Source organism: Phascolarctos cinereus, unplaced genomic scaffold (assembly GCF_003287225.1).
Source record: "Phascolarctos cinereus isolate Bilbo 61053 unplaced genomic scaffold, phaCin_HiC Scaffold_1;HRSCAF=81, whole genome shotgun sequence".
Classification (NCBI taxonomy): Eukaryota; Metazoa; Chordata; class Mammalia; order Diprotodontia; family Phascolarctidae; genus Phascolarctos; species Phascolarctos cinereus.
The window spans coordinates 125,331-186,278 of NW_027555514.1; the positions used below are offsets into that span (position 1 = coordinate 125,331).

Sequence of the window (60,948 nt, forward strand, 5' to 3'; positions counted from 1 at the left end):
AAGAGTGTGGCTGGGTGACAGTGTGTAGCACGAGCGATAGCGGGCCTCACCTGAAGAAGATCCCAGAATCCCAGAGGGGTGTGCATTTGCTTCTCCTCAAGTCCTCCTCAACTGAAAGCTCCTTGGGGGCAAGGGCCAAGCATATATGTAATCTCCTCCTTGACCCACTGACTGCTGAGCCTATGGGGAAGGCATTTACTCTTTGTCTTTACAAGCTAATATTTACATAAAGAGACTTTAAATCCTATTTTTTTTAAAAGAAATGAAATTTCCCTCCTTCTCCCTCCTCACCCTCTACCCAGCCCCCATCCCAGACCTCTCTGTACCCTGTTAAGAAGAAGAGAAAAATAGAGCCAGCCAGACAGAGACAGAGAGAAAGAAAGGGAGTCAGAGACACAGAGAAAAAGCAAGCATCTGGCAGAGACAGAAGCAGGATTGGGAATTCACGGGCAGGGGGTGGGGGAGGGATGGAGAGTCAGAGAGAAAGAGAAAGAGACAGACAAAGAGCAGAGACAGAGACAGACAGAGACACAGAGACAGAGAAAGGGGAAGAGACAGATAGAGATAGAGAAAGAGGGAGAAAAAGAAAAAGAGTTAGAGACAGAGATGGAGATACAAAAAAAATAGCCCTGGCTTCCTTGGAGAAAATCTCTACCATTTGCCTTCCATAAAAGGGATGGGTCTTGACTAGGAGCCAATGTGTCTGGCCCTAAGAGCCTGGATTTTTACTTTTTTTGTTGCAGTCGACGTGGATGTGTCTGGAAGAGAGCCTGAAATCCCCATACCCCTTCCAAAGCTGCATCTCGAAGCAAAGCCTCAAACCAGTATCCAGTTCCAGCCACGTCAGCTCCAGGAACTAAGGGGGTGTGAGGCAGGTCCAAGGCCAGTCTCTGAGCCTCCAGACTGGTCAGGTCATGGAGACAATAGAGGCTGCAGGCTCCAGCCACCAAGATATTCTAGGCAATAGATCCTCAGCTCTCCCAACTATTGATGGTGGTCAGCAAAGATATGTACTACTCAATAAACATTTATTAAGCACCTACTATATTCCAGACACTGTGTTAAGTACTGGAGATGCAAATATGAGAAAAAGACAATCGCTGCCCTCAAAAAGTTCACAATCTAATGGGGGAAGACAACACACAAAAGGAAGCAGAAAAGGGGTAAGTGGTCAGCTTGAAAAGGTACTTAGGTGGTGTGCTGAAGCGTGGAGAAGAAGCCAGCTAAAGAAGTCTCAAAGCAGGGCAGCCAGGTGAGCAATGAGAAGTCTGAGCTGAGCTCTCTCGCTTAATGAAGTTTTGGAGTTCATGGCCCCATTCTCCAGTCAGAGAAGCAGAGGGTTCAGATGATACAGTCCCAAGGCTGCTGAGATGTTACAGAACAATGAGGTTATTCCAATAACCTATGCCAGGACCCTCCATTCCTCTCCATCACAGTCTCTAGGAACATGCTTACCAAACTGGGTTGCCAGAAGGCCCAGCTTCCTGCTCATTCTCCTAGCACTGCACCTTCACTGGCCACTCCCTTCCTCACACACATGCTTGAAAAGAAACAGTCCTTGCCCTCAAGAAGCTTACATTCTGCTGACCCACACAAGTAAGAAAGTCTAAAGAATTTGCAGAGGGACAAAGTACTCACAGCAGAGGGCAGGGGCTTCCCAGGAGAATTGTGGTTATTTACCATTTTCCCTAGTACTTCTCAAAGAAAGAGGTAGAGTTGAAAAATCTCCATTGGATCTGTTCATTTTTTGTTAGGTTAATTTACAGCAAAAGAAGATTGCCATTTTCTCTGCTTGCTGCTCACAATTCTTGCTAAAAGTGGCTTTAGTTGAGGTCCCAAAGTAAATGGTGGAGTCCCCTTCATGATGGCCTCCTTCCCAGACAGCAAGACTTGGCATCTTTTCAAGGGAGCAAATGCCCACTTAGCAGCCCTGCTGGGATGTTGCCCAAACATAGCAAGGTTCTCAGCTGGGACAGGATCATTTGCAAGTGAGGACAAGGTTGAAAAAGTGCTCCTAGAAAGATCTGTAGAAATTTAGCTTACTCTTTTCCAATTCAATTTAACATGCACTTAACAAACATCTTCCACTTTCTAGTCACTGAGCAGGACCTTTGGGATACAAAGACAGAACAAAGAACAGACCTTGCCCTCAAGGAACTAATATTTTCATTGGGAGTCAGGGGAGTAGGAGAGGGGTACAGATGCTGAAAACAAACAGATAAGTGCCTATGAGATCATTTGAGGGGAGATGCAGAGCACCAAGCACACGGTGTGTCTGGGAAGTCTTCCACTAAGAAGAGATACTCAAGCTTCCTTTTTTGACCTTTCCCCTGCTTCATGTACTCAAATTCACACTATTCAAAGTTTCAATTATGTAAAAACATGGTAATAAGTTCCAGCCCAATGGAAATATGCAGGGCAAAGAGTCAGAGTTAATAAGTACCTACTGTGTGCCGGTCACTGTGCTAAGCCCCGGGTTTACGATGAAAGGAATAAGATGGTCCCCTGTCCTCAAAGAGATCATTATCTAATGAAGGAGACAATATATATAAAGGGATGGGGGGGAGGGGAGATTGAGGCTAAATTAGCCAGGATGAGAAATGTCCTGAGAAGGTGGGAGCTTTTGAAATGATTCCATCTTGCAAAATAAGTTTCTGGAGATGATGAAGTCCAAGAAATGATGAGACTTCCCTGGGTGCCATCTTTAAATGGTGGGAAGAACTCTCCCAAAGCCATCTTCCACCTTCTCCAATCAGAGAGAGGCAGGGAGTGTTGCCAGGGTGTGCATTTCTGAGTTGATCTCCTATAAATAATGGACCATTTAGCACTAGTATATGAGAGATTGGGGAGTGAGGTTGGGAGGATAGAGGAATAAGAGCCAAGCTGAACAAGAACATTGCATCATGGAAGAGAAGTCAAGACAAAAAGACATTGGGACAAAAGCTCTGTGTCCCTTGGTCATAGCAGGGCTTTTCTTGTGTGCTCCTGTTGTCCTTTTAAGAATTCAAATCTTTTCCTTTCTTATCTTTTGTTATTTTAACATTTTTCTTTAAAGTTTTGAATTCCAAATTCTATCCCTCCCTCACTCCCTGTCCTCCTCCTTCACTGAGATAGTAAACAATTAGATATAGGTTATACATGTGCAATTATATAAAACATTTCCATATTAGTCATTTTGTACGAGAAGACACAAAAGAAAAAGAAAGAAAGTGAAAAGTAGTATGCTTCATTCTGTATTCAGGCAGTATCAGTTCTTTGGAGGCATCTAACATGCTTCATCATGAGTCCTTTGGGATTGTCTTGGATTGCTGCATTGCTGAAAAGAGCTAAGTCATTGACAGTTGTTTATTGTACAATGTTGCTGTTGCGTACAACATTCTCCTGGTTCTGCTCACTTCACTATGCATCAGTTCATGTAAACCTTTCCAGGGTTTTCTGAAATCATCCCGCTTGTCATTTTTTACAGCACAATAATATTCCAAGACAATCTTATACCACAGGTTGTTTAGCCATTGATGGGCATCCCTTTGATTTCCAGTTCTTAGCCACCACAAAAAGAGCTGCTATAAACATTTTTGTATGTGTGGGTCCATTTTTTTTTTTTTATGTGCTTCAAAAATATTATCGCATTTAGCCCTCACAATAACATTGGGAGGTGGGTGCTATAATTGCCTATTTTAATATAATATGCCCATTTTACAGTTGAAGGAAATGAGGTAGACAGAGGTTAAGTGACTTGCGGCTAGTAAGTGTCTGAGTTTGGATTCGAACTCAAGTCTTCCTGACTCCAGGTCCAGCAGTCCATCCAAAAGTTTCTTGGGCAATATATAGAGATCATAGCTGAGAAGACTCCTAGCCCTGGGAGTTGTGTGTGTGTGTGTGTGTGTGTGTGTGTGTGTGTGTGTGTGTCTGTGTGTGTGTGTGTGTGTGTGTGTGTAAAAGAAGGACATCTATACTGTTTATTCAGTACTTGCTGTGTGCCAGGCACCCTGCTAAGTATTGAGTATACAAAGAAAGGCAACAGATCTCCCCTGTCCAAAAGGAGCACCCAGTCTAATGGTGGAGAAACATGCAAACAACCAGGTACAGACAAGCAAGCTCTAGACAGGGTAAGATAGAAATGACCAACATGAAAAAAGGCAGGAGAATTAAGGGGGGCCAGGAAAGGCTTTCTGCAGAAGGTGGGCTTTTATCTGGCCTTGAAGGAAGCTGGGGGAGAGATGAAGAGGGAGAACAGCCAGCAGGCCAGTGTCACTGGACTGAGGGGTGGTGCAGGAGCAGGCAGTGGGCCAGGGGTGTGAAGACTAGAACGATGGCCAGGGCCCAGGCTGGAAAGAGCTTTAGAAGCCAAAAAGAGGACTTTATATTTGATCCTAGAAGTAATGGGGAGGCTAAGGTGACATGGTCAGGTCTTTGATTTAGGAAAATTACCTCGAAATGTGGACTGGGGATTTGGGTATTGCACTAATCCATGGGTCAAGCATATGGTGGGGGGGCAGTGTCAGAGGAGGGATGTTTCTAAGGTAAGGTAAGGCCTTGGCAATGATAGACTTCGGGCAGTGAAAGTGAGGGACTGAGGGGGCTTCCTGGGTTGTGAGCCTTGGTGAATGGGAGGGCGCTGGTGCCCTGAACAATTATAGAGAAATGAGGAAGAAAGGAGGGCTGCGGGGGAAAAGAGGAGGAGACCTTCTTTGGACACGTTCAGTTTAAAAAGTCTATGGTATATCCAGTTCAAGATGTCACAAAGGGAGGGGAAGATGCAGGACTGGAGGCCGGGAGAGAGATCAGGCTGGACAAATACATCTTAGAATCCTCTGCACAGCAATGACCAATGAATCCAGGGAGGCTGATGAGACCACTCATCTGTCAGGAAACTGATTTGGGGCTAGAATTCTTGTCTGTTAGACAGGGAGCTCAGAAACTGGATGACATCTAAGCTCCTTCCCAGCCAGGCCTGACCCCTTCACTTAATCCATGCTCCCAAGGACCTAAAAGGGTCAATGATGGGCAGAGTCCCTTCCCCCACTAAGTCATGGGGCCAGGATCCACACACAAGTCCCCAATTCCGAGTCTAGGCCTGTGTTCCCTTTCATTTTTCCCCTTCATTTTCTCCCTTATTCCCAAAGCCAGAAGGAGCTGAAGGGTCAGTGGAAGAGGCCTGGGAATGAAAGATCCTAGAGAGGGAGGCCTCCCTCTCTCCTCCCTCCTCCCTCCTTCCCACACATTCCCTCTCAGTCTCCGCAGTGGGCGGACCCTGGGGATTGATGATTGACAACGAGACTGATTCGCTGATAGGGCCCCATGGAAGGGAGCTGTCTCAGGTCCTCTCTGCCCACAGACCCCCCCAGAGGTGGAGGATGAAGTGGTCTCAAGTCAAGGTCTGGGGGGGCGGTGCTCTAGCCCAGGAAATTCCAAAGGATGACTCACTCCCAGTTGAGCCAGAGGTCAGCCCCGGGGAGCCAGGAAGTTTGGGTGGCCTTAAAGGCCCAGATCCCCCCAGAGGGCCAGGAGAGGGAAGATGGCCCTGGGGGTGGGGAAGGTGGCCTGGAGGTGGCCCTGCCCGAGGCAGCTGCCAAATGGGGTCCAGCTGCCAGTTATCTTCTTACCTGGCCTGAGTCTCTGGGAGAGGAGGGGGAGAGAGAGGGAGAGAGACAGAGACAGAGACAGATAGAGACACGGGGGGTAGGGGAGACAGGGGAGAAAAAGAAGGGAGGGAAGAGACAGAGAGACAGAGAGAGACAGAGACACAGGGGAGTAGGGGAGAGGGGGGAGAGAAGGGAAGGAAGAGAGAGAGAGAGAGAGAGAGAGAGAGAGAGAGAGAGAGAGAGAAGAGGGGAAGAGAGAAGAGGGAGAGAGAGAGGAAGGGAGGGGAAGAGGGAGAGGGAGAGAGCAAGAGAGAGAATGCTGAGCAGCTCAAGATGGAAACAATGAAAAATCAAGGTTTCCCCTCCTCCCTTCACCAGCAGGGAGGGCAGGGGCGCCTCTGATTTTCTTTCTGCTCCAGCTCCTCATTCCTGAGTCGCCCCTCCTCCCTTCCTTTCCTCCTCCTCTGACTCACTCATGCTCTTGCTCCCTTGCTTCTTTCCCCAACTCCTCCTCCCCCTTCCCCTCTCCATCTTCTCCTGTTGCCCCTCCTCCCTTCCTCCTTCTCCTTCTCCCTTTCCTCCTCTGGCTTGCTCCTGCTCCTGCTCTCCACTTCGCTTTTTCCCCTCTTCCCTCCTCCTCTCTGCATCTGCTTCTCCTGCTTCCCCTCTTGCTTTCCTCCTCTTCTCCCTCTTCCCCCTCTTTTCTCCTGCTCCTCCTTCCCTTTCCTTTCTTACTCCTCCCCCTTTTTCCTCTCCTCTGCAAAATCTAAGAAGACCAAGTCACCCATATTTGAAATGAAAACCAGGAAACAAAACATTCTATTCAATAAACAGAAATGTTGCATTTATTTAATAGTATGATTTTTTTTTGCTCTTTATTTTTAAAATATAGTACTTTGTTAAGTTGTCTAGTTCCATATTATAGCCAGTTAATAGGATAACATGGAAGCAGGAATGTGGGATGAAGAGAAAATTAGGGAAGAGGCTATGAAGGAAGACAGGAAAGGAAACATCAAGACCAGGAAGGTTAAGACGAAAGGAAGGGAGGCATATTGTCACTGTAAGAGTGACCATCCCTTGGCGCATGTTTGGGGTTAGGCTGGGCCCTGGAGCCTTCCAGGGAGCCACCAGGTCCTCATATGCTCCCGGCCTCTTTTAGGACTGCCTCAGAGAGGGTTAGCCACTGACCATCAAGAGCCACCCCCTTGGAGGACTTTAAAGGGAGAGGCAATTACTCTCCTCTGTACAGGAGAGCTGCAGCTGTTGATAGGACTTTTGTGTATTTATGACCCTGGCTTTTTCAGGCCTAGATATTCAGTGAGCTGAGGATATCTGATTTTACAGGGCTATATAGTGAACTGGAAGGAGAAAGAGATGGTGAAACTCTTCACCCTGGAGATCTCAAGCCTATAGAAATGAAAGTCTTTCAGCAATGCTTCCAGAAAATGACATTTAAAAAAAAATTCTAGTTAGTTCAGAGGCACCCACACATAGGACTATTGTTATTTCTCTCTGACTCTCCCTCTATCCCTCTCTATAGTTCTGTCCTACCTGTCTGTCTTGTCTGCCTGTCTGTCCATATGTGTGTCTGCCTTTACCCATCTGATGACCAAATTTCCTACCTGCCTGCCTCTCCACCTGTCTGTCTGTCTCTCTGTCCATATGTCTGTCTGCCTTCTTGCCCACAGAGCTAACCAAACTTCCCATCTGCCTGCCTCATAAGGGAATTGATAGGACAGCAATTGTTAATTGTGGGAATAGAGTGAACCACACCAACTCTATCTTGTGACTCAATTCTTGAGTTAGCTTGGTTTTTATTCAATTATGGGTCTAATCCAATTTCTGTCTTGTGAGGAAACTTTATTCAATTGTGGGAATTAGGAGGAAACCTTATCGCATGGTTTGAACCTACCCCTGTGTGTCTGGGAAACTGGACTCCCTCTCCCTGCTGTTTATAAAACCTTAACCACGGACCTGGGTTATGCTGACCAGAACCCTAGTCAGATCCAAAGATTGATGCAAAGAGTTTTCTCACAATTATTAATCTCAAGCAACCCATGTGTTTTATCTGAAAAATGGCCCCATACTGATGATTCAGTTAATTATTTTGTCCATGTTCCACTGTTTGTTTAGAGATACTTGGGGAGTAGGACACCCCTTTTTCTGAATTCAGGGCATTGTACCTGTTTGTTCTCCCCCTCCCAACTTGGAAAGTCCCTAATCTTTCATCCAATTAGAAATCAGATTACCTAATGTTGTGCTGTTTCCATTTAACTAATTGGCCTAATTGTTTTTAAGGTATAAAAATCTGTCTCCCCCTGTATTTAGGGTGCAGGCCTAAGCTGAAGAGGTCTAGTCCTGGTTGGTGGGGCAATTGGCATGTATTGCTTAGTAAATCGATATGCTCAGAAGATCACACTTTTGTTTTCCTCAGTCATATTATCTTTCACTCACCATACCCCCTAACTGTCTGTCTGCCTGTCTATAATCTGTCAAACTTCCCACCTGCCTGTCTCCCTTCCTGTCTGTCTGTCTCTCTGTCCATACTTCCGTCTGCCTTCTTGACCAATATGCCTACTGGACATCCCACCTGCCTGACTCCCCACCTGTTTGTCCAACTGCAGGTCTGCCTGTCCAACTGCCCATTTGCCTACCTTTCCATATACCCACCTAATTTTGTTAGGTGTCTGTCCTTTTTGGCCAGAAGTCTGTCATTTTAACTTTAAGCTGAGGCTGTGTGGTATGGAAGAAAGAGCACTGCTTCTGGAGCCAGAGGACTTGGGCTCATAACCCAGTTGAGTCACTTTCTTTTTTTAAAATTCACTTTCTATTTTATTTTCAGTTGTAATCTCCCTCCCCAACACATTGAGAAGGCAAAAAATAAGTTATAAATATGTGTAGTCATGAAAAATAAATCCCCAAGTTGACTATGTTCACAAAGGGCAAGAAAAATAAAGAAATTGTAGAAAACATACTTCAGTCTTCCCTCTGAGTCCATAAGCTCTCTTTCTGGAGGTGGGTGGGAAGCATGTTTCATCATGAGTCCTTTGGAAGTATGGAGGGTCATCGTGTCGATCAGAGTTACTAAGTCTTTCAAAGTTTGTTATCTTTACACTATTGTTGTTATTGTATAAATTGTTCTCCTGGCTCTACTCACTTCTCTTTGCATCAGTTCATACAAGTCTTTTCAGATTTTTCTGAAATCATCCCTTTCACCATTTCTTAACAGCACAGTAGTCTTCCATCACATTCACAGACCATCACTTGTTCATCCATTCCCCTATAGATGGACATCCCCTCAGTTTCCAATTCTTTGCAATCATAAAAAGAGCAGCTATAAATATTTTTGTAATCCTGTATTTTTGTACTTTTCCTCTTTCTTTGATCTCTTTGAAGTATAGACCTAGTAGCAGCATCACTGGGTCAAAAAGTCTACAGTTTAGTAGGTTTCTGAACATAGTTTCAAATTGCTCTCCAGAATGGCATTACTAGTTCACAATTCTGCCAATAATTCATTAGCATACCCATTTTCCCAAAGCCCCTCAGGCATTTGTCATTTTCCTTTTCTGTGATCCTAGCCAATATGATGAGTATATGGTGGTACCTCATCATTGTTTTAATTTGCATTTCTCTAATCATTAGTGATTTGGAGCATTTTTGTATGGTTATTGTTAGCTTTGACTTCTTCCTCTAAAAACTGCCTATTCATATCCTATTACCATTTATCATTTGGAGAATGGTTTTCATTCCTAAAAATTTGATTAATTTCCCTATATATCTTAGAAATAAGACCTTCATCAGAGAAATTTGCTGCAAAATTGTTTCTCCAGTTTCCTGCTTCTCTTCTAATTTTAGCCACATTGCTTTTGTTAGTGCTAAACCCTTTTAATTTTATGTAATCTAAATAGTCCATTTTCCTTGCTGTGAACTTTTCTATCTTTTGTTGAGTTCTTACCCTATCCACAGACCTGACAGCTAATTTCTTTCATGCTCCACTAACTTGCTTATGACATCATCCTTTATGTCTGAATCATGTATCCATTTTGAGCTTAGCTTGGATTATGGTGTGAGATGTTGCTCTATGCCTAGCTAGTTTCTGCCAGACTACTTTTCAGTTTCCCCAATGGTTTTTGTCAAACAGTGCGTTTGTACCCCAACAGCTGAGATCTTAAGGTTTATCCAACTCAAGGTTACTGTGCTCATTTACTTTGCACATTGGGTACCTAATCTGTTCCACTGATCAAGTTCTCTATTCCTTACCCAGTACCAAACTTTTGACAATTAAAGCTTTATAGTATAATTTTAGATCTGGTACTGCTAGGCCTCCTTCCTTCCATTTAAAAAACAAAAACTGATTCCCTTGTTATTCTTGACTTTTTGTTCCTCCAGGTGAATTTTGTTATGATTTTTTCTAGTTCTATATAGTTACTATTAGCTCGGTTGGTATGGCACTGAATAAGTAAAATAATTTAGGTAGTATTGTCATTTTTGCTACATTGGCTTGGCTTACTGATGAACAATTAATATTTCTCCATTTATTTACAGTTGTCTTTATTTGTGTGAAGAGAGATTTGCAATTGTGTTCATATAGTTCTTGCATGTGTCTTGGCAGGTAGACTTCAAAGAATTTTATGCTCTCTGTGGTAAATGAAACTTTTCTCTCTAGTTCTTCTTGCTGGATTTTGTTGGTAATGTACTGAAATGCTCATGATTTGTGTGGGCTTATCTTATATCCTGCAACTTTTTGAAGTAATTAATTGATTTTATTAGATTTTTAGATGGGTCTTCAGGGTTTTCTAAGTAAATCGTCATATCATCTGGTTCTATTTCCTCATTGCCTTTGCTCATTCCTTTAATTTCTTTTTCTTGTCTTACTGCTATACCTAGCAATTTTAATGCAATATTGAATAATAGTGGTGACAAGGGACATGCTTGTTTCACCCCTGATTTTACCGATAAGGTTTCTAGTTTATCCTCCTTGTAGCTAATGCTTCCTGGTAGTTTTAGACAGATACTACTTACCATCTTAAGGAAATCTCTATTTATTCCTATGCCTTCTAGTGTTTTTAATAGAAATGAGTGTTGTATTTTGTCAAAAGCCTTTTCTGAATCTATTGAGATAATCACATGATTTTTGTTGTTTTTGTTACAGACTGGTCACTTTATGCTAATTGTTTTCCTAATATTTTTTCCTAATATTGAACTAGCCCTACATTCCTGGTATAAATCCCACCTAGTTGTAGGGGGGCATATTTTGGGGGTATGTTGCTGTAATCTCCTTGCTAACATTTTATTAAAATTTTTGCATCAATATTCTTTAGGGAAATTGTGTATAATTTTGTTTTTGTTTTGATTCCCCCCTGGTTTATGTATCAAGACCATATTTGTATCATGGAAGGCGTTTGGCATAATTCCTTCTTTACCTATTTTTCCCAAAAGTTTATGTATTAGAATTGTTCTTTAAATGTTTAATATAATTCATTGTAAATCTGTCTGGTCCTGGGGCTTTTTTCTTACAGTTAATTGATGGCCTGTTCAATTTCTTTTTCCAAGATAAAGTTTTTTAAAATATCTTATTTATTGTTCTGTTAATCTGGGCAATTTATCTTTTTGTAAATATTCAGCCATTTCATAAAGACTGTCAGTTTTATTGGCATATAATTGGGCAAAAAAGAAACACCTAATAATTGCTTTTATTTCATCTTCATTTGTAGTGAATTCACCTTTTAAATTCATGACACTGATAATTTGGTTTTCTGTTTTCTTTTTAAAAATCAAATTAGACAATGTTGTTTGGTTTGTTTGTTTTTCTTTTAAAACAACAGCTTCTGGTTTTATTTATTAGCTCTGTGTGGGTTTCTTAGCTTTCAATTTTGTCAATCTCTCCTTTGAGTTTTAGAATTTCTGTTTCGGTATCTAATTGAAAGGGGGTCATAATTTGTTGGTTTTCTAATTATTTTATTTTGTTTTTTGCTTTTTTGGCTAGGCAATGGGGTTAAGTGACTTGCCAGGGTCACACAGCTAGTAACTGTTATGTGTCTGAGGCTGGATTTGAACTCAGATCTTCCTGAATCCAGGGTCAGTGCTTTATCCACTACGTCACCTAGCTGCCCCATAGTTTTCTAACTTTTTTAATTGCATATCCAAATCATTGATCTACTCTTTCCTTCATTGATGTGAGCATTCAGAAATATAAAACTTTCTTAAGAACTGCTTTGACTGTATCTCACAAATTTTGGTATGTTCTCTCATTCTTATTATCTTTAATGAAGTTATTGCTTGTTTCTATAATTTGTTCTTTGAACAGGCTATTCTTTAGGATTAAGTTATTTAGTTTCCAATTAATTCTTAATCTATGTTTGAAAAGGCCCTTCACTGAATATAATTTTTATTTCATTATGGTCAGAAAGACAGAAGCATTTAATATTTCTGTTTTTCTAGATTTGTTTGTGAGATTTTTACATTTAAATATACACATTCAATTTTTCTGATGGTTCTATGACCAGCTAAGAAATAGGTATGCTCTTGTCTATTCCCATTCAATGTTTTCCAGAGGTCTTTTATATTTAACTTTTCTAAAATTTATTCATCTCCTTAAGTTCTTTCCTGTTTATCTTATGGTTAGGTTCATCTAGGTCTTGGGAAGACATGTGAGCTCATGCAAAGTGAAGTGAGGAAAGTCAAGAGAACATTGTACACAGTAATATCAATATTATGAGGATGATCAACTATGGAAGATTTAGCTTCTCTGATCAAGACAATGATCCAAGACAATTCCAAAGGACCCATGATGAAAAATGCTCTCCACCTCCAAAGAGAGAACTGACAAACTCTAAATGTAGATTGAAGCATAATTTTTTATATTTTTGCCTGTGTTTTCTTTTGTAACATGGCTAATACAGAAGTATGTTTTGTATGACTTAATATATATGAATATATACAAATATATATAATTGATATCAAAGTGTGTGCCTTCTCAAGGAGAAGAAGGTACAGGATAAAGGGAGAGAATTGGAACTCAAAATTTTAACAAATGATTATTTTTAAAGTTTACATATAATTGGGAAATATTTAATGAAATAAATAAAAATATATTTAACATTTAAAAAAAAAAAAAGATTTGCCAAGCCTGAGAGAAGTAAATTGAGACCCTACTCTATTTTAGTTTTATTCTCTATTTCCTCCTATAATTCATTTAACTTTGCCTTTAAGAATTTGGATACCTATGCCATTTGTCACATATATGTTTGGTATTGATATTAATTCATTAGCTATGGTACCTTTTAGTAAAATATAGTTTTCCTCTTTATTTATTTTAATTATATCTGTTTTTGCTTTTGCTTTTTCTGGGATTATGATAGCCACCCCCGCCTTTTTTACTTCAGCTGAAGCACAATAGATTCTGTTCCAAATTTCATTTTTAACTATATTTTTCTATTTTATGAGTTTCTGGTACATACATACACACACACACACACACACATATACATATGTGTGTACACACACACACATTGCTAGATTCTTGTTTCTAATCCATTCTGCTATCTTCTGTTTTCTGGGTGAGTTCATCTCATTTGCAATCAGTTATGATTGCTCACTAAGTACTTCCTTCTATCTTATTCTATTATGCTTGTGATTCTCCTTTTTTTTTCCTTTCCCCTCTTTAAGAATATATTTTACACCTGACTACTGCCTCCCTTAATTTACTTTGGGATGTATGGGTGTTCAGGGAAGACTAGTACCTCTGGTGTGAGGGCTGCTGAGCCCTTTTTCAGGATTGCTTTCCACCTTTGGTGTCCACCTGCCACTCAACTCTCACCTGTAGCTCAAAGAAATAGCAGAATGAGCAGTGGCCACACCCCAATAAACTGTCTTGGCAGATAGATTAAACAAGGCTGAGGGTAACTGAGGGGCCTCAAACCCATCAGTGAGTCGAGTAGTTGTCTACTCCAAGCACGTGAAGACTTCCGCAGTGAAATTGGCAGATGTGAACAAAAATTGTTCCAATGAACCATGAAGGTGGTGGAAGCAGGCACTATACAGAATTTAGAGCTTAGACATTGAAGATGCCAATATCATCCACTGCATCCTGAGCCATTGCCAGTTATTTTGACTTTTGTCTTGCCACTGGACTCTGATGACTCTGGAAGACAGAGTGAGGCACATGACTTCAAGCAACTCTGCCTCACTTAAATCCAATTTATGCGCAAGTCAAAAGATATCACCCATACCATTTTACCATTTTTACCTACCTTGAAGTCCTGTGGTAATGGGCAAGTGATAAAGCAGCAGGTGAAGATACACTGGGATCTGTAGTCACAACCTTGCACAGAGGTGGCCGATACCATGGGGTAGTCTTCTCACTGAAGCAGCAGTGGTATTTAGTGGATCCCTGGCTATCTCAGTAGCCATTTTTTAAGGATCACACTGCTTACCTCCTGGCATGAGGTAGGGTCTAGAAAAGGTGCCCTAAAAATTGTCTGTTTCACCTAACCTGACCCTGGCCTACTTACCGCAGCAGGCAGGAATCCTACCCTGTGGTCAAAACACACATACACACATACACACTGTTATGAAAATTATTCTACTCACTATTGGTACATGGAATGTGCACATGCTTATGGACAACATGAAATCTAGTAGACCTGAAAGACAAAAAGCTCTTGTGAAAGAATTCAGCAAGTGAACCTGAGTGAAACAAGGCTGATAAATTATGGTCAGCTTACTGAAGTCAGAGCTGGATACACATTTTTATGGAGTTGCTGCAGTGATGGGGAGCATTGTGAAGCTGGTGTAGGTTTCTCAGCCAAATCTAATCTAGGCAATAAGGTTGTAAGCCTCCCTAAAAGAGTAAATGACAGGCTCATGACAACCTGATTGCCTCTTGAAGGAAAACACCATGACACTATCATCAGTGCCTATGCTCCCACTGTGATGAACCCTGATGAGGTTTTAAAAAATTATGAAGACCTGTAGACCCTCATCACCAATGTTATGAAAAAGGACAATCTTATAATTCTGTGTGGCTTTAATACCAGAGTAGGCACAGACTATCAGACATGCAAGGGAGTACTTGGGAGGAATGAAGTCAGAAATAACAACAACAATGGTTATTTACTATGGAAGACTTGTGTGTCTCACAACCTTCTCATCACCAACACTGTCTTCTATTTACCTAAATGCAATAAAATTTTGTGGATTCACTCTCACAGCAAAGTTTGGCATTTAACAAACTATATCATTATAAGGAGAAGAGTCAAACAGGATGTGAGAGTGATGAAAGTGATGTGTGGTGCAGAGTGCTGAACAGATCATAGACTTATCACCTCCAAACTGAATATTTATATTCAATAAAAATGGTGGCCCCAAGGCAAGATGACTACCAGAAGACAATGTTAACATATTAAAGTGCTTCTCCAGGAGTGAACAGTTTGTTTTTAACTTGGAGGGAAAGCTGAGCCAAGACACTGTTAGCAGCAGTGGAGGAGGAAAAGAAGTCACCAGCTTTCAGAGGTTTGGTCTACAGCACTTCATTTACTCATCTGAGCCAGAACACTCACAAACTTCAAGATTGGTTTGACAAAAATGATGGGGAAATTCAGAAGCTGCTGAACAAAAAATGAGAACTCCAGGAGGATGGTTCTTCCATCAGTACAAAGGCAGCATTTAACTCTATCAAAAGTAAAGCATTAGTGAAGCTTGGAGAGATGCAGGATTCTTGGCTCAGCAAGAAGACAGATGAAATTTGGTTTTATGTTGATAGTAATAACCCAAAGTGCTGTTATGATGCTGAGAGAAATATTAATAACCAATGGTGTGGGGAGCTTCAGATTTCCCCCTTTGTCTTTTATCCTCATTTTGAGACCTCAGTCTCTGAAGGTTGAGCTGACTTCTCCTCTCTCCAGACCCTGCTCAGGTGGAAAAGCCATTGACCTCTGCTCAGGTTTGAGTGGGGATAAATTATTTTGACAGATTGCCCAATGCTGGGGATAACTTAGGAGTGAATGACATAATCAAAGTTCATTTGAATACGTCCACCCTCTCATTGTCATATTCATTCTCTCATTAATTGTTAACCACAGTTGAATGCCACTCTCAAGAACACTCCTCTTTCAAAGGGCATATAAGCTGTGAGCCCATAATTGTCTTTGGTCTAAGAGAGAGATGGACAAATGACTATCTTTTTATTAATAAACATGCTGGAATTATTAATAAAATGATTAAATTACCCAGAAATTATGTCTCTTGAACCTTTTAACTGTCATAATGCGCTTGAAGCTATTTATGGTGTGCCTATGGTGTACCTCAACTAGTCAGTGCTGCTGGAGCCACATTGATCAGTGATAAAGACATGATCCTGGAGAGATGGACTGAACACTTCCATAGTGTGCTCAACAGCCCATTATCAATCAATGCTGAAGCCACTGACCATAAACTTTAGTTTGAAGTCAATCCCTCTCTAACCAAACTGAAGAAGAGGTTTTGAAAGCCATTAGGCTCCCCTTGTGTGGCAAAGCACCTGGTGCTGATTCTATTCCAGATGAAATTTACAAGGCAGAGGGTGTGCTGCTCATAGAAAAGCTGACTAAAAATTCCTGGATTATATGGCAAGAAGAGGTTATCTCCCAGGAGTTCAAGGATGCTTCCATTGTCCATCTCTATGAAGGGAAAGGAAATAGGTTGTCCTGTGACAGAGTCCTCTTTCACTTGATCCTTCACCTGGAAGATGGTCTTCTATTCAAAAAGCCAATGTGGCTTCCGAAAGGGTGGAGGAATGGTTGATATGGTGTTTGCTGCCCAACGACTCCAGGAGCAATCTCAGTAGCAGAACCAAGGTCTGTACACAACATTCATCAATCTGACCAAAACCTTTGATACTATCCATCATAAGGGCTTGTAGAAGATCGTGGCAAAATTTGGTTGTCCAGAGAAGTTCATCAATATTATATGCCAGTGTCAGGATGGCATGCTTACTTGGGTTGTGGATAACAGACAATGCTCTTGCACCTTCTCAGGCAGCAATGTAGTGAAACAGGGCTGCGTGCTTGTTCCCAGGCTTTTCAGCACATTTTCAGGGTTGCTTCTGGATGCCTTCAACAAAGACAAAAACAGCATCAAGGTCAGCTACTGCACTGATGGTCAATTATTTAACTTGAAAAGACTACAAGCCAAGACTAAAGTGGAGAGAGAGTTGGTGCATGACTCAGATTCTTTTGTTCTCAGATTATTGTGCACTCAATGCAACAGAGTATGGGTCAATTCTCTGCCAACTATGCGAATTTTGGCATGACAATTAACTCCAAGAAAACAAAGGTTCTCCACCAGCCAGCATCACACCATCCATATATGGGACCATCAGTTACAGCAAATGGAGAAATTTTGAATGCTGTGGATAAGTTCACTTACCTTGGCAGTATGCTTTACAAGGATGTCCACATAGATGAAGAGCTTGAGGCATGCATTGTCAAAGCTAGTTTATTGTTTGAGAGGCTCTGAAGGAAAGTGTGGGAGAGAACTATTAAGTTGCCTTCTAAACTGAAGGTCTACAGAGTCGTTGTGCTGACCTCACTGTTGTACTCCTGGGAAACCTGGACAGTCTACCAGTGCCATGCCAGGAAACTGAATCACTTCCATTTGATTTGTCTTAGGAAAATTCTGAAGATCACCTGGCAAGAGAAGGTACCAGGCACCAAGGTCCTTTCTTGAGCTGAACTGCCAAGCGTTCAAACTCTACTGCAGAGAGTGCAACATCAATGGGCTGGCCATGTTGTTCAAATGCCAAATGTACATTTGCTTGAAAGCCTATTTTACAGAGAACTCACACAAGGCAAGGACTAACTTGGTGGTCAGAAAAAGCAATACAAGGACACTCTTAAGGTCTCTGTGAGGAACTTTGGAATCATTTGACATGAGAGACATTAGCAAAGGACCGTCCAGCATGATGCACCCACATCAAAGAAGGCGCTGGGCTCTTTGAGTGAAGCAGAAATGCAGTAGCTCAAAAGAAATGTGAGATGAACAACTTTAGAGACATCTCCATTCCAAATGTTCATGTGGATTATTTGTGCCCAAACTGTGGTAGAGCCTTTCAAGAGCCCTCTCTTAAACTGCCACAGCTGGAAAAGATGAATTTCTGTACCCAGCTATGTGTGTATGTGTATTTTTCCCTCCCTGAATCAGTACAGGTGAGAGTGAAGTTCAAGTATTGCTTGCTCCTCTCCCCTCAATTGTTCCCTCCATTTATAAACTGTTCTTCTGTGCCCCATTTATGTGAAATAAATTCCCCCATTCTTCCTCTCCCTTCCCACTCTCTCAGTGAATTCTTCTTTCCCCCTATTCCATTCTTCTTTTGAGATCATTCAAGTACAACAGAATTGCACTCTGTCTAATTAGACTTCCTGGTGATTACAAAGTATTGAGGGGTTCCATGTTTTATCTCCCCATGTAGTAATATGTAAATAGCTTAACCTTTGTTAGCCTCTTATGACTTATAACTAATACTTACATTTTTAGGTTTCTTTTGACTACTGTGTTCAAATGTCTGAATATCAAGATATCTATCTAGCTTTGGTCTTTTCATCAGGAATGCTTAAAAGTCCTCTATTTCATTAAATGTCAATTTTTCCCCTGTAGGACTATAATCAGTTTGTCTGAGTAGATTATTTGTTGTAATACTAAATCTTTTGCCTTCTATAATATCATATTTCAAGTCCTTCATTCTTTTATCATGGTCGCTGCTAAATTTTGTGTGATCCTAACAGTGACTGCACTGTACTTTTACTCTTTTTTTCCGGCTATCTGAAGTATTTTCTCTTTCATCTAGGAGCTCTGGATTTGGGCTACAACATTCCTTGTCTTTGTTTTGGGGTTTCTTTCAGAAAGCGACTGATGGATTCTTTCCATTTCTACCTTGCCTTCTGGTTCTAAGACATCTGGGCAGTTTTCCTTTATAATTACTTTTGACTTTCCTTTATGATTTCTTCATGTCTCATGGAATCTTTAGCTTCCATTTGGCCAATTCTAATCTTTAAGGAGCTATTTTCTTCAAGATTTTGTACTTCTTTTACCCAACTGTTAATCTCTTTTCATAACTTTCTTGGATAGATCTCATTTCTTTTCCCATTCTTTCCCTCTGTAACTATGACTTGGCATTTAAATTCATATTTTTGCTCTTTTTAAAATATTTTTCTTTAACTCTCCTAGGAATTCTTGCTAGGCTTGTGTTTAATCTACATTTTTCTTTGAGGCTTTACTTATAGGTAGAATGATTGCCTTGTTGCAGTAGGGTCCAGTTAAGATTGGATAACATCAATTTGCAGTGACACCAAGGGAGCATTAGATATTGTGATAGCAACAACAGCTAACATTTATACAGCACCTATTATGTGCTAGGCACTGGGCTAAGTGCTTTACAAATATTATCTCATTTGATCCTTACAACAACCCTGGGAGGCAGGTGCCATAATTATCCTCATTTTACAGTTGAGGAAACTGAGGCAAAAAAGGTAAGTGACTTGCCCAGGCTCACACCTCTAGTAAGTGTCTGAGGACTAATTTGAATTCATGTACCTCATTGCCTCAGTAGATGAAAGGAGTGTGAGAGAAAGAGGTCCAAGATGAAAAATGTATTCACTGTGAAATGTGTATTCCAGAGGACACAGTGGAAGGGGCAGGAGGAATTGGAGTGGTTTGTGATGAGGAAGAGGGTTGAGGAAGATAGGAATTAGAGAATAAGAGGGGGGATTGGGCATAGCTTATTCCTCCATGGTCAGTAATTGGTTAATACAAGGATAAGAGAGAAACAAGAGGGGCAGATCAAATGAACAGAGAGACAGAGACAGACAGAGAGAGAGGGGGGAAGGAGACAAAGAGGGAGAGGAGGGAGAGAGAGACAGACAGACAGACAGACAGAGAGATGGAGATGCGGACAGTGGATGTGCAGTGAAATTCTCAGTGTGCCTGTCCATTAGCATACCATTTGCTCTTTGCGGCACAAATATGGTCTCAAACCAGGGGCCTCATTGGTGGCATGAGAAGGGGAAATAAGAAGGGGACAGAGAGAATTGATCACACTAGCTAAAGTGTACACAAGCTGAATGGTGGCTTTGGGAATCAAACTACATTACTCTTTTAAGTGTTTTCTTGCAAATAATAATCAAAAACCTGTGTCAAATGTTGTTTCCATATTCCAGTCATTCACAGAAGGTCAGTTTTTAGAACCTTTCCAGGGGTTCCAGCCAGGCTCAATCAAGAGAAACAGTATGAATTTTGCAAAGGACTCCAGGGCCTGAAAATTGGGGTTCATCACAAGAGTTCCGTCCAGGCCTTCCTCTTCACATACAAGAGGGACATTTCCACTGTCATTGTTGCAAATGGGTTTGACCAAGACTGCTCCAAGACTTTCCATATCTGTTACTATACTGGGAGTTTCGCCAAATGTGCAAACTTCCATAATTCACTCTCTAATAATACACTTTGGATAATTGTTGGCTTCTTGAGATTCCAGGGCCTCTACTCTGAGGTATAATTAAAGGGATCACTCAGACCCTTAAGTGGCCTCAGGGAGGCTGAAAATGGATGATGGAGTCATAAGTGGCAGGGAAGGATAGGACACCCCAGGCTAGATTCTGCCCTGCCAGACCTGTGTGGACCAGACAGGAAAAATATCTTTGTTGGTCATAATGATCAGGTCCAGGTGCCCTGAGCAGAGACAGTGTTATTCTAGGATCAAGGAACTGAGCCTTTGTGACAAGGAGAGACTTGAGTTGTCTCCCCCCTGGATAGCTTAGGTCTCATTTTCTCCAGACCTGGGCAGGGGACAGTTGGAGTAGCAATCTTTCAGTTGGGCCAGGAAACACAGTACTGCAGCCTCCACTCATCTTCCAGCCCACATCATTTCAAATGACCAAATGAGATATTTGTACAAGAGCTTAGCACAGCTCCTGGTAGATAGTGGGTACTTAATAAATGCCTTTTCTTTCCTCTTCCTCTCCTTCTAAGCCTCTTTTTCTGGATCTTCATGCAGGTCATACCACTAATCATAGGTCTTCCAAAGGACTCTGTCCTGGGTCCTCTTCTCTTCCCTTTATACTACTTTATTTAATGATAATATCAGCCCCCAAGAGTTCAACTATCATCTTTATGCAAATGATTCTCAAATCTACTTATCCTTTCTCCTGACCTCCCATATCCCCAAATGCCTGTTGGACATTCTAAACTGGATATTTTATAAACATTTTAAACTCAACGTTGTCCAAAATTTAACTCATTATCTTTTTGAAAATAGTATTTTATTTTTCCCCAATTACATGTAAAAACAATTTTTAACATTTGGTTTTTTTTAAGTTTTAAGTTCCAAATTCTTTCCCTCTCTCCTCTCACCTTTCCCTGAGACAGTAAGCAATCTCATATAGGTTACATATGGGCAATCATGTAAAACATTTCCATATTAGTCCATTTTGTGAAAGAAAACTCAAAGAAAGAAAGAGAAAAATTAGTATGCTTTGGTCTGTATTCAGATGCCATCACTTCTTTCTCTGGAGGTGGATAGCATTTTTCATCATGAATCCTTTGAGATTGTCTTGGATCATTGTATTGCTGAGAAGAGGTAAATCATTCATAGTAGATCTTAGTACAATGTTGCTGTTCTCCTGGTTCTGCTCATTTCACTTTGCATCAGTTCATATAAGTCTTTCCAGGTTTTTCTGAAATCTTCCTGCTTGTCACCTCTTATAACACAATATTATTCCATTACATGGAATTGCTCTCCAGAACCATGGGATCAGTTCACAATTCCACCAACAGTACATTAGTGCCTCAGTTTTCCCATAACCCATCCAACATTTTCATGTTCCTTTTCTATCATATTAGCCAATATGATGGGTGTGAGGTGGTACTCTGAGGTGTTTTACTTTGCATTTCCTTAATCAAAGTAATCCAGAGCATTTTTCATATGACTATAGGTAGCTTAGAATTTTTTTGTCTTAGAACTGTCTATTCATATTCTTTGGCCACTTATCAATTGGGGAATGACTGGCATTCTTACAAATTTGACTCAGTTCTCTATATATTTGAGAAATGAAGCCTTTATCAGAGATACTTGTTTTAAATTTTTTCCCAGTTTTCTGCTTTCCTTCTAATTCTGGTTGCATTTAGTTTTGTTTGTGCAAAAACTTTTTAATTTTATGTATCAAAAGTATCTATTTTATATCCCGTAATGTTCTCTATATCTTGTTTGATCCTAAATTCTTGTCCGTAGATCTGACAGGTAAACTATTCCATGCTTTCCTGATTTGCTTATAGTATCACCCTTTATGAGTAAATCATGTATCCATTTTGACTTAATCTTAGTGTACAATGTGAGATTTTGGTCTATACTCAGTTTCTGCCATACTGTTTTCCAGTTTTCCCAGCAGCTTTTCTCAAAAAATGAGTTTTTGTCCCAAAAGCTTATATCTTTAGGTTTATCAAACATGAAATTACTGTGGTCATTTACTACAATATATTGTGTGCCTAATCTATTCCACTGATCCACCACTCTATTTCTTAGCCAATACCAGATTATTCTGATGATTACCACTTTATAATACAGTTTGAGATCTGGTACAGCTATGCTACCTTCCTTCACCTTTTTTTTCATTGATTCCTTTGATATTCTTGACCTTTTATTTTTCCAGTTTATTTTTTCTAGCACTATAAAATACTTTTTGGTAGTTTGGTATGAATAAGTAGATTAATTTAGGTAGAATTCTCATTTTTATTATATTGGCTCTGCATGAGCCATTAATATTTTTCCAGTTGTTTAGATCTGACTTTATTTGCGTGAGAAGTGTTTTGTAATTGTGTCCATATACCTTATATAGTATAAGATAAGTCATTACCTTAACATACACACACACACACACACACACACACACACACACACACACACACACACACACTGTAAACCCTCTCTCCTTCCTAATTTCTCTTTTACTGTCAGGGACACCAGAATCCTCCCAGTTACCTAGGCTTTCAACCTAGGTTTCATTATCAACTCCTCACTCTTTCTCACCCTTAACATCCAATATGTAGCCATATCCTGTAGATTTTACCTTTATAATGTCTCCCCAATAAACCTCCTTCTCTTGCTCAGACACTGCCCTCATTCTGGTGTAGATCTCCATCACCTCATGTCTGGACTATTACAATAGCCTACTGGAGGGGTCTGCCTAACTCTCCCCATTCCGCTCAACTGTCAAATTTATCTTCAAGTACATGTCTAACCACGTCACCTTTCCCTCCCATTTGATAAATTCCAATAGTTCCCTAATACCTCCAAGATCAAATAGAAAATCCTTTTTTTTTTTTAAAGCCCTTCATAACCTGGTCCCTTTTCCAGCCTTCCTATATCTTACTCCTTTCCTCATACTCTTCAATTCAATGATACTGGTCTACTTGATGTTTCTGGAACAAGATGATCCATCCCCCAACTCCAGGCATTTTCACCGGCCTCTGAGTCTTGAATTCTCTCCCTCCTGCTCTCAAACCCCTGTCTTCCCTGGCATCTTTCAAATCTCAACTAAAATCTAGCATCCTACAGGGAGAGTTTTCCAACTCCCCTTAATTTTATTGCTTTGCCTATGCTGATCATCCCCAATTTATCCACATATATGTTGTTTGTGTATCATTGTTTACATGTGCTTTCTCCCATTAGACTGTAAGCTCCTTTAAGGCAGGGACTGTTTTTTCACCTTTCTTTGTATCTCTAGTACCTGACACATTGCCTGATACCTAGTAAGTACTTGCTAGTTGATTGATTTGACTTGATTCCAGCCCCTGTTGCCAATCTTGTATGACAGATTAAGTGCTAGTTGGTCTTCCCTGAATGGAAGTTAGAAGTCAAGTGTCCAGGGCCCAAGATGTTACCACTCCTTCTTTGGGGTCACCATAGTCCTTGGTACTACTACCCTCTCTACTCTTCATTTCCAAGCCAACTGACTGTTCTCTCATCATTTATAGAATCACCTCAAAATCCTTCCTCTATATACTCTTCCCAAATGACAGTATTCTTTCTAGATGAGGATTTTTTGACAGCCAAACTTACAGTGACAAGGGATTTTGTGGCTTCCTAATAATCATATTTTTGTCTAAGGCATCTGAGACTTGAATTACTCAGAGCTCATCTGGTGCGACCTGAGCCAGAATCCCCTCTGATGTAAGTATGTATCCAGCCTTGGTTTGAAGTCTCCCCATGAACCCTAATCCATTGATCCTGAGGTGCCCCATCTGACTCCTGGATAACTTCATGATTAGATATCCAGCCTAAAACTGTCTCTTCTGAGCTTCCCCCATCATTCCTAGTTCTCCTCCCTAGGACCAACCAGTACAAGGCTAGTCCCTCTTCCTTGTGATAGCCCTTCCACTTGAACATGATGACTAGATCCCCTTTTACCTCTGGTCTTATATTACTGTACTTATTTCTTTGTATCACTCTACCTTTACAAAAATAAACCACAGAGAAGTTATAAATAATGCAAAAGGCAGGAATATTAAACATCCTTTATGACTATAACAGAGTCAATAATAGACAATCAATAAATATTTATTAAGTGCTTACTATGAGCCAGGCACTGTGCTAAGCACTGGGGATTCAGATATGATAAAGAAAAGCACTGTCTGCCCTTAAGGAGCTTATAATCTAGTGGGAGATGATAACACATACGAGAAAGCTGAAATTGAGTGGACGGTTACCAGCCTTTGGGCCTGAGGAATAATTCAAAGAAGTCCAAAAAGAGTGTAGCCAGCTAAGAAATGAGATGGTTGAGGAGAAGTTAGTCCCACTCCCTCTCCCTAACAGAGGAGTTTATGACTCTGTTGCTCAATCAGAGGGGTAAAAGGTACTGATGAGCTGGAAGTAACAAAACTGCTGAGAGGGAGTGTGGAATGAATGGTGGAATAGTCTGGGAGGAGAAAGGAAGAGATGGGACCAAGGTGATACTTGAAGGCCTTATCCTTGACAAGAATGGAGGGGCACATATATCTTCCTCTAATGGGAGAAGGCACAGAGAAGTCTAAGGTTCTAAAAAAAAACATGAGTTGAGGGTTTTCTCATCACATAGCTTCAAACTTCTCAGTAAACTAGGAATTGAGACCATCTCTTGAGGGGCAGCAGAAATTGTGGAATGTCTGTCATGAAGAGTAAGTCAGGGAAGCAAGAATCAATAAATAAAAGGCTACAGTCAGGAGTTTAGGGAAGGGAGTGAAGTAGAAGGAGCTCTTGGGTCAGAGTCTAAAGACCTGAATTAATACATTGACTTGGTTCTTTACTATGTGTGACTTTAGCAAATCACACTGTAATGTTCCAGGAACTCTGTAAAATGAAAGGGTTATACTCTATAGGATGTCTCTTTCATTTCTGAATTTATTCTCCTTTAAAATAGGCTCCCTTTATCTTGCCCTACAGGAAAATAGAAGGGGAAGGGGATAAGAGAAAGAGGGGTGAGATAGAAGGGAAGACAGATAGGGGGGAAGAGGTATACAGAATGCTTGCCATCTTGGGGTGGGGGGGAGGAATGAGATGGGGAGAAAATTTGGAACTCAAAATCTCATGGAAGTGAATGTTGAAAACTAAAAATAAATAAAATAAAATAGGCTCCCTTTAGTGACTTCTTCCAGAAGCACTCACCAGCTTGGCTAGAGAAACAGATGGTGAGAAAGCCTGAACCTGGGGAAGGACTATGTGAGTGGAGAGAAAAGACTGAGGCAAGAAGCTCTACAGAGTCAGAACTGATGTTTGGTCCTGATAGCTCTGGAGGAGGGAATGTGGGTTGGAAAGGGATCAACCAGTGGAACAGGTAAGGTACACAATATACAGAAGCCAATGGGTCTGATGCTCTAGGATTCCATAAACACAAAGACGCTAGCACTAAGAGAAGGACTCACTGTTTGGGGGAAATTAGAGAGCAGTATGGAAGAAATTAGATGTTGACACTTTATACAAAGGTTCTAGATGAATGCATGACCTAGATATAAAAGGTCATATCATGGACACTTTAGAGAAACATGCAAAAAGCACCTATCAGGTCAATGGATAGGAGAAAAGTTCATGACCAAACATAGAATAGAGAAGATCGTAGAAGACAAAATGGAATGGTACCTGAACTCATTGAAAGACCAAGGAAGAGGGGGTAAGAAAAGTGATCTCTCTACATACTTATTGAATGAGAGAAAGAGCCACCAAAGGAGCATGGAAAAGAGCAGTAAGGCTTATAGGAAGAAAACTAGGGGAAAGAGATGTCCTGGAAGCCAAGAAAGAGTGTCAAATGCTGTGGAGGTGAGAAAGGATGACTGGGAAAACACCATTAGTTTTAACTTCAAATAGATTGTTGGAAATCTCACAGAAAGCAGTCTCAGTGAGCAATGAGGTCAGAAACCAGGGAGCAAAGTATCTGAGAAGTGAATGGTCAGGGAAGAAATGGAGGTGACTAGTGTAGTGCTTGACTGTGAATTGGAGAAGGGATCTAGAAGGCTGCCTTGATCTATAGCCTTCATATATCATAAATTATATCGGTCAGATGAAGGGTTGTTAAAGATGGAAAATATGAGGCAGAGCCAAGATGGCAGAGTAAAAGCAGTGACTTGCTTGAGCTCTCCTCCAAACCCCTCCAAATACCTACAAAAAATGGCTCTAAACAAATTCTAGAGCAGCAGAACCCGAGTCCAGCCCAAGACAACCTGGATGGTTGATTGGAAAGTTCTGTTGCACCAGGCTGGGAGAGGAGCACAGTTCAGTACAGGCCATACAAGCAAAGATGGGGCCTCAGTGAGCCCGGAGCAGGCCTCACAGGACTGAATCAAAGGGAGCTGTGGCCGTTTCCAGACTTCTCTACCCACAAACAACAAAGACAACTTAGAAGGTCAGTAAGAAAGGTCTGTCGACCATGGTGAGAGAGGAACTTGGTCCCAGCCCCAGTTCTGGTGCAGCTCTGGGGGGGCAGGCTGCTTCCAGAGTTCTGGACCCACAGATGGAGGGGGAATCAAGTGGTTGATCAGAAGGGGATTGCAGGGATCTCTTTGCTAGTGCTGAGGCAAGATTCTCTTGCTTTGCCCATGCTTGGATCTGAGTGACAGTCCTGGATGGTGGTTCTGGAGCAAGGAGGAGCACTGGTGTTGTGGAGAGAGAATGCTCCTCACAGTTTCAAGGCAGAATAGAGTATTTGTGGTCACTCATAGACCAAAGCACAGGCCAAGAAAGAAGTAAACACCTTGCCTTTGATCATACCACCTTGGAAGAACTGAAAATTTATAGGACCCTAGAAGTATCTCTGAAAACAGCTCCACAAACCCCTGAAGCTTGGAACAGCACATTCTCCACACTGGAAGCAGACTCCTCCCATAACAAAGAGTGTAATAGTCAAGTAATTGGCTGGGAACATGAGCAAACTTCGTAAAAAAAAAGTCAGACCATAGAATCTTACTTTAGTGACAAAGAAGATCAAAACATACAACCAGAAGAAGACAACAAAGTTAAAGCTCCTACATCCAAAGCCTCCCAGGCCATGGAAGAGCTCAAAAAGGATTTTGAGAAGCAAGTAAGAGACGTAGAGGAAAAACTGGGAAGAGAAATGAGAATGATACAAGAAAAACATGAAAAACAAGTCAACAGCTTGCTAAAGGAGACCCAAAACAATACTGAAGAAAATAACACCTTAAAAAATAGCCTAACCCAAATGGCAAAAGAGATCCAAAAAGCCCATGAGGAGAAGAATGCCTTAAAAAGCAGAATTGGCCAAATGGAAGAAGAAATCCAAAAGCTTACTGAAGAAAATAATTCCTTAAAAATTAGAATGGAGCAATTGGAAGATAGTGACTTTATGAGAAATTAAGACACTGTAAAACAAATCCAAAAGAATGAAAAAATAAAAGACATGTGAAATATCTCATTGGAAAAATAACTGACCTGTAAAATAGATCCAGGAGAGATAATTTTAAAAGTATTGGACAACCTGAAAGCCATGATCAAAAAAAGAGCCAGACATCATCTTTCAAGAAATTATCCAGGAAAATTGTCCTGATACTCTAGAACCAGAGGGTAAAATAGAAATGCAAAGAATCCACAAATCACCTCCTGAAAGAGATCCCAAAAGAAAAATTCCTAGGAATATTATATCCACATTCCAGAGTTCTCAGGTCAAGGAGAAAATATTACAAGCAGCCAGAAAGAAACAATTCAAGTATTGTAGAGCCACAATCAGGATAACATAAGATGTGACGGGCTTCTACATTAAGGGATCAGAGGGCTTGGAAGATGATATTCTGGAGGGCAAAGGAGCTGAGATTAAAACCAAGAATCACCTCCCCAGCAAAACTGAGTGTAATCAATGAGGGGAAAAAATTGTTATTCAATGATGTAGAGGAATTTAATGCATTCTTAAGAAGCCAGAACTAAATAGAAAAAAAAAAGACTTTCAAAAACAAGACTCAAGAGAAACATGAAAAGGTAAACAGGAAAGAAAAATCATAAGGGACTTATTAAAGTTGAACTGTTTACTTTCCTACATGGAAAGATGATATTTGTAACTCATGAGACTTTTCTCAGTATTAGGGTAGTTGGGGAGAATATATATAGAGGGCACAAGGTGAGTTGAATATGAAGGGATGATATCTAAAAAATAAAATTAAGGAATAAAAGAGGAACGTACCGGGAGAAGGAGAAATGGAGAGGTAGAATGGGGTAAATTATCTCACATAAAAGAGAGAAGAAAAAACTTTTACCATGGAGGAGAAGAGGGGAAAGGGGAGAGGGAATGAATGAATCTTATTCTCATCAGATTTGGCTTAAGGAGGGAATAACATACACACTCAACTGGGTATGGAAATCTATCTTACCCTACAGGAAAATAGGGGGAAAGGGGATAAAAGAGGGAAGATGATAGAAGGGAGGGCAGATTAGGGGAGGGGGTAATCACGAGCAAATACTTTTGAGGAGGGACAAGGTCAAAGGAGAGAATAGAATAAATGTGGGGTGGGATATGATGAAGGGAAATACAGTTAGTTTTTCACAACATGGCTATTATGGAAGTGTTTTGCATGACTACACATGTATAACCTGTATCAAGTTGCTTGCCATCTCAATGAGGATGGGTGGGGAGGGAGGAGGGGAGAGAATTTGGAATCCAAATGAATGAATTTGTTAAAATCAAATGTTAAAAATTGTTCACTCTTCTGCTTCTGGCAGCCAAGATGGTGGAGTAAAAAGGTAGTCGCTCTCACCCTCCACCATCAACCTCTGAAAACCCAGAAAATATCACCCCAGAAAAAAAAAAACCTGGAACAGCTGAACTAGAAGAAAAATGGGGAACAGCAGTGCAGCAGCCCAGCAAACGGGTCTCCCAGTGCCTCAGCAAAAATAAGGGAAGCAGCACTACAAAGTGCCCCAGGCAGACAAGCACCCTGCAGCATTCATCTGAAAGGAGCTGAAGAAAGCAACCTAAAGTTTTCCTAAAGCCCTAGCCTTGCTGATTCCAACCCAACACCAGGTAAGCTGTCAGAATCCCAGGAAGAGATCCTGAAGCCCAGGTGGTAGAGCAGGCAAACACCAACACCTGGACCTCCAAGTGCCTCAGTGAGGGCAGGGAAGCTGGTGGAAACCAGCTCAGAAAACCACCAGGTGCCTCAGCACTCTACTGCAAAGGAATCTCCCAGTGCATTAGCTCAAACAAGGGAGGCAGCATTGCAAGGGGCCCCAGGCAGATAAACACCCTGCAGCACCCATCTAAAAGGAGCTGAAGAAAGCTAAAGGAAAGGAAAAGCAGGCAACCTAGAATTGCCTGAAAGTTCCAGCCTTGCTGATTCCAGCCCAACACAAGGTAAGCTACCAAAACCCTACAGCTTCAAATTGCCAACATAAGAGGCCCAGCACAAAAGCCAGTGACCAAGACCTAGGCTCCCAACACAAGAAGCTTGGGTCAATGCCCTCTGTTCCCCAGCAGGAGAGTTCAATCTCTTTAAAGGCCAGGGAATAAAGAAACATCATGAGTAAAAAGAAACGTACCATAGATTCATATTATGAGAAGAGTGAAGATCAAGACAGAAATTCTGAAGAGGACAACATTGTCAACAAACCCACATCTGCAACAACAAAAGGGAATATGAACTGGTCTGAAGCCCAAAAAGCCTTCTTAGAAGAGCTCAAGAAGGATTTTAAAAGTCTAATGAGAGAGGTAGAAGAGTCCTTAAAAAAATACAATTGGCCAATTGGAAAAAAGAAAAGTACATTGAAGAAAACAAGCTCCTAAAAAACACAATTGGCAATCTGGAAAAAAAGTACACTGAAGAAAACAAATCCCTTAAAAATACAATTGGCCAATTGGAGAAGGAAGTACAAAAACTAACAGAAGAAAACAATCTGTTAAAAACTAGAATTGGACAAATGGAAACTAATGACTCTATGAGAGAGCAAGAATCAGTCAAACAGAAACAAAAAAATGAAAAAAAAATAGATGGAAACTTAAAATACCTCATTGGTAAAACAACCAACCCGGAAAATCCAGAAGAGACAATTTAAAAATTATTGGACTACCTGAAAATCATGATAAAAAAAGAGCCTGGACAGTGCCTTTCAGGAAATCACAAAGGAAAACTGCCCTGAAGTCCTAGAACCAGAAGGTAAAATAACCACAGAAAGAATACACCAGTCACCACCTCAAAGAGATTCCAAATTGACAATGCCAAGGAATGTAACAGCAAAATTCCAAAATTACCAGATGAAAGAGAAGGTGCTGCAAGCAGCCAGAAGGAAACAATTTAAATATCATGGAAACATAGTCAGGATTACACAGGACCTTGCAGCTTCACAAAAGACTCAGGCATTGAAACACGATATCTGTAAGGCAAAGGAGCTTGGATTGCAGCCAAGGATCAACTACCCTGCAAAAATGAGTATGATTTTTCAAGAGAGGAGATGGATATTCAACAAAATAAGGGACTTCCAAACCTTCCTGATAAAAAGACCAGAGCTCAACAAAAAATTTGATCTTCAAGTACAAGATTCAAGAAAGACATAAAAGGTAAATGAGACAGAAACATACAATATGTTGTTAATAAGGGTGGACTGTTTACATACCTACAAGGGAAGATAGACACTTGCAACTCTTGAGAACTGTATTGTTATTACACCATGTTAATGGAGTATACATGAAGGGGGTGGATATTAGTTGATTTTGATGTAATGATAAAAAAAAATCTAATCAAGTGGGTTAAATGGATTTAAGTAAGTGGATTAGTCTGATTTAGAAAATGTACTGAGAAAGGAGGAGGCACAAGGTAAATTACATTACAGGAAAAGACACAAAATCATATTACAGCAGAGGGAAAGAAGGGAGGGGAGTGGTCAATGTTTGAACCTTACTCTCATCAGATTTGGCTCAGGAAGGGAATAACATAATCAGTTAGGTATAGAAATCTAACTTGCCATATAGGCAGTAGGAGGGAAAAGGGGAAAGAAAAGGGAGGGGGAATAGAAGGCAGGGAAGAAGCACTAAAGCTAAAAAGGAAGAAAAGGGAAAGGAAGGGAGGGACTGAGGGAGGCAGTGGTCAAAAGCAAAACACTACTGAGTAATTTTTTACTTACAACTTCACTAATGTGAAAATATGTTTAATAGTAATGTAAATGTATAGCCTATATCAGATTGTGCATTGTCTTAGGGAGGGTGGTGGGGAGGAAGGGGGAGAAAAATTTTAAACTCAAAAGCATATGGAAGTGATTGTTGATAAATCAAAATAAATTAATAAGGAATCATCCTTCTTAAAGACAAAAATTAGTTGTTTACATATGCAACTGTGAAATAAGATATACAGGCAATGGGATATAGAAATCTATCTTACTCTATAGGAAAATAGAAGGGAAGGTGATAAGAAAAGGGGGTATGATAGAAGGGAGGGCAGATCCGGGGTAGGGTTATTCAGAATGCACAGCATGTTGAGGTGGGGGAAGGGGAGAGATGGGGAGGAAATCTGGAACTCAAAATCTCGTGGAAGTGAATGTTGAAAACCAAAAATAAATTAATTAAAAATGCAATGGAGAAATGTTTAAGAAAATAAATGAAAATACAACATAAAAAAGATGGGAGATGTGTGGGCATGTCTGTAAGTGGTGGGATGAGAGCCAATGACCAAGGATTGATAGAAAATGAGAGGAGGGAATGATTGAGCAGGCAGCTCCTAAAAGAGACTGGAGGAGAAGGGATCAGGAGTAGAGATGGAGGGGCTGGTCCTGGCAAGGAGAGAGTGCCAAGGAGGAGAGAATGAGGGATGATGAAGAGGGGCTTAAAGTGTGGAGAATAGGGAGAAAAGAAGCCTTCTATCTTCTCTCTAGAGGAAGAGGCAACAGTGGCTGGGGACCTGTACTCAAGCTACCAGGACCAGTCCCTCTCAAGCAGGAAACTGCTTTTGTTTCAGTGTCTGGAAAATTGAAAGCTAGTCCTCTGCATTCCAGTGGTGAACTCCATTCTGATCATTCTTGAATTCAATTATCCATCTGGATCATTCATTTACCTCCCTGCGTTCACCAGGAGGCTGTTCTACCTCTCAGAGAGACCAGAAAAACCTCTGATTTGAAAGGACTTTTCAATATGTCTATCTTCAGATCCCTCCTGTTTCCTCAGGGAATCGATGCTCTCAGGAACACCAAGAAAAACCAATGTGACATGACAGGATTAGCATTTTATATTTCTGTGGCAAAGGCTGCTCACTGCCTCTGTCTCTAACATAGAACATAGGATTTGTGTTTCCAGCCACAATTGTTAGGCAGGGCTTCCAGCTGCTTTCTGGCAACTTAAGGCAATAGAGACTCAATCTCCATCAGTCAGGCTACCAGCCACAAGGTTGTTTATGTTCCCCTTGCTCCTATCATTTCACATGAATTCAGTATCTACTCATAAGTAACCAACCCTCGATTATCTCCTATCAGGAGGGAGAGCTCTGTTTTAGGCAGTCAGTCAATGAACATTCTTCAAGCACCTGTTCTGCACCAGGCACTGTGCTAAGTTCTGTATTCTAGACTCAAAACTAGTGTCGATACACGAATACTCAGGTTTAGCCATTGAAAATCAGAGGCATCTGAAATGTCAGAGCTTTCCATAAAAACCAAGCTGCTCTTTATGCCTCTTATGTTATATTAGCATCATTTAGGGCCTTGGTCTACACATGCTGGCATTGTCTATGCTGTGAAGGGACCAGTATCTGGCACCTATACAGAAAAGAAAGGCTGAGACACCAGAGATATGAAGTGGAGGAAAAGCCTCAATCAAAGCCCAGTGGACAAGTAGACAAAATCAACAGACAAACCCCTGAAAAGAAAGGGAAGCATGACAGCTAGGGGGCGCTACAGCACACAGAGCACTTTAGACTGGAGTCAGGAGGACTTCAGTTTAAATCCAGCCTCAGAAACTTAACTAGCTGTGAAACCTGGAAGTCACTTCACCTCTGCCTCACTTTCCTCATCTGCAAAATAGGGATAATAATGGCACCTACCTCCTAGGGTTCTGGTGAGGATCAAATAGATCATATTTGTAAAGTATTTGATCCAGAATATGAGCCAAAGAAAGCTCAAACCCCAAGTGTGAGCAGCAATAAAGTAATGTGGCTGTGGCCTTGGGGATCACCTACACCATCCTAGCCTAAACACAACTCTTAATTATTTATGTTCTTGTATTTTCGTGGTAGAATCAAGGAAACATTTTAGTTTAAAAAGCAAAAAAAGGAAGAAATGGATGTTGAAGAACATAGCTTAACACAGTGCCTGGCATATAGTAGGTACTTAATAAATGCTTATTTCTTTCCTTCCTTCCAAAGACAATACACATCTCTTGTCAAAAATAAATAAAGGAAAGCAAGCTAAAAGGCTCTGAATGAAAACAGAATCCTGTGGACTCCCCAGAAACCATGGAATAACAATTAACTTCAGAAGAGAAATAATATCCACAAAAGAAGAAATGAACAATAAATGCAAGCCAGTAATTTGAGCTCATAACACATTATAAAAACACAATTTTCAGATTGGAAAGAACTTGAATTCATGATGAGGAACCTCTCCCAAGAAGTGAAAGAGAATGACAGATTTAGACCACAGAAGTACTGAAGAGGAAAAAAAGTTGGGAGAAGAGAAACAAAAGACTACAATTTTTAAAAATCCTAGTTTTTAACCACACCCCAGTGGTAAACAATGGCCTGTGAGAATTAAATTATATCTTACATTATATATTTACTTTTATTCTGTAAGTGATTTTTTTTCTGTAACCAGCCTCTTCTATACTCAGTTTCTGAGTACAGAAGCTCATTAGTTTAAAAGTTCAGCCTTCCTCTCTGGTTAGATGCTTAACATTTAAGTTTTCCCATAACCATTATTAGTTAAAGAAAAATTCTGTTATCTCAGCATCACCTGCAAGGTTTATGTGTTATCCTTGAGAAGCAAACTAGCTGACCTTGTGCCATTGTTAGCCTCATCCTCGTCAACTGAAAGGTGGTTTTATCTAATCCTCAGGTGCCAATGAGTCTACGTTCCTGGATTTATAACAATGATCTCGGGAGGCAGCTGGGACACATAAATTCACAAAAATATTCCTTAGAAACAGAGAGAGGTAGTTGTCATGCCCACTTTCTTTAGTGTAAGCAATCATGATGCCTCACTTCTGTGAGGCTTACCAATGATATGATTTTATTCCAATCTTTGTTCTATACTTATGCAAATGAGTTGCATCTTCAATTCTGGGTCTTTGGCTGGAAACTGAGGCAAGCCATTGACCTGTTTTATTTCTGTTAACAAACCATAATCTTGCTTGGGAAACATACCTCAGTTTACTTTTTCATTAAATGTAACTCATGATAAACCTTATTAGGATGACTAAGTTTTTTTTGTAGGCCACCGTGTCACATTAAAATACAAAAATCTATAATCAAGCAGACAGTTACAAACATTAGATGTAGTTTTACTGGAAATTCTCAACCATATACTAATCTCTTCTCAAATCAAATTACAAAAGTATTGTGTCTCCTAGTTAGTATAAGTCACTACATTTCTAGAACAAAGTAATGAAGGCATAGATACTACAAGCTGACTTTAACTCATTCAGCTCCCAGGCTGAAATTACACTGTGATTGAGTCTTCAGAATGATTTATTTTTTCTAAACAAATATTGGTCTCACTGAATAGTTTGGATAATTTTCACAGCTGGACTCGAAAGCTATATTACCAAAGGACCAAACTATGTAGTGATAAACATGTTTCAGAGTGTGTCCTACTTTCATTATATCTGGCAGAAAATGCAAGGTAGAATGAACCTACAATTTGAATTGGTTCTTTAATATTAATTTCTTCTTTTTTTCTTTTTTAAACTAAAATTGTTTTCTTGATTCTACCAAGGAAATACAAGCACCTAAGTCTGTAAGTAAGTGAGAATCGTGTTTAGAGTAAGAAAAGGCCGGTAATATCCAAGGCTATGCTCGCCCACAGAGCACACACCCTCTGCTGGCTTTCCATCCTGCTTTGGGTCCTGTTCTGGATTGTTTTCCTCATCAGTGTCTTTTTTTCCCTCCTTCATTATCACACTCTTCACCTTCTTCATCAAAAGCATCATTATCATCCTTAATAGCTTCTCTTGTGAAGGATAATACTGATCTCAGAACTATATACTCATGCAAAAAGGGAGCAAATCCAAAGTTACAAAACATCATCTAGTTTTCTATTTTCAGGCACTTCAGGAGGAGAAAGAAAATTGAAGAAAGAATCATTGGAAAGTGTTTAAGGTTGCATCTCCAGAGGAGTGACTGCTACTATTGTTGGAGTTCTGGAGATAAAACTTTGGTTGACTATCCTTTTAATAGCATGCTCTATGTTCCCCTGATGGCATGCCTCTCTGTGACGATTATTCATTAGACTCAGTTCTTAGCAAAGACATTGATGCACACAGCACAGCAAAAACGCTAGCCCCCCCGAAACCTGGAACTCCTTCTCTCATATATATTCATTGAGTCCATGGAGGGGAGAGTGGACACAACCCTAATCCAATGGTAGTGAGGCCCATGTGTAGGAATATACGTGGCCAAGACAACTTACAATTCTAGTCTTGCAGGGCCACTGTGTCCTTTATTTCTCTGGAAGGTCAGATTTATCATGAGGCTTGGCATCACTGCTGGACAAGTCACTCAGCCAGTGAGCTCTTCACGGAGCATGGCATATCTGAATTCCCTGAATTGCTTTGGGAAGGACAGCTGTCATCTTCAGCATCCTTGGGTTCTGCATGTTCTTCTCAGCTGGGGTGTTAAAGTGCCATTTTAAGCAAGATCAACCATCAGCAGCCTGGGTTTGGCAGAAGCCTCTGTCCTCCCTCACTCAGAGCCTATGCTGGAAGAGTTACCTCCTCAGTCCAGCTTCTCCTGCTCCATAACAGCCCTGGCTCTGAGGTGGTCACCCTCAGGAAGAGACTTCTCCATTCTTTTGGATGATCAGCCAATGATGCCTCCCAGATTCCTTCTGGGTCTTGTGCAGAGGCGTGGTTGGGGACCAAAACATTGAACCATCCAGGGCCAGTTCATTGTGTAATCAGCCCCTTCATGTGCAAATGAGTGTGATCCCAGCAGCCTTGGACACTTTTTCTGGTGTGTGTGTCGAATGTTTCCTTTCCATTTCTTCCTTTATGACCTCCACACACTTACATGTTTAATAAATTTAGAGCAATAGGTCAGAGGCAGATTATGGAGGGTTTCAAATGACAAACCAAGGAGCTTGCACTTAATCCTAGAGATGATGGGAGTCCCTGGGGTTTATAGAGGAGGGAGTGACATGGTTAGACCTGCAATTTAGGAGACTCAAGTACAGATTAGTGTAGATGGTCTCTCAGGTCCCTCCTGACACTGAGAGTACATAGAAGCACACAGCAAACTCATTCCATTTTTAAGTCAGAGATCCAAAACATCTATTATTTTTCAATTTAATCTGCTTCACAAAAAGCTGCCACCTTCACCTTGAAGCCCCTTTGGTGATAGTTGACACTAGCTTTGCTTGGGCTGTAGAAAACACAACAATCTCCTTGAGACCTCCAGATGAAAAGTGACCCCAAGAGCTCTCTGGCTGCTGCTTCCCTCAGAGCACAAACCAACGGGGCCATGGCTGGAGAGCCCTAACAAGAGGCAGTGACTCCCTGCCTACACTACGACGTGGCTGAAAGAAGAGGAATCAAGACGGGAAGGCTTCTCCCTGTCCCAGCCTTGGACACTGCCCACAGCAGCCCATTCTATACTTGAAAAAAGCAACACATGGTTCTTAAGAGCACGTAGTATTGTTTCCAATGCAAAGGAGCCAGGAAATGCCAACCTTAGCTCTGGGGCCCCTCCACATGTGCATTGCCTGCTTTGAAGCAGCAGCAGCATGGGAGGGAGGAGGAGCAGAGCCCAGCCCCAGGGTTGACGATCCCATCCCTCCATGAGGAATGAAGCAAGTTTCAATATCCAAACATGTCGCTCAGGGAGGGAGAGGAGAAAGGGCAAGAGAGAAAGAGAAAGGGGAGAGGGGAGGAAGGGGAGAAGGAAAGGGGGAGAGGGAGAGGGAGGGAGGAAGGAAAGGAGAGAAAGATGAGAGGGAGAAAAGGGGAGGGGAAGAGGATGTGGGTTAGAGAGCATGGATAGAGGTGAAGGTAGAGGGAAAGATGAGGAAGGACAGAGCCAGGGACAGGAGAGAAGCAGGCAAAGGGAGGCAAGGAGTAGAAATCCCATCCCTCTCATGCCCCTCCTACTGTAGCAGCTGCCAGCTTTCTTAACTATTCCCAGCTGCTTCTTTTCCAGCCTGGCTGTGGTAGAATCTTCAGACAACTTGAATTTTTTTTAGCCCTCAACTGTACTCTAACCAGAACCAGATTTCACTTAGGTTATATAAGTGTTTGATGAGCTAGAAGGAAAAAATGTCTACCTCTGCTTTTCTGTCTGTTCCACAAACCTCCCCAGAAAGGCACCAAAAAAAAGTCCAAGCCAAGAGAGCTAATGCCTTTGGGAGAGCTAGAAGACAGAGGCCACCAAGGTGCTCGAGTCAGGGGCTTCACCTTCAGAAGTCTCCTACCCCCACCTCAATTCCAAGGTCATTTAAAAGAAAGGAGTTCTTGTGAGTTGGGAGAGTGATAGCCCCAAAGGCTTCCTGGGTCTCCTAGCTCAGACCTCTGCCCAGCCTTGGGTTCTGTTCACTGCCTGGAAAACAAGGCAAAGCAACCCCTTGCCAGATGAGAGGACAGAGGGACATCAGCATGATGGATCCATTCCATTCCAATTATCCATCCAACCAGCCAGACAGCCCTAAGGAAAAGTTGTAAGACCAGGGACTCCAGAGTCTCAGCATCTGAGAGTAGGAAAAGACCTCAGTGGTCTCAAACCCATCCTATACACCAAAGGAGTTTCCACTATAACACAGCCCACAATATTCATAGATCTGACCAAGGCCTTTGATCCTGTCAGGCATGAGAGTTTATGGAAAATAATGTCAAAATTTGGTTGCCTGGAGAAGTTCATCAGTATTGTATGTCGATTTCATGACAATATACATGCCCAAGGCTCTGTGTAACAGACAGTGCTGAAACAAAGCTGCATGCTTGCACCCATGCTTTGTAGCCATGTTGTCAAACACCTTCAATGAGAATGAACGTGGCGTCAAAGTCAGCTACCGCACTGATGGTAAATTCTTCAACTTGAAAAAGCTACAAACCAAGACCAAAGTGGAGGGAGTGCTGATGCATGATTTTTTGTGCGCAGATGATGATTGTATACTCAGTGCAGCCTCTGAAGCTGAGATGCAACAAAGTATACATTGATTCTCTGTGGCTTGTGCTAATTTTGGCCTAACAATTAACACCAAGAAAACACAGGTGGCTCCATCAGCCATCCACACCATCCATACATGGAACCATCAGTTATAGTAAATGGAAAAGTTTTGAATGCTGTGGTTAAGTTCACTTACCTTGACAGTACATTTTCTTTTTTTTCACATTTGAACATTTACTTCTGAGTATGACAATATGGTCTTTATTTTTTTTTAATTTTTAATTTATTTTGAATTATCAACAATCACTTCCATAACCTTTTGAGTTTTAAATTTTTCTCTTCCTCCCTCCCCAAGGCAGCATGCAATCTGATATAGGCTATACATATATATTCCTATTAAACATATTTTCACATTAGTGATGTTATAGGTAAGAATTAGAACCAATAGGAGGAACCACCAGAAAGAGGAAACAAAACACAACAGAAGGAAAAAAATAGCACATAGTATGCTTCAATCTGCTTTCAAACTCCACAATTCTTTCTTTGGATATGGATAGCATTTTCCATCATGAGGCCTTTGGAGATGTCTTAGATCCTTGTATTGCTGAGAAGGGTTAAGTCTATCAATATTAGTCATCATACAACATGGCTGTTACTGTGTGCAATGTTCTCCTGGTTCTGCTCACTTCACTCAGCATCAGTTCATACAAGTCTTTCCAGGTTTTTCTGAAGTCAGCCTGTTCATCATTTCTTATAGCACAATAGTATTCCATTACATTCATATACCACAACTTGTTCAGCAATTCCCCAATTGGTGGGCATCCTTTCAATTTCCAATTCTTTGCCACCACAAAAAGAGCTGCTATAAATATTTTTGTACACGTAGGTCCTTTTCCCATTTGTATTGCTGGGTCAAAGAGTATGCATTTTTCATAGCCCTTTGGGCATAGTTCCAAATTGCTCTCAAAAATGGTTGGACCATTTTGCAACTCCACCAACAATGCATTAGTGTTCCAATTTTCCCACATCTTCTCCAGCATTTATCATTTTCCTGTTTCGTCATGTTGGCCAATCTGATAGGTGTGATATGGTACCTCAGAATTGTTTTGATTTGTATTTCTCTAATCAATAGTGATTTAGAGCATTTTTTTCATATGACTATAGATGGCTTTGATTTCTTCATCTGAGAACTGCCTGTTCATATCCTTTGACCATTTATCAATTAGGGAAGGCAGTACATTTTCTAGGAATATATGTACTGATAAAGAGGTTGACACATGCATTGCCAGATGTAGCTCAGAGTTTGGGAGGCTCTGAAAGTGTGAAAGTAAAGTATGGGAGAGAAGAGGTATTAGACTGACTACCAAACTTAAGGTTACAGAGCCATTGTGCTGACCTCATTGTTGTATGCATATGAAACCTAGACAGTATACCAGCTCCATGCCAGGAAACTGAATTGCTTCCATTTGAATGGTCTTAAGAGGATTCTGAAGATCACTTGGCAGGATAAGATGCCAGACACTGATGTCCTTTCTTGAACTAAACTGCCAAGCATTCAAACTCCACTGCAGAGATTAAAACTCCAATGAGCTGGCCACATTGTTCAAATGCCAAACATACATTTGCCAAAAAGACTACTTCATGGAAAACTTATACAAGGCAAATACTCACATGGAGGTCAGAAAAAGTGATACAAGGGGACTCTCAAGGTCTCTCTAAAGAACTTTGGAATTGATGGTGTGACATGGGAGACACTGACATGTGACTGCCCAGCATGGCATGCCCTCATCAGAGAAGGTGCTGTGCTCTGCGAGCAAAGCAGAATTGAAGTAGCTCAAAAGAAATCTGAGACACACAAATTTAGAGAATTAACCCCAAATGTTCACTTGGACTATTCGTGCCTAACCTGAGGTAGAACATTCTGAGCTCAAATCGGTCTGATTAGCCACAGCTGGACACTGTGACATAGTGATGTCATTTTGGTCCTCTTTGAGAACAAGGAACAATGAGCAACTGTACACAATGAACTAATACCAATATTAAACATATATACATCAAACAGGATAGCACGGAAATTTTTCAAGGAAAAGTTAAATGAGTTAAAAGAGGAAATACTAAAACTATACTAATGGAGGACCTCAACTTTCCCCTCTCAGAACTACATAAATCTAACCAAAAAACAAACAAGAAAGAGAGATGGCGAGCAGAACCAAGAGAACATTGTACACAATAACAGCCACGTTGTGCAGCGACTAATATTGATAAACTTAATCCTTCTCAGTAATACAAGGATCTAAGACATCCCCAGAGACCTCGTGATGGAAAATGCTATCCACATCCAAAGAAAGAACTATGGAAGCTGAATCGCCATCATCTTTTTTTCTTTTCTGTTGAGTTTTGTTTCCTCTTTCTAATGGTTCCTCCTATTGGTTTTAATTTTTACTTACAACTTCACTAATGTGAAAATATGTTTAATAGGAATGTAAATGTATAGCCTATATGAGATTGTATGCCGTCTTGGGGAGGGTGGTGGGGAGGAAGGGGGAGAAAAATTTTAAACTCAAAAGCATATGGAAGTGATTATTGATAAATCAAAATAAATTAATAAAATTTTTTTAAAAAAGAAAATAAACAAAAAATCAATAAAAACCTTAAAGAGAGAGAGAGAGAGAGAGAGAGAGAGAAGAGAGAGAGAGAGAGAGAGAGAGAGAGAGAGATGAGATGATAAGGAGATGAACAGAATTTTGGAAAAATTAAATATGATAGACCCCTGGAGAAAATTGAATGGGAACAGTGGTACATGACACCTACACAAAAACTGACTATGCATTAGGGCATAAAAACCTCACAAACACATGCAGAAAAGCAGAAATATTAAATTCATCCTTTTGGGATCATAATAAAATCACAATAAAAATTACATTCAATAAAGGTCTGTGGAAATACAGATTAAAAATTAATTGGAAACTAAATAATCTAATCCTAAAGAACAAATCATAGAAATAATAATTTCATTAAAGAGAATGACAACAATGAGAAAACATACCAAAATTTATGGGATGCAGCCAAAGCAGTTTTTAGAGCAAATTTTATTTCTCTAAATGCTTACATCAATAAATCAGAGGATGAGCAGATCAATTAGTTGGTTTGTTGTTCACTCATTGAGTCATGTCTGACTCTTCATGACCCCATGAACCATGCCACACCAGGCCCTTCTATTTTCCACCATCTCCTGAAGGCTGTCCAAGCTCATGTTTGTTGTTTTTATGATATTATCTATCCATCTCATCCTCTGCCATCCACTTTTTATTCCAATTTTTAAAAACATTTTTATTTAAAGTTTTGAGTCCAAATTCTATCCTCCCCTCCCCTCTCCTTAAGATGGTAAGCAATCAGATATAGGTTATAAATGTGCAATCATGCAAAATATTTCCATATTGCTCATTTCGTACAAGAAGACTCAAATAAAAGGAAAAAAGAAAGAAAAAGTGAAAAATAGCATGCTTCAGTCTGTTTTCAATCAATCTTAGTTCTTTCTCTGGAGGCAGATAGTATGCTTCATCATTAGTCCCTTGGGATTGTCTTAGATCATTGTATCACTGAGAATAGCTGTCATTCACAGTTCTTCATAGAACAATATTACTGTCACTTTGTACAACATTCTCCTAGTTCTGTTCACTTCACTATGCATCAGTTTATGTAAATCTTTCCAGGTTTTTCTGAAGTCTGTCTGCTCATCATTTCTTATAGCATAATAGTATTCCATTACATTCATATACCACAACTTGTTCAGCCATTCCCCAACTGATGGGCATTCCTTTGGTTTCCAATTCTTAGCCACCATAAAAAGGGCTACTGTAAATATTTTTGTACAAATAGGTCCTTTTCCATTTTTTTGGATGTCTTTAGGATGTAGACCTAGCAGTAGTATTGTGGATCAAAGGGTATGTACAGTTTTATAGCCTTTTGGACATGGTTCCAAATTTCTGCTATCCCCTTTTCCTTTTGCCTTCAGTCTTTCCCAACATCAGGGTCTTTTCCAATGAGTCCCATCTTCTCATGATGTGGCCAAATTATTTAAGCTCCAGCATCAGTATTTGACCTTCCAGTGAACAGCCTGAATTAATTTCTATAAATGTTGATTGATTTGACTTCCTTTCTGTCCAAAGGACTCTCAAAAGTTCTCCAGCACCATAATTCAAAAGCATGGACTCTGCAGCACTCAGTTTTCCTTATAGTCCAACTCCCACAGCCATACATTGCTACCATAGCTTTGACTATATAGATCTTTGTCAGCAAGGTGATGTGTCTCTTTTTTCAGTATGCTGTCCAAATGTGCCATGGCTTCAGGAAACTAAAAAAAGAGAGAGAGAGAGAGAGAGAGAAGAGAGAGAGAGAGAGAGAGAGAGAGAGAGAGAACAAATTTAAAATCCCCAATTAAACACCAGAATGGAAATCCTGAAAATCAAATGAGAGATTAATAAAACTGAAAGTAAGAAAACCATTGAATTAATAAACAAAACAATAAAATAGATAAGCCATTGGTTAATTTTATTTTCAAAAAAGAAGGAAGAAAGACAAGTTAGCAAAACCAAATTCAAAAACTGAAAAAGGTGAATTCACAACCAATAAAGATGAAATTAAAGCAATTATTAGGAGCTATTTTGCCCAATTATATGCCAAGAAATCTAACAACCTGAGCAAAATGGATAAATATTTACAAAATATAAATTGCTCAGATTAACAGAAGAAATAGAATACTTAAATGACTCTATCTTAGAAAAATTAATAGAACAAGCCATCAATAAGCCCCCTATGAAAAAAAAAATCACCGGGACCACATGGATTCACAAGTGAATTCTATCCAAAACTTAAAAAATAATTAATTCCAATACTATATAAATTATTTGGGAAAATACATAAAGAAGAAGTCCTACCAAATTCCTTTTATAACACAAATATGGTGCTGGTACTTAAAACCAAAATGCAAATTTTTAAAATAAAATGCTTTATAGTAATATGTCGCAAAAATCATACACTATGACGAAATGAGATTTGTAACAGGTTTGCGGGGCTGGTTCAATATTAGGAAAATGATCAACAAAATTTGCCATGTCAATAACAAAAACAATAAAAATCGTATGCTTATTTCAACAGATGCAGAAAAAAGCTTTTGGCAAAATACAATGCTCATTCCTATTAAAAAGCCTTAGAAAGCATAAGCATAAATGGATCTTTCCTTAAAATGATAAATAGTATCTATTAAAAAAAAACAGTCAGCAAGCATTATCTGTAACAGGGATAAGCTAGAAGCCTTCCCAGTACAATCAGGAGTGCAAGGATGCCCCTTATTACCACTATTATTTCACATTGTACTAGAAATGTTAGCTATAGTGATGAGGAGAAAAAGAAATTAAAGGAATTAGAATAAGCAATGAGGCAGACAATATGATGATGTACTTGGAGAATCCTAAAGAATCAACTAAAAAACTAGTTGAAATAATTAACTTAAGTAAAGTTTCAGGATATAAAATAAACCCACATAAATCATCAGTATTTCTATATATTACCAACAAAGTCCAACAGCAAGAGACAGAACAAGAAAGTCCGTGTAAAATAACTGTAGACAATAGAAAATACTTGGTAGTCTACCTGCCAAGATAAACCCAGGAACTATATGAGCAAAATTACAAAACTTTTTTCACACAAATAAAGTCAGATTTAAACTACTGGAAAAAAATTTAATTGCTCATGGGAAGGCAGAGCCAATATAATAAAAATGACAATTCTACCTAACTTAATTTACTTATTCAATGCCATACCAAACTATCAAAAAAGTATTTTGCAGTGCTAGAAAAAATAATAACGTTCATCTGGAAGAACAAAAGGTCAAGAATATGAAGGGGATCAATTTGAAAAAATGTGGGAAGGAAGGTAGTGTAGCCATACCAAATCTCAAACTGTATTATAAAGTGGTAATCATCAGAACAATCTGGTGTTGGCTAAGAAATAGAGTAGTGGATCAGTGGAATAGATTGGGCATACAATACCTTGTAGTGATCACAGTGATCTAGTGTTTGATAAACCTAAAGATCCAAGCTTCTGGGACAAAAACTCATTATTTGAGAAAAGCTGCTGAGAACACTAGAAAACAATATGGCAGAAACAAGGTATAGACCAACATCTCACACATATTCCAAGATAACGTCAAAATGGGTACATGACTTACATATAAAGGGTGATACCATAGCATATTAGGAAAGCATGGAATAATTTACCTATCAGATCTATGGATATGAGAAGGATTTAGAACCAAACAAGATAGAGAGAGCATTACAGAATGTAAAACAGATAATTTGGATTACATAAAGTTAAAAAATTTTTGCACACACAAAACCCCATGCAATTAAAATTAGAAGGAAAGCAGAAAAGGGCAGGTTATATCAGGTTTCCCTGATGAAGGCCTCATTTCTCAAATATATAGAGAACTCAGTCAAATTTATAAAAGTATGACTTTAAATCATTAAATGTTCAAAGAATAAGAACAGGCAGTTTTCAGACAAAGAAATCAAAGTCATCTATAGTTATATGAAAAAATGCTCTAAATCACTATTGATTAGAGAAATGCAAATTAAAACAACCCTGAGGTGCCATCTCACACCTATCAGATTGGTTAATATGACAGAAGAGGAAAATGACAAATGCTTGAGGGAATATGGGAAAACTGGGACACTAATGCATTCAGTGGAGTTGTGAAGTGACCCAACCATTCTGAAGAAAGATTTGGAACTATGCCCAACAGGTTAGAAAACTGTTCATACTCTTTGATCCAGCAATACCACTGCTAGGTCTGTATCCCCAAGAGATTTTTAAAAAAGAAAAGGATCTATTTGTACAAAAATATTTATGGAAGCTCTTTTTTTGGTGGCAAAGAATTGGAAATCAAAGGGACACCCACCAGTTGGGGAATGGTTGAACAAATTGTGGTATATGATTGTGATGGAATACTATTATGCTATAAGAAATTACAAGCAGGGTAATTTCAGAAAAATCTGGACTTATAAGAACTGATGCATAGTAGTGAGCAGAACCACAAGAACATTGTACACAGTAACAGCAACACTGTATGATGAAGAATTGTGAATGAATGAGCTATTCTCAGCATTATAATGATCCAAGACAGTTCCAAAGGGCCCTCTAGAGAAAGAATTGATGGAGTCTGAATGCAGATTGAAGAATACTTTTTTTTTACTGTCTTTATTTGGGGGTGGGGGAGGTTGTCTGTGTTTTCTTTCACAACATGACTAACATAGGAATGTTTTTTTATGATTGCACATGTATAACCTATATCAATTTGTTTGCCTTCTCAGTGGGGGAGGAGAGAGAATCTGGAATGCAAAAAAAATTTTTTTAAGCTAATGTTAAAAAATTTTACATGTAATTGGAAAAATAAATAAGTAACCTCACCTGGTGTGCCCATGCTCTGGATCCCTCCTTAACATCTCCTCACCTCAATCACCCATAAAAGCTGGAGCCCACCTATCCCACTGGGTCTCTGCTGGCTAGAAAAGTCCCTTAAGTCTAGAAGCCAATGTCCAATCTGGGCATCATGTTGGCATATGCCCTCTCCCACATAATCTGTTTTTTTTGATGGGGAACTTCTATTTCTCTACTGAACAAAGCAAGTTTTCCAGGCTGCCAGACACCAGAGTGGGATGAGTGAAAGAAGTATTTCTGATCAGAACAAACTTTCTGCTTTTGTATCTGGAAAAAGGCAGGAACTAGAACCTACCCTAGCCCAAGCCCCCACCATGCCTGTCTAGGAATGGATGCCATTTACAAAGTGGTCTTCTATCTGATGGACCTACTGGGTCTGGGGCAAGAGCAAGCCTGATTGGGCTCTGGTTCCTCTGTTAGCCAGTCAGCAAGGAGTTAAGGTCACAATGAGTGACTGACTTGGGACCAAGTCTATAGGAGAGTGGGGCAGTCCCTGGTCTGTACTGGCATCCACCAGAATTCTGCCCTCACAGTCCCAGCCTTGCCCTCTCCCCACAATCACAAGAGTCCACCCAGAATCCTCCTCAGGCTGGCTCCCATGATGTTCTGCTTCTCCCTGTATGAGGCTGGAACCAAACCTGCAGGTGATGTCACTGGGAATCAATGCAGCATTGCCTGCCACGTTCACAGCCCCTCCTGAAAGGCAGAGGGAATGTCTCCTTAATGACAGCCTGCAGAAGCAGCCCCAGCATCCCAGGCTGCCACATCAGCAAGGGGGGCCAGAGAAGGGGTGGAGTGGGAGGGGGGAAGTGTTTGCCATTGGAATTTCTCTACCCGGCCAGACTCTGATGGTCGAGCCCACACCCTAAGTTGTGGCTGGAAGCACTTGGTTTTATTTGCTTTGGAAGCCTCCAAATCTCCAAGAAGGAAATTGCTTCTCAGTCCACCTTAAGGCAGATCTGGAAGTCGAGCAAAGAGGCCCCAAGTGCTGGGGAGGACAGACAGGTGAGCAGCCCCCAAGGTAAAATGTGGACCTCCACAGAGCCCCAGAATGAGGGCCCCTGACCCCCAGCAGAGACCCAACCACATGACCAAACAGGATGCCAGCATCATTACTTTTTTTTCAATTTTTAAAACATTTTTATTTAAAGTTTGGAGTTTCAAATTCTGTCTCCTTCCCTCCCCTAAGCTGGTAAGCAATCAGATATAGGTTATGTATGTGCAATCACATTATTACTTTTAAGAAGCATTCTACTCAGACTGATTCAGGACTGGATCCAACAATATTTATTTAGAGTATCAGGGGTGCAAACAGAAGGACCTGGGGCGGAGATGTGCCTGGGCAGGGATCAAGAAGTCAGAGGAGATTCACGGATGTGTAGTAGCTGGGCTTTGTGAGTAGGGTCTGGTGACGTTATGAGAGCCCATGTCCATGGCCCTACTAATCCTGCCTCCCAAAGCCCCCAGCATCACACCAGAGCCCAGCAGCGGCTGGGAGGAAAAGGGGACAGGGAAGGATTTATGGAGAGATAGAGGAGCCCAGATGCAGCCCCCACCCTCCCCTATCTTCCAAGATAGCACAGACCGGAAATCTGGACCAAATCATATTCCAATTTGGGTCTGCAGTAACTCCCTCCACTGTCCTTCCCAAGCCGTGCCGCTTGGAATCTCAGCACATTCTAATTATGCCCAGACCTCAGAGGCTTTCCAGTCCAAATTCAGCACTGCATCTCTGCCCTGCCCATCTTACAGAGGAGGAAAATCAAGGAGACAGGCTGAGTAATTGGCCTAAGATCACACACATGGTAACAAGTCTGGAGCTAGAACCCAGGTTCCCTGATTCCCCGGTTCATGGCAGTCTCTTTCCCCCTACAGCATGTAGGGGAGAGGCTGAATACTGCTCTGGGGCAGGTTTCTGTGTCACTTTATTTTTCCATTTCATTTCATTTTATTTTCATGTCTTTGCTTCTTGTTCCATTTTTATACTATTCTAAACCATGGCTCCTGCGGTTAACTGCTCCTTTCACTGTGCTGCTGGTGGAGGCCTCCCCTTTCCCCACTGAGGCACTCAGAATAGAACAGACCCTGGAAATGATGCAGGAAAGAGAAAAGGCAGTGGGGGGTGGGGAGAGGAAGGGCTGCGGAAGGGAAGCGGGACGGTCAGAGGCTGCCTGCGGGGCTGGGGGGAGGTCCTTTCTTCTAAGCGCTTCTCCAAAGCTTTCATCAACAAGAACAGAAAGACAAGTCCTAGACCAGGGCTAAACAACAGGGAGCTCAACGGAGGGAGATAGACAGATGAGGGAGACGCGTCCAGGACTGTTACTTGTGGCACTCGATGGAAGATCCAGGCACTCAAGGGATCTTCCACCAGGAGACTGCCCTGGGAGGCCACCCCCACCCAAGCTACAGGGGCTTTTCATTAGTCCTCAGATGAGCGCCCCACCCCACAATGCTGTAGGAACCGTGCGCGCGCGCGCGTGTGCGTGGGTGTGTGGGTGGATGTGGGAGGAATGCGCGTGTATGCGTGGGTGTGTGGGTGGTTGTGTGTGGGGGGGTGTGCGCGCGCGCGTTCGTGTATGCGTGTGCGTGTATGTGTTTTCTGTCTTCTGGTTTCATTTATAGTAAGGATGCCAGTGAGGACGTGGCTCAGCTCCTCCACTCACGTCTCAGCCTTCTGCTCATTGGGCAAGGATCTCACACATAGCGCACCAGCACTTAGTGGTTGTAGAGGCTTTAAAAACTGGGTGATTCTTTTTTTAAACCACTAAACTAACAGTTTTCAATGAACAGAAATCTCTCTTCTTTTCATCCCTCCCCACCCTACCCCCATTATGTGTCTCCATCTACCTCCTGGGTGCCTACCCTCCCCCCTCAAGAAGCAGAGACCATGCTTTTATCGCCAGTCTGTGGCCACTCATTGTGTCGATCACAGTTCCTACCTCTTTCAAATTTGTTTGTCTTGAAAAAATTGCTATCATTTTATGCATCACTCTCTGGTTCTGTTCATGTTCTTCTACATCAGTTCAAACAAGTCTTCCTAGGTTTCTCTGAAACCCTGCCCTTCATTATTTTTTACATTTTACATCATTTTTTTTTACTGGAGGATTCCATCACATTCAGGTATCACAACCTGTTCAGACTTTCCCCGATTGATGGGCACCCCTGTCATTTCCAGTTCTTTGCCACCACAGATAGAGCTGCCACCAATACTTTGTGCCTCTGGGTCCTTTTCCTCTTTCTTTGATCTCTTTGGGGAACGGGCCTAGCATCTGGCTTCTCTTTCTAGCTCCTGTATTCTCCTGTCTGTTTCTAGCATCACGATCTAAGAACAGTAAGAATGATGGAGACTGACAAAGAAGTACGCATGAATACTCATGTGTGATTGGAAATGAAGGGGGTCTGGTCACCTGGGAAGGGCTAGTGATCACACACAGATAGACTGGGAGTTTGCTTCCTTGGAATATGAACCATTCAGATGGAGACCCAGAGGGCAGCCCCTGCCCACACAAACCTCAGTCATGTTCTTCCCTAGACATATCATGGAATAGCAAAGGAAGAGATGGTATCAGTGGGCTGTCATCCTCACTGGGGAGGCTGAGCCCATGTAGACAAGATCACTGATCAGTGGGGCTGGGCCTTGGGGTCCACATGGCCAGAATTTTTCTATGAGTGGGTTTTCACTGTAGTTTGCTTAGCCCCTGTGCACCTAGGCAGCAGGACAGGAACTTTGTTCTCTCCCACTCCCATCACACCTGGAGCCCTGAAGTCCGTATTTCCAATCACCAAAAGCTCTGTCACATCACACCCCCTAGGCTTTGCTTGATTTTTCAGCCAATGACTGAATCTTCCATGTGACAATATAACAGCCTACAGCCCCTGAGCAACCATCAGTCCATGGCCCACCTAGAAATAAGCTCCTCCACACTCAGGCCATCACTGGCATTAGCATTCAGAGCTTCTCTAGGTTGACACCAATACTGAGAGCCCAGGGTTGTCTCTGCACTCTGCCCTCTGTGAAGCTGTCCCTGGAGAAGGTTCCCTAATAGCCCCTTTCAAACAAGTCTTAGAAAAACTAAGCTGAAGGTGAGCGATTTCTTCCAAAGAAAAGGCTGCCCAAACTAGAAGGATATCCCTGAGACAGGAAACAACTTGGTACCAGGGACTGCTTCATCCCCAAGGGGAGTTGCTCTTTGAAGGGGGCTTCCAGAGGGTGGGGCCGCCCAGATTTTGGTAGGACCCAAGGTTCCATGGGACCACGATGTCTGGCCCGGCCGGCCCCTGGCTTCGCTCTCATTTTCCAGCCTCCAAATGAAAGTCCTCAAGTGGAAGGTGGAAAAGTAAACCCATTTCGCGGCCCCAGACCGTGGGCGGCCTGTGTGAGGCTTTGCTCCCTTTAAGTAGATTGCTTGGCTTGGCCACAGCCTCTGCTTTAGCTGGAAGTGTCCCTGTAGCTCTTGGCCTGTTCCCAAACCACTGGGAGGAGAGGCTGAGCCCAGCAGGAAACTTCTTACTTTCATCTGGCCTTCTCTGCCTCAGAGGCCCCAACGCTAACAAAACGTGGAAACTGATTTGTCCACAATTAATTTCTATCCTGTCTTTCTCTTTTCTCCTTTTCAAAACCTACTTTGCTTCCTGTGGAAGCATCGACCCTTTGGTAATGAGCCCCAAGATGCTTCACTTTTGTCTGCTAAAAGATAATCCTAAATGCCAAAGAAAGGCATCCTGCAGGGCACTGAAGGAAAGGTGGCTGTCCCTGTCACTGGTGGGAGAGGCCTCTCCCAGGAAGCTGCATCATCCGCTTTCGAGCCACCCTGCCCTCTCCCGGGTGAGTGGATCCCTCCCTCCCTCCCTCTGTCGCAGAGACGCACCAACATCTGTTTCTGCTTTAGTTTCTATGGGCCGGCCCCTGATGAGGGAAACATTTTCCCTCCCTGAGCCCTCTCCCTGCATTGTCATGTTTCCATTTGCTCATTTTTCTAAAATCCAGTTGGAATCACTGCTGTTAAGGGCGTCCTTGATTCTCTGTTCTTCCTTAAAAGCCATCAATGGAAAGGCATGATAATCTCCACAGGGAAGGGAATCTTTCAGAGGGTGGGGACTCTATTGTTACTTTGGCACGTGCTGGCACACAGCTGACACTTAATAAGGAAGGGTTCGTTGGATTGAACTGAACTGAATTGAGGCCTGAATGTTCAGAAGTCACCAAAGCTACCCTTGTTTTGTAGAGGTCAAGCATCACACCTAGTAATGGTTGGGCTTCCAAGACAGCAGTTCCCAGAACAAAGGGTCACCTCCCCCACCACAAAGTGACTTTGGCCAGGCTGCAGAGGCCCCTGAACTGATCTGACATCTGCCACCAGGGATTAATGCTCCTTGAGCACTGAGCCAGGTCCTGGCATCTCAACAGACCTAACAAAGACTGCCAACCAGAAAGTAGAAGGGTCTGGAGTCTGGACCAAGGTGAGGAGACAGTGGCATTCAGAAAGCTAGAGAGCTCCATTCTGACCTTATCTGAAGTCCAGCAACCAGCATCACTGCAAGGACATATGATGTCATCAGAGTCTGAGTTGGGTTGGCTGCTGGTCTAGCACCAAGGACCCAGTGACCATTCTAGCTGAAGATCCTTTTGAAAAGCAACAGTGTCCTTTTGCCCTTGACCCAGGAAAAGGTTCCTTCAGAAAGATATTGGAGTCTTCATTGCCAGCACATCCCCTTCAGAGAGTCTCCTTCCACTTCTCAGACATAAAGTTCATGTCCCTCAGACCCACTGCCCTGAAATCAACCATTTAAATGGAGAGACAAGACCTCTGAAATAAGGAAAAATCTTGGGAAGGTAGCAATATGAACAATGTATGATTTTCTTTTCTGTCTCACAGAGTAACCAGAACTATACTACAATAAGGGAAGGATAATAGATATGAAAGCTTCACTGCAGAAAGCATGTCCTCTACCCCACCACACCACACCCAGCTTGTGTGTGTGTGTGATGGGGGGGGCAGTGTGTCTCAGTGGGAAGAATTCACCAAGACTGCCCCATGTCCTCTCTTCTAAATAATAATAATAATAATTAGCATTATGATCCTCATCTTCCAGTTGAGAAAACAGAAGCAAGCAGAGGTGAGATAACTTACCTAGGGTCACACAGCTAGTCAAGTATCTGAGGCAGGATTTGAGCTCAGGTGCTCTATCCACTGCATTACTTGGCTGCCTCAGTTTTTCTTTCTCTACACCATCTCTCATGGGAAACTCATCAACTCCCATGGACTTAATTCTTCTATCCATGAAGATGACTTATAGATTGAAAAACCCAGTCCTAATCTTTCCCATCTTCTAGTCCTACGTCTCCAACTGCCTATTTGGACATTTTCAAGTGGATATCCCATAGGCATCTTAGATTTGACATGTTCATAATAGTGTTCACCATCTTTTCCCCAAAACTCTCCCTCTTCCTAAATTCTCTGTTTCTGATGAGGGCACCATTGTTGTCCCAGTCTCTCAGACTCATAATCATTGTCATCCTTGACCTTTGCCTTTCAGTCACCCCACCGTGTCCAATCAGTTTGCCAGCTCTTATCATTTCTACCTCTCCAATGTTTCTCATCCATCACCTTCTCTCCACTCACATCCATCACCCCAGTTCAAGTTCTCATCACCTCCTACCTGGACCATTGGACTGGTCTCCTTATTGGTCTCCCTGCTCCCTCCAGTCTCCCCCTCCCCGAACCCATCTTTCCCATGGCTGCCAAAGTGATTTTCCTAAAGCACAGGTCTAACTAAGTCACCATCCTCCTCAGGCTCCAGTGGCACCCTCTTGTTCCCTGAGATCAAAGAACAATGCATCTCTGCCCACCAGAGTTCTTCGTACAGTGGTCATTTAGGGTTAGAACCATTGTTCAACATCAAACTGATAGGATTTTATCAGTGGAAATGACATTCAAGAAGAGGCCAGGTGATCCACTTGGTTGCTGCTCCCTAAGAACCCTGGGACCTTTCCATCCCACTCACAGCTGAAACCTTCCTATGTGTTGTGTTCCTCATCAGAATAGGACTGCCTGACTGCTCTGTGGATATCTTCGGCATTTAGCATACAATAAGAACTTAACAAAATTTATTGATTCATTCAATCTACCTATCCACTTATCCATTTATGCATAATCATAGCACACATTTATGTAGAGCTGTAAGGCTTACAAAACGCTTTACAAATACTATCTCATTATATCCTCACAACAACCCTAGGAGGTAGGTGCTATTACTATCCCCATTTTACAGAAGCAAAAACTGAATCAGAGAGAGATTAAGTGACTTCCCCAGGGTCACATAGCTGGTAAGTGTCTGAAGCCAGATTTGAACTCAGGTCTTTTCAACTGCAGTCATACTGATCCATACAAATAGTCTCCAGGTCTATCTGTTGGTCAGTTCATCCATCTATCCATCCATCCATCCATTAACTATCTATCCATCCTTCCATCCATCCATCCATCCATCCATCCATCCATCTGTCCATCTATCCATCTGTCCGAAAAGGAGATTGTGGTAGTCTGGCCTGACTGCTCTTGATAAAACCAGGCTGGCTCTTTGCAGTCTCTACTTCCCTTCCTAGATGTTCATCAACTATGACCGGTCTAGAATTTCCCGGAAATAGCAGTCATTTTCTAGCCTGTGGCTTACAGACCCTGCTCCCTTTCATGCACTCTGTGGTCCAGCCAAACCGGCCTTCTCACCACTCTTCACCCATGACCTGCCAGTTCCTCTTTCTGAGCTTCTGCAGTGGCTGTGCCCCACGCCTGGGATGCTGTTCCTTCCCACTCCACTTCTTGGAATACTTACTTTCATTCCAAGCTTAACTCAAGCACTCTCCTCTATCGTGAGACCTTTCCTGATGCCCCCATTTCCCCCAAAAGATCACTTCTACTCATTTTAGGCATGGCTCTATATATCCATGTTGGACATTAGCACCATGCCAGAATGCAGGCTCCTTGATTGCAGGGGCTGTTTGGAATTAGGAATAGAGATGGAGCCCAGGGCCCTGACATCCCCTTCTCTAAACAGTCTTGAGACCACAAATAGGTGTGAGAAGAGCAGGGCTCGAGGCTGGTTTTATTTTTTCTATTTAAGCCTCCATGGTCATCTCAGACTAGCCTAGGTTCCCTCCTTCATTCAAACAAGACAAGCTAAGGGCCCACGTGTGAAAACGGTTGGGTTGGGCCAGCCTTTCTCTGAGCTCTCAGAGGACTTATGAGATGGGGAGACACTACATGGACACACTGCTTCTGTCAGTCAGAAGGGACTGATCCAGGTGCCATAGGTGGGAGCCTCCAAAAGACTCATTTTGGCTCCTGAGGTAAAGCAAACCTTTCTCTTCATAAGAGCTGTCTGTCCCATAGAGGGCTGCCCGGGCTGCCCCTCCAGACTCACTGGCTGAGGCTGTCGCAGGGAAGGACCTTGGCCCTGACTATTCTCCCTTGTCCCTGAGATTTTGTGATTCAGTAGCTCAAAGGCTTGGGTTTGAGCTCAACTCTGTCAGAGTTCTCTGCCCAAGCTAGCTTCAGTTTCTTCCACTGTCAAAAGGGGACAGTATTAATTGTACGTCTGACCTCTTAGGCTTGCCATGAGGTCTGCAGGCAAGTTGGAGTGCCTGGCTAATATACAGACCCAGACAAATGCATGGGACAGTTACTGATAAATCACTGCCTCAGAAGAGGGCAAGGACATTCTAGCCCTGGATGAAGGAGGCCACCATGCGCCACCATGCATCAGCCCTTCTTCCCAGAGTGTTCCAGGGCCCTCCAGCCCCATTGTTATCTCCTGTCACCATTGGTCAGGAGCTTTGTTAGTCAATCAGTCCACAAGCATCGGTTAACCACTTCCTCTATACCCAGAACCATGCTGAGTGCTGGGGATACCAAGACAAAAGGAAATACAGGCCCTCAGTTCTAGGAGCTCATGTTCTAAGAGGAGAACAAAACATGAAAGGAAAGGGGGGTATCAACAGGGAGGAGAAGGGACTTGGGCTCAGCTCAGGGGCTAGTGGAGAGGTTCAGGGCAGTGCAAGCCTAGTGGGACATGTAGAGACAGTTGCCTGGATGTTCTGGGAGGGAGGGGCCCTAGTGTACTTCTGGGGTGTCAATCTCAGAGCTAAAGTGATCTTCTAGGATAAGAAGGTGACCTGGACGTGGTGGAGGACTCCAGAGGAGTTGGGCCTTTGGTTAGATGGTCAACCATCTCTTCATGGGGATTGTGACCATCGTCTTGTGACCCATTGTGTCCCCCTTTAGAGCCATGTCCTTCTAATTTCTGGTGACTCGGAGTGAGTGAGCCTAGTAGCTGATTATGGGCAATGAGCCCCTTGTCCTTTCCTGCACCTGCTAAGTAGGGGTTACTTGATCGAAGAGTCTTTTCTCAGCCATGATTGTGACTCTGGTTTCAAGGCCAAGCCTTCTTGGGCTCTAGTCCATCTGACTGCAGACATGCTTGTCCTCAGTTGACATAAATCATCCTCTAACCCCCACCATTGTCTTTGCCTTTTGGGACTATACCTGAGAGCCTTAACCCTCCTAAGCCTCACATACTCTGTGTTTTCAGAGTCCTTGCTTTCAGGTTTTGGCTGTGTTGATTTGAGAAAAAAGCAACAATCTCTGTTGTGGCCAGGAAAGAAGCCTCTTTTGCAGACCTGAGATATTTCATCTACCCTGCCCAGACCATCCCCTAATCCAGAGATGTAGGACCTCCTGCCTCATCTGAAGTCTCCTCCCACTCCTGGCCCAATGACCCAGACTTTAATTAATGAGAAAAAAATATTTGGTCTCCAACCATGCCCAAGTTCACACTGATTCATAGATGGTGTGTTTCTACAAACAGCTTAAACTCTGTTATTAGACTGATTGAAAGGTCAATGGCATTTGGCATTATAGAATTTCAGAGCTGAGCTAGTCCAAGTCCTCATTTTACCCATGAGATGATGGGAAAAGTGAGACCCAGAAAGGTGAGGTAGCCAGGAAGAGATGGGACCTGGATGCAGACATTCTCATGTGCAGGCATCATCCCATTGTCCAAAGAAGGGGAGAATGTGGCTTGTGATCTTGTCCATGGGCACAGTCCCTCTGTGCCCTACGAGCCGATTCCTCCCCAAGAGAATGAACGTGTCACGGAAGATGGAGTCAGTGTGCAGGAGTACTCCACAGGAACCATTGCCAGTCAGTGTTCTCTAACCAACATAGCCCATCCCTCTGTGCTTGGCAAGGAGCTCAGAACTGCACACAGGGTCTTCTTCCCATCTTTATCCTTCCTCCCAATGCAATGCTGTTTGGGGCATCTGCTCCAGGTGGGCTGTTATCTGATGGTGGCGTGACTCTGCAGCTGCTTCCTGTCAGCTTCTATCAGGTCTGCTCTGTTTTCTGGGGTGCTGTTTGGTTTTTACCATGCCTAGCATGTGCCCCCCTTCTTCTTGAGGGGGACATCACTGATGGCTTTGATTCCTCCTTCCTTCCTCAAATTGGACTCCCATCTTGCAACATCTGTCCCTGCCTACCCCTCCACATTGAAGCCACCATGACTCTGAGGACCTGTTGCCCTGGTTTGGAGGTTTGCTTCAAGTTCCTCAGAGAACTTTCTTACCTTTTCATCCTCAGGAAGCTTCCATTCGCTTCAGAAGGGTCAGTTTGCTCTTCAAGAGCACCACAGATTTCCCAGGAAATTCTATTCCTTCTCATCTCTCAACAGGCAATAAAACCAATGTCAACAACTCCTTTCTTTGTGCCGAGGCATTGTCCTCTTAGTCACCCAGGCTTCCAACCTCAAAGCTGTCCTTTTCTCCTCACCCTCTCTCGTGCCCCATGTCCAATTAGTGGCCAAATCTTGTCCTTCCTATTGTCACAACATCTCTTCAAGCACCTTTCCCCTTCTCTCCATTCACACAGCTGCCACCCTCTGTCAAGCCCCCTCTCAGTCCTTACCTGGAGTATTATTCTCCCTGCCTTGGGGCTCTCCCTCCTCCAGCCTGTCTTCCAGTCTTTCTCTCAGCTGCCAGAAGGAAGTTTGAAGTTCAGGTCTGACCATGTCACTCAGTCACTAAATAAACTCTGATTCCATTATTGCTAGAATAAAATACAAACCCCTCTGTCTGGTCTTTAAAGCCCTCCGAAGTGCAACCCATGTACCACCCTCTTCAACAGGCTTATTCTCATTCTCTCCACCCCCCACCCCACCCCAGCCTCCTCTATCAAGAAAATCATCTTGCTTTTTATTCATGTCATGTATTCATATATATGTGTAGAGCACAATACTTTGCACATAATAAGGACCTAAGTGCTTTATTCATTCTTGTGTGCATGTATGCATATATGTCACACACAAGAGAGTGTGTATATATACATATATAATGCATATGTGTGTTATCTCTCTTGATAAGAAGATAAACTCGTTGAAGTCGGGAAGTGTTTCATCCTGTGAATTTGTACCTCCAGCACGTAGTACGGTGCCTGGTTTGTAGCAGGTGCTTAATAAATGCTCAATTCATTGTTTCTCTAGGAAAAATCCTTGAGCCATCCTTCCATTTAATGACAACTTTCTTTTGTCTTCTGATTTCATTTATAGTAAGAATCAACGTGGTTCAGCTCTTCTGATAATACATCAACTTGTTGGTCATTTGGACAAAGGTTCTATGTTCTGAGCGCCAACACTGAAGTTCACTTCCAGGAATACCAGGCGGTTTTGAGCATACTCTGCCTCCCTTCCTGACAGTCCACCTCTTCCCTCAGGCACCCCTTCCCCTTTGTTTCCCAGGTTGCCAGGGGCAAAGAAATAAACCAGTGGGGTCCAGCCTTCTGCTCCATCTTGGACCCAGTGCCTAAAATTTGGCTCATTATGACCTTACCCAGAGTTTACTATAAGAAACCAACGAAGATTGCTCCTGCTTAGATTTCTGGAGATCCCATTAACTGAGTGCTCCCAGATTCAAAGGAGCTGTGCTCAGCAGATTGTAAGCAGCCTTTATTCTGCTCCCCCCTCCCCACAAAAGATGCTGATTTTGTAGTCAAATTTATTTGCTCCTCACAATAATCCTATAAGTGCATTTAACAGATGAAGAAACTGAAGCTTATAAAAGTTAAATGACTTGGCTAGAGGAACATACCTAATATATCAGGGCAAGATTTAGCCTCAGGTCCTCTTGACTCCAAAGCTAGTACTCTTTCTGCCACATCATGCTAAAAAAAAAAGAACGAAAGACGGCAACGGCCCATAAACAATCAATGCAATTCCCCTCTCTCTTCAGGAAGTCCTAATTTCCACCAAGGTCCTAAAGCCCTCCAAACTCCCTTCAGAAGGAAGTGGAAGTTGGGGTTGCCAGTGGGTCACCCCCTTCGGGTTCTGGAGTCACTCTTTCACTCCACACAGATAGGTCACAACCTTGGGGCTACCCCTGCCCACCATCTGGACCACACTGTGACCTTCCAAAAGCACAGGTCCGACCAGGTCACACCCCCCTACCGGTGCACTCCAGGCTCCCCTAGCCTCAGGACCAAATAGAAAACCTTCTATTTAGCATCTGAAGCCTAACACACCCTGGCTTCTTCCTATTGTGGAGGGAATTCTGATTTCATAATAATCGATGTTCAATGTGTAATGAATATACCAATAGATTGGATTGTTCAGAATTGCCTTTTCCACTTGTGAATCAGACTCACAACGAAACTTGAACTGATCAATCAAATTTTGACAAGTCTCACAATCACTGGCAACCTTCTGCCTGCGTACCTGAAGTGAAGTGAATCAAAGATTGTAGGATCCATTCCCATCGCAGAATTCTGGTCCTGTGACCCACCAAGTGAGGACTCCCAAGGACTAGAGCAATATTGCTTCCACAGGACTCCAGAATTGTTGTATTCTCTTCCATTTGTGGGCTTGTTATGGGAAATCACTGGCCCTGGGAGGGGTTATTTGTAATCTACCTTCCCCCCTCTCTTCCCACTTGTGACGAATGTATATAATATATATAATCTCTGTCTTTACTTCAGCAAGGTGGAATTCTGATCAGAAGATCAAATCTGTTCCTCGTAATGAAACTCATTAATTAAATGGCTACCTGATTGCTGGCACTTTGTCTCAGGCCTGCTATTTTTGTCATTCTCAGATTAGAGACTGGCTCAGTAAAATCCTGCTAACACTCTCTTTCCCGTCTTCTTGCACCAGACTTCTCTCCGTGCACCCTGTGATCCACCTGGGTGATGCAGTAAGTAGAATGCTGGTCCTGGAGTCAGGAAGACCTGAGTTCAAATCCAGCTTCAAACATTTACTAGCTGACTGTCTCAGTTTCCTCAGCTGTAAAATGGGGGTAATAACAGCACCTACCTCACAGGATCGTTATGCGCTCCTGTTTGGAGGGTGGTTAGCCCAGTGCCTGGCATGCAGGAAGTGCTCTGTAAATGGTAAGTATTATCGCTAGCACAGTCACTCAGACACACTGGTGTGCTTGCTCTTCCTTACACATTGTATTCTATCCCCAGACTCCATGTATTTGCATTGGCTCTCTCTGTCTCCTAGCTTGCCTGGCTTTCTTTAAGACTCATCTCAAACCCTACCTTTTTAAGGTGGCCTTTCCTGCCCTCCCCCCATTGCTTCCCATAGTGCAGGGACAGTGTTTTCACCTTTCTTTGCTTCTTCTTTCAGGGCCCGGCCCATTTATAGTAAGTATTTAACACATGCTTGTTGACTGACTAGCTAAGAGAATAATCCAGAACTTCCGATTCCCCACACCCTGACTTTGGTTGCTTGCCCACGCTCCTCTCAACGTGAGCATAACCATCTTCCTCCAACAAATCAACAAAACCATTCAATTCATCCTGAGGGCGGCTCTCTTCATGGAGTCATAATCAGGAGGTGTCTTTAATCTTCCAACAAAGCTCCATTAGATGTGTCCACACCCTCCCCAGAGAGATGCTCTCAAAGACCTAAACAAAGGCTCACCACCTCATGAGCTCAGCAAGGGAATCAAGGAACATTCTAGTCAACCCTTTGCATCCATGGTCTTCAACCCTCTTTTCTACATACAGTCTCCTCTTCAAAGGCTGATGCCATGGGATCATCACAAATCATGAACTAAGGATGCAAAGCTATGAGCGACCAGAAGGACCATGGAGAGCGCAGGTAGGCACAAGGTTACAGAGAACAGAAGGAACAGAGAGAGGGCAGGGTAGAACCAAATGGACTGTGGCATGTGTCCAGCAGGGACCTTTCCAAAAGAGACGAGGAAGAGATGTTATCCACCCCAAAGAGGCAAGCAGGGCCCTCAGGCCATCCATCTGTCAGCCTGCCTCCTTTCCTAGCTTGGTTCCCTCATCTAACACCAGTTTTCCCTTTTGCCTTTTGTGAGCTGACGTTTGCCTAGCTCTTCCTTGAATGTCAGGTGCCAAATGCCAGGTCTTGAGCCTGTTCAGAGCTGCTACATAGCCAACCTGACCCAGCTGCTCCCAGCTTGAGACCATCCCCAAAAGCCCTTGATTGTATACATGGCCCAATCGTCAGAGAGAGGGTGCATAGGACCAAAATGGAAGGGTAGAGGTTTGAAAGGGAGCTTTAATGGATGGATGACCCACCCAATGGGTCATAGGGAAGCTGGTCTTTTGAAGGATCTGTCCCAAGTCCTATCTAATTGGAGGAGGAAACATGGGACAAGTTGACAGTCCTCAGGATTGCTCATGTTTTCACATTCATACACAATGTATGTGCCTCCCTACACAATAGCCAGAATGTCCAAACAGGGAGCAGACAGATGCAGGATGGCCCAGGGTGATGGAGCAGGTGGAAATAAGAACATATGCACATAAATGAGGTGGTACCTGAAGTTCTGATTGGGGTATTGGGGACCATTTCTCTAGGATGGATGCCTAGGACAAGTCTGTATGTGAACATGAGGATTCTCTTCCTATCTCTGCCTATTAAGATCCTTGTCCTTTAAGGGATGTAGATCCACCCTCTCAAAGAATCCTACTGAGATCTCTCTTCCAAAGAGTGATCCCTCCCTTACTCCTCAAACTTCTTCTCTTTTTTACCTTCTCTACTCATTTATTACAAAATCACAGTGTGA

At 42.0% G+C, this 60,948-nt stretch overlaps 1 long non-coding RNA gene across 1 annotated transcript; it reads right to left on the reverse strand.

Moving 5' to 3' along the window:
• Positions 1 to 41,437: 41,437 nt before the first annotated feature.
• LOC110217554 (uncharacterized) lies at positions 41,438 to 58,114 on the reverse strand. The gene is made up of 3 exons (XR_002327066.2): positions 57,997 to 58,114; positions 56,819 to 56,885; positions 41,438 to 42,720 (listed from the first exon to the last, which is right to left on the reverse strand). It is a non-coding gene; the product is annotated as an uncharacterized LOC110217554 (long non-coding RNA).
• Between the last annotated feature and the right edge of the window lie 2,834 nt (positions 58,115 to 60,948).